The 60,948-nt window shown below is 38.3% G+C and overlaps 4 protein-coding genes across 5 annotated transcripts in view; 1 reads left to right on the top strand and 3 right to left on the bottom strand.

Moving 5' to 3' along the window:
- Window positions 1-22,391: 22,391 nt before the first annotated feature.
- On the bottom strand, window positions 22,392-23,201 carry LOC128856487 (uncharacterized). The gene is made up of 4 exons (XM_054091790.1): window positions 23,077-23,201; window positions 22,953-23,014; window positions 22,773-22,887; window positions 22,392-22,691 (listed from the first exon to the last, which is right to left on the bottom strand). The coding sequence occupies exons 1-4, from the start codon at window positions 23,109-23,111 to the stop codon at window positions 22,628-22,630; spliced, it is 276 nt and encodes a 91-aa protein (XP_053947765.1). The 5' UTR covers window positions 23,112-23,201; the 3' UTR covers window positions 22,392-22,627.
- Window positions 23,202-28,356: 5,155 nt separating this feature from the next.
- On the bottom strand, window positions 28,357-31,154 carry LOC128856486 (coatomer subunit delta). Its single transcript, XM_054091789.1, has 9 exons — window positions 30,923-31,154; window positions 30,806-30,845; window positions 30,515-30,738; window positions 30,050-30,450; window positions 29,821-29,994; window positions 29,436-29,749; window positions 29,267-29,378; window positions 29,001-29,166; window positions 28,357-28,937 (listed from the first exon to the last, which is right to left on the bottom strand). Exons 1-9 carry the CDS (start codon window positions 30,923-30,925, stop codon window positions 28,809-28,811), a joined length of 1,563 nt encoding a protein of 520 aa, XP_053947764.1. The 5' UTR covers window positions 30,926-31,154; the 3' UTR covers window positions 28,357-28,808.
- Window positions 31,155-32,923: 1,769 nt separating this feature from the next.
- Window positions 32,924-38,109, top strand: LOC128858061 (DNA topoisomerase 2-binding protein 1-A). Its single transcript, XM_054093995.1, has 6 exons — window positions 32,924-33,725; window positions 33,782-34,487; window positions 34,584-35,296; window positions 35,354-35,869; window positions 35,937-37,304; window positions 37,363-38,109. The coding sequence occupies exons 1-6, from the start codon at window positions 33,051-33,053 to the stop codon at window positions 37,960-37,962; spliced, it is 4,578 nt and encodes a 1,525-aa protein (XP_053949970.1). The 5' UTR covers window positions 32,924-33,050; the 3' UTR covers window positions 37,963-38,109.
- Window positions 38,110-43,493: 5,384 nt separating this feature from the next.
- LOC128858060 (receptor-mediated endocytosis protein 6 homolog) overlaps window positions 43,494-60,948 on the bottom strand; it is a 23,458-nt gene continuing 6,003 nt past the window's right edge. For both annotated transcript variants that reach the window (XM_054093992.1, XM_054093993.1), the window contains exons 2-11: window positions 56,803-57,043; window positions 56,584-56,730; window positions 56,054-56,490; window positions 54,984-55,882; window positions 51,687-54,612; window positions 51,500-51,614; window positions 50,865-51,439; window positions 50,636-50,806; window positions 44,652-44,748; window positions 43,494-44,584 (exon numbers count right to left, since the gene is read on the bottom strand). In XM_054093992.1, coding sequence (XP_053949967.1) covers window positions 44,444-44,584; window positions 44,652-44,748; window positions 50,636-50,806; window positions 50,865-51,439; window positions 51,500-51,614; window positions 51,687-54,612; window positions 54,984-55,882; window positions 56,054-56,490; window positions 56,584-56,730; window positions 56,803-56,949 — 5,655 coding nt within the window. In that variant the 5' untranslated portion in view covers window positions 56,950-57,043 and the 3' untranslated portion in view covers window positions 43,494-44,443. The remainder of the gene's footprint in view (window positions 44,585-44,651; window positions 44,749-50,635; window positions 50,807-50,864; window positions 51,440-51,499; window positions 51,615-51,686; window positions 54,613-54,983; window positions 55,883-56,053; window positions 56,491-56,583; window positions 56,731-56,802; window positions 57,044-60,948) is intronic.

Genomic DNA, 60,948 nt, shown 5'->3' with positions numbered 1-60,948 from the left:
GCCTAAGTGATTAAGTTGTGCGGCTCGCATCATCTTTTCATCATGAGGTTACAGGTTTTCTGTCTGAAACCTCGTTTGGTATCAAACGGCTCGGAGAGGTCTTTCGAAATTCTGACGCCGCTGCTGGTACTAAGCAACGTCATTTTGCATAGCCATTTAGATTTGCAGGGATACGAAATTCAGGCAATGCGACATATACTCGTAAGTAACTCCCTTCGCGCTCTCGAATGCAGCTTTAAAATCGACAAACAGATGGAGTATGTCGATTCTCCTTCCATGGGTCTTTTCCAAGGTTTGACATTTTGTGAATATCTAGTCTCTTGTGCATTTTCCAGGTCTAAAGCCACACTGATAAGAGCCAATCAGTTAGGAGACTAGTCACGCGGTAATTGGCACAGATTGCAGAATCACCCTTTTTATGGATTGGGTAGAGCGCACTTAAATTCCAATCGGCAAGCTTACGTTAGGAGTGGCAAATATGTGCAACATTTTTTTAAAGGAATCGATAGCAAGTCTTCCCGTCTTTCATTTTCATAACTAGGAGATGGAGGAAGGCCAAACACTGTTTTTATCCATCAAAAAAGTGTCAAAGTCTGCATTTATAAAATCTCATTTTTGTTGGCTTATATTTTCTACAATATTTGGTCTATTACACTAATTTTGTCTCTATTTTGTCTTTATTTTCTAAATTCTAAACAAATTTCTCGTTAGTTAATAAAATTTTTCTTTGTAACTAGTCGCAATGTAAAATAATAAAAAAAAAGAAAAAAAAAAATGTTGGCCAGTAAGTACTATCCTATATTTCCATGCTAACTACAACAAAACAAAAACCAAGGAAAGCACATTGCTCGAGTGGACAAAACTCTCAATTAGTTTTGGTTGAATAAAATTCTTCTAACTTCTGTAGTGACAAGTATTGCAATCAATTGCAACAATTTCAATATAAAAATTGAATATTCAAAAGCTATATTTTTCCCGCCGAAATACCACTGTGCAGCGGGACGCTGACTATTAAAAATATCAAGTGGTGTATGGAAAAACAAAACTTTTTCGTGCTGAAAATTCTGAACTCATTCTGGTTGACTATTCACTGAAAAGGCAATGAAATCATGAAAAATTGAAAATCAAAAAATTATGTTGCCAGGGGCTGAATATTTTCCACTGAACAATTTTGAACTATACAAAAACATCTGGTATTGTAAGATGTATGGGCGTCAAAAGAATTTACAGGGAAATATTTAACATATTGGATTTCCACATGTTGAGCCTCAATGAAACAATGCCACTTTCAAAGTATTTGATTACTGGGTGACAATAAACTGAAGCTTGTATTGTAATGTCGGAATTGACAACAAAGAAGAGTTATGTTGGATGTGGAGGGGAATAGTACTCGTGACGTGTGTGTTACGTCAAAAAAAAAAATATCACTAAACTTACAAAAACTACATTTATTGTAAAAAACTATCGAGATATTTTTTTGCTTATTTTTGTTTTTGGTTTATTTATTTATTTGTCCTTGACTGGAACATTCTTGCAGAATTTGTTAAGCTAATGTACAATAGTTTAATAATTACTAAGAAAGAAACGATTTAAAATGGTTGACTAAGATGCCATTAGATTAGATTAGATTAGACTTGTGGGGGGTTGGCCAAGTCCAAGCACTCAATCAGGAGACCATTGTACTACACCCGGATAGATATCAGTAGAAAGAATAGAGATATGAAAGATAAAATGTGGGTGGTAAGACGGAAAAATTAGTTTGAGGTCACTCTTCCTCAAATCTCTTGGATTCATTGATGAATCTTAAGAAAACCGGAAAAGGAAGAGTATGAACTTTATCCATACTCAGTATATCGCAACCCAATATCCTAAGTCTGATTCTGGAGAACGCTGGACAGCTACAGAAAAAAGGCTCTGCAGTGTCGTCATTCTCAAGACAGGACAGGCATATCGGGCTGTCGACCAGCCCGATGGCAGCCATGTGCTGACCACAGGCGCTGTGCCCTGTAACTACACCCACCAGTACTCTCAGGTCCTTTCTGCTGAGTTTTAGGAGAAAGGTCGCTATTTTCCTGTTTTGTTCTTTCACAAAGCACTTGGCTACTCTGCACGAGTTGAAGCCAAAACCAACTTCCTCAATGGGTAGACCTCATGAAGTCGTCAATTCATAGTTGAATCGATGCAGAATCGACACTTAGGAAGGGTTCAGGCCAAAGGTTGCAGAGCCTTCATAAGCCAGTTTATCACCTTGCTCGTTCCTTGTAATAGCACAATGTCCAGGCACCCAAATAAAACTAACTTTGGTGGTTTTGCAACACTGTTCAGTTTTGTCTTACATTCACCGACTAACTTCGAAGCGCTGCGTGGGTTAGCAAGAACTTTCAGTGCTGCTTGACTGTCACTAAAAAATCCAATCCTGCTACCCTTCCTACTAAGATGCCATACGGTCATTCAAAATCAGCACCAGAAGAATTAAAAAACAAATTTAACTCCGCATATGCCCTAGAAATCGGAGCATTCACCCCATAATTGGTTCTCGAGAAGCCAATTTTCAAGGTGTCATGCTGTCGAAGTTTCTTATTAGGAACATTAAATTGAATTTTACTCAGAAAGAAAGAACTATCAATAGTTCCAGAAAGGATACGAATAATAAATGAGGACGATAGAATAGATCTTCTGCTATCGAGTGTCTTTAAATCAATCAATAATTATCGAAAGCGGTACGATGGTCAAGAGAGGCCTACTTGGTACGATCTCCAAATAACAGCCGCATACTCTAATCTCGATCTAACAAAATACAATGTTTTGAGAGTGTGTGGGTTAGTAAATGCAGAACAATTTCGGCGTATGAATGCATCGATTATGGCTGTCGTCAAACGAGGTTAACGAGGCTAGTGAAATTCAGTTTAGAGTGAACAATAACACCTAAATTTCCAGATCATCAGTATAAAACAAATGTTCAGCAAATTAAAATCAATATCATTAAAAAAGAGAATAAATAAGAGAGGACCTAGAATACTCGCCAGTGGGACACGAGAGTATGCAATAAATGCATATAATGTCGCTTTTTCAGAACCATTTCGTAAGATCTAGGTATAACAGTATAAAAGTAGAACAGCAAACTTTTTATCTCAATGTCAGAGATTTCATTAATTTGCGGTACGAAGGGCTTGGCGAAAGAGCGAAGTCTTGCTCTACCTAGACCTGGACATTCGCATAAATAGCAAAAGAGACTTTCGTTCACCCCTTCCGCTTCACAGCTTTTGCAGATGATTGACCCAGATCAGAGTAATTTGAAGCCAACGACCAAGCAGGTCTAGTTCCAATTTCTTTGTAGTGTTTCAGTGATTTGCAAGCTTTCATAATTGATAATAGTTTTGTCTGGAACACGCTGGCATAGTCAGGAAGTCGGATTGATTAGGGTAAGTTGAGCGGATCCGAACAGAGGCCAGCCCCAACACCACACTTCGTCTTAGAACCATCAGTGCAGATTTCAATGTCGAATATACCAATCACTTTTCCTTTCCCCATTCGGCTCTCTGTGGAAAACGTACCGTAAAGTCTTTCTTGAAGTTAAGGTTGGGCATTATGAAGTCTGATTTATTTTTGAGGTCCCTTTAGAGGGATCTTGCTGGGACCGTACAATATTTTTGTCCAGCTTCCTATATCTCTGAGTCTCACCGCGCTGCATGTGCCGATTGTTTTTATGTATAAGTCTAGTGATAACAGATGTGTTAGCATGTTAAACGCTTCAGGAGGACTGGTGCTAAGCGTTCCTGTGGTTAAGATACATGGTGATCTTTATCTTATTTAGCTTGGGTTGGTTGTATTTCTTTTCCATAGCGAGCCACCAGACTAGTGCCGCATATGTTAGTATTGGCCTTACAATGGCTGTGTAGGACTAATTATATAATTTTGGTTGAAGACCCCATTTTTTACCCAACATTCTCTTACACGCGTAAAGTGCTATATTCGCTTTATTAACCCTGTACTCTACGTTGGACTTCCAGCTGAGTTTGGGATCTAAGATGACATTCAAGTATTTTGCTTGTTGGGTTAGCATAAGACTAAAACGGTTTAATTTTGGGAGATTCAAGTTTGGTATCTTGGTTCTCTTAGTGAATAGCATCAGTGCAATTTTGCTCGGGTTTACATTTAAGGCACAATCTGTGAACCAATTGTTGAGTAATCCCAGAGCTACTTCCATAATCTGACTGATTATGGTTAGTTACATTCCTGAAACCATAATATGACTCCATCTACAAAAAAAAGTTGACGCCAGGTTTGAAAGGACCGAATTGCTACTTTTGATACAATACTTTAGAGAAGTCCGTGTAAATTGTACGAACTAGAGATCTGTTCTGGTAAGCAGAAATGCATTAAAAAAAAATAAATAAAAATAAAAAAAAAATAAAAATACAGTTTCAAGCCGACTCCGAACGGCAGATATTTTTATGATGAGCTTTTTCATGGCAGAAATACACTCGGAGGTTTGCCATTGCCTGCCGAGGGGTGGCCGCTATTAGAAAAAAACGTTTTCTTAATTTTGGTGTATCACCGAGATTCGAACCAACGACCTCTCTGTGAATTCCGATTGGTAATCACGCACGAACCCATTCGGCTACGGCGGCCGCCGCAGAAATGCATTCTTCTTCTTCTTAATTGGCGCTATAACCGCTTACGCGATTTTGGCCGAGTTTAACAAAGCGCGCCAGTCGTTTCTTTCTCGTGCTAACCGGCGCCAGTTGGACACACCAAGTGAAGCCAAGTCCTTCTCCACCTGATCTTTCCAACGCAGAGGAGGCCGCCCTCTTCCTCTGCTACCACCAGCTGGTACCGCATCGAATACTTTCAAAGCCGGAGCGTTTGTATCCATTCGGACGACATGACCCAGCCAACGTAGCCGCTGGATCTTTATTCGCTGCGCTATGTCTATGTCGTCGTAAAGCTCATACAGCTCATCGTTCCATCGTCTGCGATATTCGCTGTTGCCAACGTGCAAAGGTCCAAAAATCTTACGCAGAATCTTTCTCTCGAACACTCCAAGCGTCGCTTCATCGGATGTTGTCATCGTCCAAGCTTCTGCGCCATACGTTAGGACGGGCATGATGAGAGTCTTGTAGAGTGTTAGTTTTGTTCGTCGAGAGAGGACTTTACTACTCAATTGCCTACTTAGTCCAAAGTAGCACTTGTTGGCAAGAGAGATTCTACGTTGGATTTCAAGGCTGACATTGTTATCGGTGTTAATGCTGGTTCCTAAATAGACGAAGTCTTTTACAACCTCAAAATTATAACTGTCAACAGTGACGTGGGTGCCGATACGCGAGTGCGCCGACTGTTTGTTTGAAGACAGGAGGTACTTCGTTTTGTCCTCGTTCACCACCAGACCCATTCGCTTTGCCTCTTTATCCAGTTTGGAGAAGGCAGAACTAACAGCGCGGTTGTTAAGGCCGATGATGTCAATATCATCGGCATACGCCAGCAATTGTACGCTCTTATAAAAAATTGTGCCTGAGCGATTAAGTTCTGCGGCTCGCACGATGCTCTCCAACATCAGGTTAAAGAAGTCACACGACAGGGAGTCACCCTGTCTGAAACCTCGTTTGGTATCAAACGGCTCGGAGAGGTCCTTTCCAATTCTGACGGCGCTGTTGGTGTTGAGCAACGTCATCTTACATAGCCGTATTAGTTTTGCGGGGATACCAAATTCAGACATCGCGGCATACAGGTAACTCCTTTCCGTACTGTCGAATGCAGCTTTGAAGTCGACGAAAAGATGGTGTGTGTCGATTCTCCTTTCATGGGTCTTTTCCAAGATTTGGCGTATTGAGAATATTTGGTCGATGGTAGACTTTCCAGGTCTGAAGCCACACTGATAAGGTCCAATCAGTTGGTTGACGGTGGGCTTCAGCCTTTCACACAATACGCTCGCTAGAACCTTATAGGCGATATTTAGAAGACTAATCCCGCGGTAATTGGCACAAATTGCAGGATCGCCCTTCTTATGGATTGGGCAGAGCACACTTAAATTCCAATCGGCAGGCATGCTTTCATCCGACCATATTTTGCATAGGAGCTGATGCATGCACCTTACCAGCTCCTCGCCGCCATGTTTGAATAGCTCAGCCGGCAGTCCGTCGGCGCCCGCGGCTTTGTTGTTCTTTAGCCGCGTTATCGCTATTCTCACCTCGTCATGATCGGGTAGCGGAACGACAATTCCGTCGTCAACGATTGGGGTATCGGGATCTTCACTTTCTCGGTGACATGCGCAGCTGTCACTGTTTAATAGGTTCGAGAAGTGTTCCCTCCATAATTTAAGATTGCTCTGTACGTCGGTCACCAGTTCGCCGTCTTTGTTCTTTCAGGAAAACGCCCCGGTCTTAAAACCTTCTGTAAGCCGCCGAACTTTCTGGTAGAATTTTCGGGCGTTGTTCCTGTTGGCCAGCATCTCAAGCTCTTCGCACTCACGTATTTCGGCCTCTCGTTTCTTCTGTCGGATAATACGTCTCTCTTCCTTTTTCAGCTCTCTGTAGCGATCCCACATGGCTCGCGTTGCGCCCGATCGCAGCGTGGCTCTATAGGCGGCATCCTTTCTTTCTGCGGCAGCATGACATTCCTCGTCGTACCAATTGTTTTTTCGGGCTCGCCGGAATCCGATTTCTTCTTCGGCGGCGGTACGTAGAGAACGAGAAATGTTGCTCCATTGCTCGCGCATGCCGGTTTGTTGGGCAGTACTCTCTGAGAGCAGGAGTGAGAGTCGAGTGGCGAATCTTCTGGCTGTCTGTTGTGATTGCAGCTTTTCGAGGTCGAACATTCTTTGCGTAGGTAGATGCACGTTTTTTGCTGCACAGAGGCGCGTGCGCAGTTTGGCTGCAACAAGGTAGTGATCCGAGTCAATGTTGGGTCCTCGGATCGTACGTACATCTAATACACTAGAAGCGTGTCTTCCATCTATCACAACATGATCGATCTGGTTTCGCGTTTTTCGATCAGGGGACAGCCAGGTAGCTTGGTGTATCTTTTTATGCTGGAATCTGGTGCTGCAGACTACCATGTTTCGGGCCCCGGCGAAGTCGATCAGCCTCTGTCCGTTACCGGATGTTTCGTTGTGTAGGCTGAATTTTCCGACTGTGGGACCAAAAATTCCCTCCTTGCCCACCCTGGCGTTGAAGTCGCCAAGCACGATTTTTATGTCGTGGCGGGGGCAGCGCTCATAGGAACGTTCCAGGCGCTCATAGAAAGAATCTTTGGTCGCATCGTCCTTCTCTTCCGTCGGGGCGTGGGCGCAAATTAGCGATATGTTAAAAAAACGGGCTTTGATGCGGATTGTTGCGAGACGCTCGTCCACCGGAGTGAACGACAGTACTTGGCGACGAAGTCTCTCTCCCACAACAAATCCGACACCGAATTTGCGCTCCTTTACATGGCAGCTGTAGTAGACGTCGCAAGGTCCTATGGTTTTCTTTCCTTGCCCCGTCCATCGCATCTCTTGGATGGCAGTGATGTCAGCCTTTGCTCTCACGAGGACATCAACCAGCCGGGCAGAGGCACCCTCCCCATTAAGGGACCGGACATTCCAGGTGCATGCCCTCAAATCATAGTCCTTAGTTCGTTTGCAGGGGTCGTCATCAGTATAGGGAGGTCTCATCCGAGGCTTTTTTAAAGTTTTCATTGGGGGCGATTTTTAAGTGGCGGGTCCCAAACCCAACGCACAACCAGCTATCCTGGAATGTTTCGCCTTCTCACTTTAGCTCACTCCCGAACGGGTGTTCGGAAGCTACCCAGAGGATACGTGGGCTAATCCCGGCCGTTGTGAGCTGCTTGAACCATATGTAGAAGAATCGTCCTGGCCACTCCCAAGTGAATGGCGATCAGTAACTTTCCCCACTTGCGTGGACTTCTACACATGGAACCATCCTCTGGTTGGTGGAAATTGGGCCTTTGAAAGCAAAATATAATTTTCATTCACAGTTATCTCAAAAAGTTTTGAGACAGACGAGAGCTTCGAAATTGGCCTGTAGTTGTGAACATTGTTGTTATTTCCACTCATCGACATCCCGGTCTGGCCAGATTAGCTTTTTCAACTTTGGACGTGAATTTCAGATATTTTCATTATACCTAGCCACTTGAGCTTTTAGGCAGCTTGCTAAAATTTAATTTTCTATCGATTTATAGTTATAATCTTTTCAAAAGGGATCTTCGAATAAGACGAAAAGACGAAAAAAGGCCAGATCAGGGTGCCCAACCGAAGGTTATAAAAAAGCTGTTCAACGGATGGTTAAATATAGGAATAACGGATATGGATTTCCAGTCATCAACAAAGATAGTAGAGCACAATGATTTATTAAATATAATTGTAAGAGAGGATCAGCAAGACACTAACAGTTCTTCAGTAAGATAGCCGAGAGGTCATCCTAGTCAGTTTTAGATGTGAGCTTAAGCTTCCTAATACCATTGAGGACATCAGTAACGTATAGGCACAATGACCCAAAATTAAGCTAGGAATAAGTACTTGTCCTCTACTAAAATCCAAGTCAAAGTCGAGTTCCAAATTAGAGCAAAAATGTGAGTAAATAAATTGGCAGAAAGTGGCAGAAACTGGCCGTCGAACAAGATTTTTTTGCCAAAAGGCAATCGAGCTCGAAATAATATTGCTTTCTATTTGCAAGATGTAACTTCTGTATCAATTCCTTTAACTGACACTGAAATTTAGAATAATGCACTGTCCGTCAGTACTCCGCTCACTCCGCATTAAATAAAGTCATTTATTATTTATTTTTATAATAGAGCGAAGTTCTTCTATAAAATCTATAAAAATCACAGGTCCAAACTTTATGGAAATTAACAAGAATTTAACAGAAATTAGCAGAATTTTGAATACATATTGGCCCTTTAATTTTGGTATAACAAAGTGTAAGTTTGAAATGGCTCAAATTTCGCGTTGATTTTTGATATTTTTTTTTAGCTGTCAAAACATATATTCCTTTTCTCGCAGAAAATAAGCTTTATGCGCACTGCGGACTTGCAGTTGAGCAACGAAAAAGTATTTATATAACAACGAAATACTTATTTATACTCAAAAATGTATGTACATATAGAAAATACTCAAATACTCAAAATACTAGGTTGTTCAACAAGTCTTGCGGTTCGATAAGAAAAACACATTTTATGGTTTGATAAACACTTAATTTGTTCAATATAGTCTTCCTGAACATCAATACACTTGTTCCAACGAGATTCCAATTTATGATTTCCATTCTGAACTGACAATCTGGAAGGGCTAAAAAACACACTTTCACAACTGTTATGACCTCTTCATTTGATGAAAAACGCATGCATTTTTTAGGGCTGGAAACAGATGGAAATCGCTAGAGGCCAAATATGGTGATTGTGGTGTATGCCTCGACAATTCGAACTTTAATTCATGGATTTTAGCCATTGCCAAAAATGTTCTTGTGCCTCGGTGCATTCTCCTGCTGAAAAATATATATTTTTTTTTTCGTTTGCAAATTGGCTCTCTTTTCACAAATCCTTCATCCTGGTCTAAAAAGTTACAATAATGTCCAGAGTTTATTATTTTACCAGTTTGCAAGTGATCCACATATATCCAAAAATATAAATTCAATCACTACAGGAAATTTGTTTTTGCCATTGTAGAAAATACTGTGACATGTCGATACTAAATGGCTAGAAAACAAAGAATTTATTGACAGATTGAAATGAAACTTCACATATGTTCACATGATGAGTGTACCAAGACAACAACAAAAAAATTAAGGCTGGTAGCAACACCTTCTCTTATCGAGCTTTAAAACTTATTGAAAATTGATTTTGGGCAATAAATTAAATGAAATGAAACACTTATTGAACAACCTAGTATACTAAAATATACAATTATTGCAAAACATGCTCTGAGAAACATGGCAGAATTTTTTTTTTTTGTAAACATGTAAACATTTTATCAGCTTATTGGTAGCAGGCGTGACAAAAAATATTATGAAACATATTTTGGGTTACCCTGCTGATCATACATCTGACGAATGTGGTTCTTTAAGCCTAAACTTAAGTCCAATGCTTCACCAAATGTCTTATATTATGGACGATGACATGCTTTCGGTACCTCTCTTGTATCTACGAGTGGCTCCTTTTTAAAATAGAAGCCACTGCATTGGGCCTCTTCTCAGTCTCATGTTCACGACTGCTATTAATGGCATTTGTACTAAGGACTAATTGATGATTCAATTTGAAGCCAAGCTCATATATTAGAAGTATAGAATTTAAACCCAGAATATAAACTTATTCTCCCCTTTATTAATCCTTCGACTAACAGCAGTCATCATCAAGACTCGCGCTTACGTCAGACGTTGACACGAGAACAGAAGAACCCACGATATTACCTGAAATTCTAATAAAAAGTGTCGATGCACTGCTATTTCACCTTCCTTCCACTGCTGTCTGCTATCAGTGAAAATTTGCGCACACGTGCACGCATAATGGAAAATGTCACATTGCCACCTGCAAAATGAAAAAGTACAACGTAACTTGCGAACTATGCGTACCTGCGCGTGCACTTGTTGTCATGAACGCTGAAAAATTGCAATAAACTCGTTAACGATGTGGCACATATTGGTACGTATACGCATACGCATCTATTGTATTTTTACCACGCGAGACAAACCGACAAACAACGCATTTATACACAGAACGCATTTTGTTATGTGCCTCTATGTATGTATGTGTGTGTACCTCCATATATACGGGTATGTGCATGTTTATGTGGTAAATACAACAAACCTTTCGCCTAGCCACAGATGAATGTATTTGTATTTGTACATACACATACGAGCATACGACCCTCATAGTTTATAAACAAAGGTAAAGGCGCGAACTCAAATCAAACCAGGCGTTAAGGCGTGACCCAATTTGTCAAACGCACTACACAAACAAGCATACATAAATGCATATGCAAATGCTTACGTGCTCTTGTTCTTAAGCTGGTGCACCTATTTTGCATCTGCACGTCAGTTCAGCCAGGTATTTCTCATTTTTAACTGAGTTCAAATAGGAGGTTATCAGCACGGCATGCAATTTTTGTTAATATTTGGTTCATCTACGACATTTAGAATAAGCCTTTGCGTGAAGGGATTTTCGTTTTTTATGATTATTTTAGAAAATTGTAAATAATGGATACCCACGACGGGAGGGTAAGCAGAGTGATGAGGTTGAAATTAAAGTTGATTTCTTTTGCAATGCCGATCTGCAGAAGAACATTTGAACTCGCTTGTACAAAAAGGGCTCGAAATGAGTCATGAATTTAATTTTTGAATTACTTTTTACTAAACAAAAAAAGATTTTGAGTTATGGAAAAATGTATTTTGATCTTTACGCATTCATTGCTTGCTAATTCACAAACGTCAAATATGAGTAGCGTGCGACGAAATTTGCAAAGATTATAAATCTTCCGATAGGGTGTTTGATTATGCGCCACTCTGTACTTTACATATGCAGTGCGTTAAATAACTATATAACAGAAACGTATCACAAATTTTGGCAGTTTAATAATTTTTTCCCATATTTGTTGTCAAATAGAAATCATTTCCCTTTTAATGTGCACAGGGTTTTGCAGCTTCAGTGATTGATTTTAATTTATTAATTTTTTTTATGAAAATATATGTATTTCATTGTGCTACAAAGATAATATAATTCTAAGTTTGAAGTTTTGTGGAAATTGAGAAAAAATTTCAAAATTTCAGAATTTTTGTAAAATTTTTGGGTACACAGTTGGTTGGTATTCTGCACACAAAAAAAAAGTCAGCAAACAAACGGGAAACATCAACGCAAGTCACTTTAAATTTGCACTTTATTATACCAGAATTCAGTGGACAATAAAACTATATACTTGACATTTTTTTACAAATACAACTCATGTACACAAGAATGCGGCTCAGATATCCAAAACTAGGTGACTTCTCTTCATCATCATTATCCCGAATTTTTTTTTTTTGCGTTTTTATTGGGTATGGGAATAAATATTAATTAAATATTAATTAAATATTTATTTATAAAGGGCCGATGTTGAATGTGAACCACACCGAAACGTCAAGTTTTTTTTCTGCATTTCATTTGACATTTTTCAATTTCAGACTAACTCAATTTGAACCATGGAAAGATACACAAATGAGCAACGCGTTAAAGTTATTCAGGCTTATTATGAAAACGGGCGTTCAAATCAAAATGCATATCGCACACTTCGTGAAGAAAATCATCTTCAGTGATGAGGCACATTTTCACCAAGAGTGATTGCCGAAAAACCAATGCACCCACAAAGAGGGACGGTTTGGTGCGGTTTATGGGCCGGCGGCATCATTGAGCCGAATTTTTTTCCAAAAACAGGTCGGTGCCATTTGTTACACAGCTAACGAAACAATGGCTCTTTTGCGCGAAAAATTTGATGGTCGAATAATCTCACATCGCAGCGATGTCAATTGGCCGCCAAGATCATGTGACTTGGCACCGTTAGACTTCTTTCTTTGGAGTTATTTGAAAGAAAAGTTGTACGTCGATAATCCAGCAACAATTCAAGAGCTAAAGGATGAGATAATTTGGCACATTATGGGCATATAACCTCAATTATGCCTCAGCGTCATCGAAAATTTGGACCATCGGATGGAGGTGTGGCGCCGAGGGCGCGGCGGCCATTTGGCCTATATTTTATTTCATACGTAATTGAGCTATACCAATATTATCATAATAAAGAGAAGCGATAATAATTTCCTAAAAAAATTGTATTTTATTCAAAATCAACACCGGCCCTTAAAACTTAACCACCCTTTATTAAGTGAAGTATGTGCCATTAGAAGCTACAACTTTACTCCATCTTTCAGGCAGCATACGGATTCCTCTGACGAAATATTCGAATTCTTTTGACTTGATATATTCATTGAGCCAGTTTCCGATGCTCTCGTAAGAAGCGAACCGCTCTCCAATAAGGGCTGACTGCATTGATCGGAACAGATGGTAATCCGAAGTTGCAATGTCTGGAGGATACGGCGGGTGGGCAAGATAACCCTATAAATATTTTTGGACCGGTTTAGCAACGTGTGGCCTGGCGTTGTCATGCAGCAAAATCCGTTTGTCATGTCTACCATCCCATTCCGGCAGCTTTTCTTTGAGAGCTCGATTCAAACGCATAACTGCAGTCGGTAACGATCGCCTGTGATGGTTTCAGATGGCTTAAGGAGTTCATAATAGATGGCACCCTTCTGATCCCACCATATGCATAACATAACCTTTGAAGCATGAATATTTTTTTTCGCTGTTGATGAACCTGGTTCATATGGCAGGCTCCAACATTTTCGACGATCTTTTGAGATATGATATCTTACACAAAATACAACGGGATCAAATAGCTTCCACGAAACTACCAATAGGCTTGTTGTTATGCGGATCATTATTTTACTAAGTGTTGTGATCCTGTTCACCTGACAATAGGCCAGGCAAAGTGTTAGATAGAATTATAGATGCGTTGGCTGGAGTGCGCGTGTGAAAAGGTGATTGGTAATGGCATATAGAGCTGCTTCGAGTTGAAATCGTCGAGACGGCTAATAATATCGGATTTGGGTAATGTATTAGTTTATTGGCATATACCAATCAAGAGGATCTCAAGATTATGCGGGGGCAAGACTTAAAATTTAAACCCCAGAAAGCGTGGGTACCAACTCCTTAACACCCACTCTTCACCAGAAATGGATTACGTCCCTCTTTCTAGAATCATTGGTTTCTTAGTCATCACGTACGAGTTCTCGGAAGAGATACCAAGATGCGACAATTGTTGTTGTACAAAGTTAAGTCCAAAATAAGCAAGACTAAGCTAAAATAGAAACGACAAAAGCTTTGTTTTGATAGCTTCGAGTTTATTTATTCAAAATAGTCCCCTCTGGCCTCGATACACTGTTTTGCGCGATCTAAAAGCTTGTTCTTTTCTTGTTTATTTGCGGCCATAGTAGCCTAACTGTTAGACACGTATCTTCATTTCTCCATGACCTATTGGCCTCTTGGTTAAAGTGGTTTTTTATTATTAGTTTACTCGTGGCCATGGGTATTCCAATGGTACTTTTATCACTCAGCAGTTGGAGAGCGGTACCCTTTCTGGCTAGCTCATCTGCTTTACAGTTTCCCTCAATATCTCTGTGTCCCGGAACCCAAATAAGGCTGACCTTGAATACGTCACTAATATCATTTAGAGCTGCCCGGCATTCCTGTGCAACCTTCGATCTTAGTAAAGCCGAGCGCCGAGGCGGCGGCCACGTGTTTTCCTACCAGATTTGGGGCACTTCCAGCGCTTTGTTTGGAGTAGTTCTTAAAGCGCCAGAGATCCATAAAAAAGCTGTTCTTTGGACCTTACCCATGATTTTAGCGTAAATCGCCTTTTGAGCAGATGGCCACCATACAAGTATTCCGTACATTAAGATTGGCCTAACTACCGAAGTATAGAGCCAGTGCGTGATATGGGGTGTTAGTCCCCATTTGATACCGACCGCTTTTTTGCAAGTGTATAATGCAACATTGGCCTTCTTTACTCTTTCCTCAATATTAGATTTCCACGTGAGTTTCCTGTCTAATATGAGTCCTAGGTACTTGACATTCTCTTTCAAAGGAATCTCCACACCCTTAAAATTTAGCGGGGAGATTATAGGGAGCCTATGTTTCTTTGTAAAGAGAATTATTTGAGTTTTTGAGGGGTTTATATCGAGTCCCCTGCTCTCAGTCCAGCTTCTAAGCGTGGCCATGTTAGAGCGCAGAATATCCATAAGGGTATTAGGATATTTGTCTTTAACGGCGATTGCCACGTCATCTGCGTAAGCTGTGACGTGGCAACCCCCTCTTTCCAGGGTCAGTAACAGGGAGTTTACTGCCAAAATCCAAAGAAGAGGGGAGAGGACTCCACCTTGCGGTGTGCCTCTGCAGACCTGTCTGCTTAGAGTAGTGCTTCCTAATTTAGCCGTTACCTTTCTTTTGATGAGTATATCTTCTATCAGGGCTACGACATGTGGTTCAACTCCAAAATCTTCTAATGAATCTACTATAGCGTTTGCATTTATATTGTTGAAGGCGCCTTCTATGTCTACGAAAGCAACCAATGCAAACTCTTTGTCTGATAAGCTTTTTTCTACCAACCCGACGAGTGAGTGTAAGGCGGTTTCTGTGGACTTCCCTTTAGTATAGGCATGTTGCGCCGAAGAGAGCCTATTTAAAGGCTCGACACCCGGTATGTACTGAGGACCTACCTGCCTTGGGTATGAAGGAGATTTTTTCCTCCCTCCATCCTAGCGGAATGTAGCCCATGTTAAGACATCTTCTAATGACAATTTTAATAAACGGTAGTACAATGCCCCGTGATTGCTGCAGTTCAGCGGGGTAGATACCGTCCATTCCTGGCGATTTATAAGGACCAAAAGTATTAATAGCCCATTCGATTTTTGAGTGTGTAACTAAGAGATTTCCTAGGTCGGATTGCCTTTCATTATTGGCGGAATGGTTTTGTTCCACCGGCGTGTTTCCTGGAAAGTGTGTGTCTAGGAGAAGACCTAACGATTCCTCACTTGACGTGGTCCATGTATTCCCTTGACCTTGTAGGTAGCCTAAGTTGCATGGCGTCTTTGAGAGAATTTTTCTTAATCTGGCCGCTTCTGAAGTCTCTTCAATTTCTGTGCAATAATTTTGCCATGATTCACACTGCGCAGTTCTAACTGCTTTTTTGTAGTTTTTCAATTCAGCCTTATAGGCTTGCCAGTCCTCTGACCTTCTCGTGGCCTTGGCCAGATTAAATAGTTTTCTATGGGATTCAGGCGAATACGGTGAGTGATTGATGGTTAAAATGCGATTTCTAGTCGAAAACGCAGTCACAAGAGTGGATCGATGAAATGGTGCATTATCATGCAATAAGCGTCCGCTTCCTCCTTCGCTGTATTCAGGGCGAATTCGATGAATGCGTTGCAACAAACGCTTCAAAACGCCAAGATAGAAAATTGCATTGACGGTTTGGCCCGTTGGCATGAACTGCTGTTACAATGTTGCACAGAAAGTTCTCGTCTTTTCTCGCCTCTTTAATGAGGGCTTTCGAATGTTGAATTCTGAGCAATTTTTGGTCCTCAGTTAACTTATGCGGAATGAAACGTGCTCAGATCTTTCGTAAGCCCAAATGATCAGTTAAAAGTGCGATAAATCGATGTTTTGAAGATATTCAACTCCGATTCAATGAATTTCAAGGATGATTTCGGTTCATTTTTGATAAATTTACGAACAATTTCGATGGAGTTTTAAACGTAAACGTTTTACCGATTTTAAAACAAATTTGATATTAGCTCTTTGTTCGAAACTCATTATTGTACTGACACTTTAGACACAAACTTTCACTGGAAGTCAGCTAAGGATGTAACTTCCAACGCACTAACTCATTAAAAAGATGGCGCCATCCAAAAGATTTTTATGGCGCCACTCTTGTTTATTTTGGACTTTACCTTGTATTAACATAGACGCTGACATGAAATAAAGTTTGTTTGGCCCGATTCGAGCAGCTGCTCTAAAAAGGTTTGTAGTTTACATTAAATTGTTGAGCTAATTCGATTTTATTTGTAATAATTCGAGATATTTATGTATTAATTTAATTTTATTTGAAATACTTCGAGATTTTTATGAAAGATTGAGACCTAACCAGTGGCTGGTGTAAATTTCTTGAGATCTTGGATTATATTAAACACTATCAGTAATAGCCAGATTCTCGTTGACACCCTCCGTAAGTGGCAAGAACTATGAAAACAACGTGAATTTCATATATTTGTTATATGCTGAAAATTTGCAATACCTTTAGGGAAAAAATTATAAAAAGTCGACGGAATTTCCAAGCAACTTCAAACTTTCAGTTTACTGAGGTATAAAATTACGTGCCCATTTCTTTTTATTATTTTTGATAATTTCTGCATAAAGTTTGAAATTTAGAGTTATTTACATATATATGTAGTTTTTGTTAGCCTAAGAGCTTTATTTTTACAAAAAACTTATGAATATTAAAAATAATAATAATCAACAAAACTGGTCAAAATGTTGAGGTGCTACTCGTATTATATTATATATTTTTTAGCAGGCTGGATCTTAAAAAAATCCTTACATTCGCATCACGCTGCATAATTACTTTTTTGCTTTTTATCCCCAATTTCTTTTTTTATTAAGTTTTAAGCCTGTTGGACTTTTTCCCCCGTCTTTAAAAAGGGTTTTGTATCATCTACATTTTCTTACAGAATTTCAATATTTCTCATTTTCTCTTATCATCTTTGACGTACTGCTTTGACTACACCTACCTACATATTTACGGGTATGTATGTACATATGTGAAAAGACCACATAACCGCTATAACTGTTTGTTGCTTTTTCGCATTCATATCGCATGCGAGACACGTTAGGCCTGCGACTTTGAAACTTCTTCATTTAACACGAGTGAGAAAAAATTGGTTCACCTCGAAATTTAAAAATTCTTGCTTTGACTGTTTTCCTTCTCCGCTACTTGTCATTTACGCACCGCTCCCCTGACCCCTTTGAATATACATATGTACATAATTGTGGATATGTACATATATATGTCAAATACATATGTATGTTATGTAGAATGGCTTGACATTGGGATTTGCAATTGCATTCGAACTCTTAATGAACATGCGTGATGAACTGCAAATCGATATTTTTATCGAAAATTTTGGTATTTTTTAGTATAAACTTCAGTTACGAGCGTTTTTTTGTCAGTGAATTAAAAACTTCATCTCACCTAAAAGTTGGAATTGATTCCTGAAAATTTTCGTGCGATGATTTATTACGATTTTCGACCGGGACTATCTAGGCAGGAGTGCATTGATCAACTTAGAGTACGTCGACTTTTGGCTTTGAAACACAGTACTTAACCATTGTGAAACGCTGGTACAACAAATTTTAACGTGGCCGTCGATCTTTGCAAGATGAATTTCCTGAAAATGTTGCATAAATATTTGGTTGTCAAGAAGACTTGTTCTCTTTGGATACCGCATCATCTCACGATTAATGTAACGAAATGTTGAAGAAATTTAGCTGCGTTGGTTCGAAACACGTCTATGACATCGAATAGCTGACGAATCTTTGATCTATGCAAATGAGCCGGAAACAAGACAGCAATCGGCAGTATGAGTGTTCCTAGCCGAGCTTAACACAAGTAAATATAACACAAGTTGTGTGCGGAAGAAGCAGCTCAAAGCAAATGGTCGTCGGTTCTTTTTTCAGAAAATCTGGTCATGTCATAACTGTAACACTAGAGAAATTTAAAGAAGCAATTCTGTGTAGCATATAGCTATTTGTTTGCAAGAAGTTTTCAGAGAATTAAGAAAGCCAACCGGCGCATACGCATCAGCCTCCCTTCACCAAGGCAATGCGAGCTCTCACAAGAGAGTTTTTGAGCGCTCAAAAGATCGAAATAATGGGTCATCCGCCTCATAGCCCTGATTTGGCATCTAATAATTAATTTTGCTCCCGAACATCAAAAATAAATGCGAGTTCCATGTTTAAAGGAGCTGTTGAAGCCTTTAAACAGCTCGTTTTGGAGATATCCACTTCTGAGTGGCAAAAGTGCTTTAAAAATTGGTTCAAGCGTATGCAGAAATGTATTAAAAACAATAAAGCCATTTTCATTCTTATTTTACGGGTTTTTTTATTTTCTTTATTTCACTGTTGATGCTTTTTTTTATTATTGGACGCAAAATGTAAAAGGCAGCCCTCGTATCCCATGAACAAATTGAAATTTGGAATTATTATCACATTTATCTTGAATAGCAAATATTTCATTTAAAATGTAAAATAGTCAATACTCGCTGATGATTTCTTACCTACTTACTCCATAATTTGAATTGTTTCAATTAAATTTTCTTTATTTATTTATTTTACAGTCAAAACGATTTTGTCTTCCTCAAAGTTCTCCTCTTGATGCAATATGCATTTGATAAGGAATTTTCCACCCTCAGAAACATTTATTAGACGAGAAAGTCAGGAAGTCTTTGAACGGTGCCGGCATATTTATAGTTTCACTGGAGTCAAACGAATACATCTCCAATTTCCTCCTTCAAAAAGAAAAAATCCTAATGTGCCCGATCTGGTAATATATTATTTATGGCACTTAAATACTAATGCGTTTTAGGGAATTCGGGTATCATAACTTTATTCACACAACGATATACATACATATACATCAAAATATTCAGAATTATTAGGGGAATCGATTTAGTCATATAGCCCATGATAAAAATGTATACATGCCTATATGTAATAAGGTAGATCAGCTAAGAGGCACTTTTAGCATTTTTGAGGTTTTTATTTTCATTGTTTGTTTAAATTTTTTTTTTTTTCATTCAAATAAATTACAAATCAAAAATATTAAAAAAAAAAATGTTGTTCTTCTAACCCGTAAAACTCGGATAAAATCAGGATATTTCCACGTCAAGGAAGGCCGAAACAGCAACAATACCAAAAATCGTACAAAAAATATCGTATTCTTTCGTCAAAACAGAACCACAACGGATTGTAATTATATTTATTTTACAACAAATTACGGAAAAGTCAATCGAATTCGATAATCCTGCTTTTATGTGTTTTGTTGATCTTAAAAAAGCGTTTGATCGCGTCAAACTTGAGGATGTACTGCAAATATTAGAAGAAAAAAGGCGCCTCGACAAATCCTACAAGTCACCAGAAATAAGGCAAGGTGATGCCTTAAGACCACAACTTTTCAATCTTATGTATAATGGATAAAATTATCTCAGAGGTAAGGCAATTGGCCAACAATGAAAACATATCAATAATATGTGACGCCGCCGACACTGTTTTGGTATCTGATTGCGAAGATAATCTTCAAAAGCTTTTGCATCGCTTTGTTATAACTTGCAAAAAAAAGCAATACGGAAGTTTCAAATGAAAAAACTAAATCTTTAGTAATATCAAAAGAACCTAAAAGATGCAAGTTGGAGATGGACTGCCATATGATAGAACAAGTAATGCAATTTAAATACATACAATACATAAATATCAGGGTGCCTGCGAGAAATCGTGTGGAAAAACACGTAGTTATATGAACATAGAAAATAAAACACGAATCTACAAAACAATTGTACGGCCGATATTGACTCATAGAGCAGAAGCTCGTGTAGTATGAAAACGAAATATGTAATTGCTGCTGACTACTGAAATGAATTCCCTTAGGACCATAGCGGGAAAAATTAGACTAGACCATATAAGAAACGAGGAGATGAGAACACGGGTGACCGACATTGTAAAATTCATAAGAGCCAGAAGACGAGCTTGGAACGAACATGTGACACGAGCCCCTAGAAATCTTTTGATAAAAATAGCTAGAGATGGGATGCCAGAAGGAAGAAGACGCCCAGGAAGACCACCAAAACGATGAGCAGAAAGTTAGATATCTACCTCAGCAGAAAATCAATCACAACAATGATATTACATTTATGCATTATATTGTACAGGAATGTACAACAATTTATGAGTAATATCACTAAATATTAAAATGAAATTGTGTATCAATGTACATGGTATATGTATCCTAATTGTTGTATAAAGAAAAACAGGCAAAGCCTATAATAAAAGATAAAGAAGAAGAAGAAGAAAATCGTCGAGTGACTAAAAGCGATTTAGTAGAATGTCTAGGCATCTCATTAGACAGTGTAAGCAATATTATGACTGAATTATTGAGTTTCAGAAAGCAGTGTGCACAATGGATCGCTAGTAATGGAATACAAAAGCACATTCGAATGCGACTTTCTCGGCAACATTTATGGCGTTTTCGAAAGGATAAAGTGGACTTTGTCACGATTCATCACTATGGATGAGACTTGGGTCTATCACCATGATCCTAAACCATAACAAGAGGCAAAAGGGTGGTGTGAAACTGGTTCTTCGGCTCCGGCACGAGTTCGTACCCAGATATCGATTAAGAAGGTGTTTGCATCAATTTTTTGGGATGCGAAAATAATAATTGTCTGTCTGTCCTGGTTCTCGTCGACGTAATTGAGGCGGTACCTCCTGACGTGCCTGGGAGGCGGCTCAAGCTCAAGCAGGTGTCTGCATGGGTGGGACCTGCGATAACGCCCTACCAGAAACTGTTTGCTGAACAGTTTGTTGTGCTCCTTCACAGGGAGCATATCGGCCTCGTCGTGTAGGTGTTGAAGTGGCGGCATCAGTAGACATACCGTCGCAGTCCTAAGTCTGTAGCTTTGTGCATTGCGAATCACTGGTTCCAGGCGACCAGACAGGCGCAGCCTATTACCTTAATTGTCTATAGCAAAATTTTTTTTTCTTTGAGACAGAGAAGGAGTGCAAACTGTCGAAGATAACCAAGGAGCAACCTATTATTTATGTACAGTGAGCCACGACTTGTTTGATACAATCCGCGATGTGAAATTAAAATTGCAATATTTGCTAAAATAAAAGAAATATGGCAAATTTAAATATATAAATATAAACTACGAGTATTTGACAAACATCATAAGTTTTAACGAAAATATTAAAACTAAAAATTTTGCTTATTTCAACTCATTGATGCAGTTTAAATTATTCTTAAATATTCAGTATTAGGATTAATTATTTTGAAATTTTTGTGATAGACTTTTTCTATAAGAAGAGCCTGGATCCTGGTGGGCATTGAATAGACCAACTTTTGTCTGGTTGTTGGAGCGATTTCCCGCCTTTCATCCAGTAACTCCCTTTTCAACTCCTCTTTAGCCGAAATTTAGTAGTTTCGAATTTCCTTGTTTAATAGAGCCCACAAATTTTTAATCTCTTTCAAATCAGAAGAACGAAGGTATCATCAAAAGAAGACAGTTCCATATGAGTCAGGGTTATACCATTGCTGCTTCAAATTTAGGCTCATTATCTTGATAAAATCAAAACTGTTCGATTATGCCAAGTTTCTCGGAACTTTGGACCAAATCGTTTTTAAGAATATCGAGATGCATGGTTTTGTCCATTGTCCCTTCAGTAAGCACTAAGTTTCCTGCACCGGTTGCGGACATACATCCCAAACCATTATATTTTTAATTATTTTGAAAAGAGCATACATAGATTTCAAATCAATCTCACGTAAAAACTTTAAATTAATTTTATATATACTTTGTTTCTATATTACATTGTGATATTCTCTGGTGAAAGACCTTATAATGCAAGCTAACTTAAAAAAAAGCATGGTTATACAGAACCTCTATGGTTATATTAACGCAATTGGGAGACAAATGCTTAGTTTGGCAAAAAAAGCTGTAGCCACAACACTAGCCTGAACCCTGCACATTTAATAACAATAAAAATAAATAAAGTTATTTGAAAAACGTTATTATATGTAATTCACAGATAGCTGACGTTTTATAAGCAAGTTTATTGTATATAGATATTTATAAATAATGCGACATTTGTATGTTTCAACTTATGAATGAATCATTCAAATATGATTGTAATCCCGTGCACACACACGCCTTATTCCTATGTATGTTATTTATTTATGTATATTTGTATATATAAAAAGAGCAAATCACCAAAGCTATGGAAATTGTACTCAATTAGGTTTCTGTTTATAAATAACACCGGTCAGTTCCCCATCTTTTTTTATGACACAACGCCTATAAAGGAAAGATCATAGGAATAATTATTTTATATATACCTATGTTGTGGCATTTTTTTTTTTTAATTTCTTAGCATACTTGTTCCCACTATACAAGTAAATTGTTGGCGGATTCAGATTTGGTTCCAGCTTGCACGCTTGCTCCGAGATAGCCATACCAATTCCAGACATGTTGGGATTTATTCTTCCTTTTGCTGATAACGAGAAAGAAGAATACATGGCACCATAAAAACTTTGTCTATTAAAATTGAATGCCTACCTCCTAAACAGAGTCCTTGACGATTCGCCAGCAACACACCCACTGTTTCCGGCTGCGAAGCGCTGTGAAAAACATGTATACACAAATCAAATAATTATTTTAATCATAAATCGTCCGTACTCACAATTCGTTAAGCACTTTTTCCAATTGCTGTTCCATTATCTATTAATTTAGTGAAATTCTATCGCCTGAGGTAATCGTAAACAAGTTGCAAGTCGCCAGTCAGCTGGTTTTATTTTGTTTTTAGCGAATGAAGTCAGGTAGCAAAATAAGTAATCGATAAACATGAAAATTATCGCAACTAGTCCAACTGAAATGTAGTAAAACATATACATAGAAATAAATTCATGGTTCCATCAACGAAACTCAATGATGTGGAGGAGCATGGATTTACGATTGCAATAATTACCATTTCTTTACCTGATAACTTAAAATCTCCCATCTTCACTTCATGTTTTTTGTTTATGGCTGTGGTTTTGTTTCTGCTTAACTGTTAATTTTGAAAATGGAATAGATATAGTTACCATAACTGCATATATATACATATGGAGGCAGAAACTATTAGATTTATATGCAGTTAAGGGCTGGTGCTCCAGTAGTATTCCTGAACACTATAAAATTGTTTTATGGTACGACAACAACAAAAAGTAGGAAAACACGGATTTACTTGTAATAAAATGGTAGTTAAATGAATAATATCATTGTGTGCAGAAACTAAAGGTGTTCCGAAAACCGTCACTTTATTTTCGCGATCATGAACAATAATAATACAAAACAAATAAATGAAAGAACCAAAAGAAAGATAAATTATTCAGTGAATGGTTTGTTAATATTGGGATTTGAAGATTTAAACTAAACAAACTAAAGCAAAAGAAGTGTCACGTGTTAAATTCTGAAAGCACAAATGAATAGAAAACCTCTAAATGCAATTCTTGTGCATTTTTAAACGGGTGACGCTATAGCAAAATTGTGTGTGTGGGTGTGTGTATAATTTCTTGTGTTTGAGAGTTTTTAATGCTTTCACCTACTCTTCCGCTTCACAAACAAGTAATTTCCCTTCTTTTTGTTGGTTTATTCCTGGAGCCTGACAACACAGCGAATTAGAAAGGCGCTACCTTGTATTCTATCATCTTTGATTATGGGGACATGACGGCGAAGCAACTCGGAAGACGCAAGCTTGTATTCAAGGCGCATTAATTAAAGGTGTTGACGCTAGACCAACAACAACGTTTTGTACATATCACGACAGAAGAAAGTAGAAAAGAAAAAGAAAAGCACGAACTATGTTACACAGCCGACATCAAGGCGAATCTGTTACAGGTGACAGCAACCACATTTAAGTAAAACCCTACATGTATTTGTTGTTGCGTGTGGTCCAAGCATCACGTCAAAATCAGCAGCAAATATAAACATACGAATGTAAACATACCAATACATACAAACAAAGCATATCATTTTGACGTAAGCCATACCTACGGTGAAAAATTCAGCTGAGTGAATGCTGTCACCTATAATAAATCCACCTTGGCCGACATGAAGTTGGCGCTGGAAGCATACGACGATAGTGCGAATGGAACGGGTTTTTCGCCATTTCATGTTATGCTCACATTCGGCAAATGAAAACAAGCAAATCAGCTGTTTAACCGATACCACCTTTAAGGGGTTTTATACAGTTAGAATTTTCAAAAAATCGATGTATATTTTATTTTCTTCATGTGCATATATTTAAGAATACACAGAGAAAATGTAGTAGCGTTCCGGGGAATATTGGCGAAGTCATACGCAAATTTGAAAAAAAAAGATTTGTCATATCGTCCCCTTAGTATTAAAATAGCCTATAAATTTTTTAATGTTTTGAGAAAATGAATTTCAAACTTTTTGTCGCAAGTAGCTCTCACTCAAATCTCGTTATGTCTGTAAATATTTATTATTTTTTGACTGACGTTTTGACCCACTTTATGGAACTAGAATTTGACAAAATTTTGACCACATATAAAATCGACGATGGAGAATCCAAAAATTCAAAAAAAAAGTACTTTTCAACTTTAAACACGCTTTTCCTAAAATGGTGTTTTCAAAGTCGATGACCAACATTACTCGAAAACTGCTAAACCAATTAGTCTCAAATTTTAACATGGGCTTCTTAAACATATTTTTTAGTAATTAATCGAAGTTTTTTTCTCACCGATAAATATTTTTTTATAAACAATTTAAGGCCGAAATTTTGGTAAAAAACAACTTTTTTTTTGAGAAACCGCCATTTTGTCAAAAAAATAATTTTGCTTGTTCCTTCTTTTAATTAATTGAGTTAACATTACTTTCATGAAATCTGTTTGGTTTTTTAGTTTCAGAAGATCCAGTTCAGAGATATAGTGGTCACCGCAAAACGTCTTTTTTGAGAGGAGCTCCCGGAGATCAGCTGTAGCTCTTTGCCAAATAAATATTTTTACTAGTACTAAGTCTTAAAATACAGTTAAAAGATAACGTAATATGTGTACAAATTTTACCTTTTACCTGGAAAATTTACCTTTTTTTCGGCCTTACAACTGTATATAACCCCTTAATAAATTCACCTTGCTCGTATTTCACCATTCTTGGAATAACACAAAGTTTTTCGTCATTTCATTTTATGCTGGCATCCTAATCTACACGGCGAAAGAAAAAAAAATCGAAAATTTCAACGACATGGGAACTAAATCAACGAGGTCAACTATCAGGGCGAATCTATTAAGGGGCTACATGGGTTTCGTGGGTTCAAAAAATCGATTTTTTGAGCTTATTAATTTCTAAAACATCTCAAGAATATTATCCTAAATTTTCAAGTCGATCCGAATAATAGTTTCTGAGATACAGCCTTTGGAAGGTGTGCGCTTCAAGCCTCTTTTATTGTTACTCAAAACTTTAAACGCATTTTTCTCGGAACCGTGCTTTTAAAGTCGGTTGTCAAATGTTCTCGAAAACTGCTCAACCGATATTGATGAAATTTTACACAAGTGTTCGAGATACAATTTACACGTGCTTGAACGAAGGATTTTTGTTTTACAACTATTTAAAAAAACAAAACAAAATGTCAAGCAAATTTGACCGAAATTTTCATTTTTTTGGAAAAATGTGTGCCAAAATTCCAATTTTTACTTTTTTTTCTTTCCTTCGTTCAAGCACAAGTTTATGGTCTTAACTAAAGCACTTATTTTTGTTTTTTCATTTTGGATGATCCTGTCAGGAGTTATGCTGACAACGCGGACGCACCTTTTTTTCGAGCGGTCACCGGAAATGACGTCACAATGGAGGAGTTTTACTTTTTTTTTTTTGAAAATTTCAGAAATTATTCTTTTTTTTACCCGACGAAACCCATGTAAGGGGGCGTCCATAAATTACGTGAGATTTTTAAGGGGGGGAGGGGGTCGAGTCAAATCTCATCTAATCTTACGTTGGAGAGAGGGGGGGGTCTCGGCAAATATCACGCAATTTTTTTTCTGATTGAAACAAAAAAATTGTACATGCTTAAGATTGAATCTCAAGCGTAATCGTAGTATGATTAAGATCATTCACTAATTCGTTCGAAAGAAAATAATTTCATTCATACTTCGACGTTATACATTACTACTGTCAAACCACCATATTTGTTTTATACCAAATAGCTCAATTTAATCTGAATTTGCGGTACAGTGTAGCCCGTCGGTTGTTTTCGCGCCACTATGAACCGAACGCCCTATCACTCAGGTTGACGTTTGACAATTCCGGACTTTAAAGAACATGACGGAAAATCATTTGCTCCATTTCTAATACGCGTACCGATTCAACCGCTGAATGCCTTTATCAGCACGCCTATTGATCTCTATTGCCCAAGTATACGTGATGATTTAGAGAAAATATGCTGCAGTACATGCGGTATTTACTTCGCATCTATCACAAGAGCTGCAGAGCACAGGAGAGCAGCTCACATTGCACCAGCTAAGCAAGCGCGTATGTTCCGCAAAGTGCGACCCTCACGGATTGTCACAAGACGAGCTAATGAGTTACTGTGCGCAAGCGTCAACGGCTTAGAGTGGCTAGATTAGAACGAAGTTGAAGGAGCACATGATTTTACTGAAAATCATATGGACATGTTGGTCCCAATAGTCTCTCTTGAAACCGCGCATGATTCTCCATGGACTGAATTAGAGTAGATATTCTTTTTTTAATCGCAGTAGTTACGATTTAAGTCTTCTATTGTTAAATCTTTATTACACTTATAACTCTCAGCAATATTGATTACTAGTCTTAACTAGTCGTAAATAAAAGCACGAAGCAAATTTTTTTCTGTTTACAATAACAATCCAACGCGTTTACATAAGAAACCCACATTTTGAAAAATCTCACGTGAGATTGGGGGATGGGGGAGGGGGTTGAATAAAATCTCACGACATCTCACCAGGGGGGGAGGGAGGGTTAGAAAATTGAAAAAAACACCTCACGTAATTTATGGACGCCCCCTAACCCCTTAAAGGTGGTATCGGCAAATCAACTGATTTGTTTTTTTTTTCTTTCGCCGTGTCTATGTGGCTGTCAGCACAGATTGAAACATTCATTTTTTCTTTTCTATTTTTTCAATACTTTGCCATAACAATCAAACCAAGGTGGATTTATTATAGGTGACAGCATTCACCCAGCTGAATTTTTCGCCGTATATATGGCTTACGTCAAAATGGTATGCTTTGTTTGTATGTATTGGTATGTTGCTCTCACCCAAGGTGGATTTAATAAGGTGACAGCATTCACCCAGCTGAATTTTTCGCCGTAGGTATGGCTTACGTCAAAATGATATGCTTTGTTTGTATGTATTGGTAGGTTTACATTCGTATGTTTACATTTGCTTGCTGATTTTGACATGATGCTTGCACCAAACGCAACAACAAATACATGTAGGGTTTTACTTATATGTGTTTGCTGTCACCTGTAATAAATTCGCCTTGCTCTCACCTATAATAAATTCGCCTTGAATCAAACGTACGAAACATTGTTGTTTCTCTAGTGCCACCACCTTCAATGAATACCAAGGTGGATTTAATAAGGTGACAGCATTCACCCAGCTGAATTTTTCGCCGTAGGTATGGCTTACGTCAAAATGATATGCTTTGTTTGTATGTTTTGGTATGTTTACATTCGTATGTTTACATTTGCTTGCTGATTTTGACATGATGCTTGCACCAAACGCAACAACAAATACATGTAGGGTTTTACTTATATGTGTTTGCTGTCACCTGTAACAAATTCGCCTTGATGAATACCATAGATAATGATGAATACGCCTTGCCAACTATTTAATTCATTATTTGTCGAACATTAATTTTTTATGCTCTCGATTTATATGAATATTTGCTAAAAAAAAAGCATTTTTCTAATCAAGATTACATATATTTATTTATTTACGGTTTTATACGCAATATAAATCATTACAAACAATGCATATATTATATAGTACATTGCATTTGGGCAACAAAAATTTCTTATATTTTTTATTAAATTTTACAATTCTGATTTATGGTATATAAAACTATTTCGTAAATAATTGTGGAATTTCTATGCTGCTGATCTACAAACTATTAACAAGAAAAAATACCAAGCCCGTATACATGTTCAGTTTCACTTTTCCATCTTTTCCGTGAGCCAAAACAGCGCAATTGTTTCTGAATCTTTATATATGAACCAGTAAGCATAAACAGTATACATAATTAAAATGGTAAGTATTTATGTGGTATGATAATTATTCATGTAAGTAATTTGCAAAAGTACGTTTCACGCGGCTTACATATTTTTCGTGTTAAATGTTGGTGATTTCTAGTACAACAAATACGTTTAGCAATGCTACAATTTTTAAACAATTTCATATTTTTCAACAAATAGCATAGCTTCAGTTGAATATTTTACTGAACTATCATCATCGATAAGAAATACATCCGTGGCATTTAGAGCAGCGTAAGGAGTTTTTGATACGAAGTACACCTAAAAGCAAATTATGCGGTGTTACAAATACTTATATCCTCTTGAAAATATATAAGTACAAACCTGTAGTGGAAAGAAATCACCAGGAATTGATGAATTGCAGCTAAACTCCATTGAACCAGATTTGTTATTAGCATCAATAATGGGTATATTCCACTGAAGCACGTGCTTTCGCGCATCATAGTTGTACGTCCCGTCATATTCCGCAACAGACGGTTGAACATTCATACTGTTGATAGATATTTAGAATTTAATTTATTTGAGTCAATAAATAAACTTCATATAGCAGAATACAAAAAAATTATAAATAAAATGTGTAATATACTTACGGCAGTGGTATGGTGATGGACACATCCTGCAATTCTAAATGTTGTGCCTCTAATTCGTACTCGATGTTTACATCACATCCACCTTCGCCGTTTTCAGATGGCCAGCAATTAACTGCGTGATTAAAAGTAATATTATTGGAGGAAACCTATGAATAGATATGTTACTTACTTGTCAAAGGAATGGCCGCTTCATCCTGAGTTATGAAACGCCACTTTAGAACACCCACATCGGTGTTTAATGGGAATGGCTTAGCAGGATTTTTCAATCCGATTATTGAGCGCGTCTTAAATAACTCCTTGTCAACATTGGGATGTGTTTGCAATTGTATGCCATGGGTGTCATTGTTGCGCAGTTGTACCTTAATACGTCCGAAATTTTCATCAGAAATGCGTAACGTTAACAAGCCGGAGAGTTCAAATTGTTGCAAGCCGCCATCACGACCAAGACGCACAGTGAGCTTATCTTCCATCTTGAGGTGTATACTGTCAAAACAGAAATAGAATAGATTCACATGTTCATTGATTTGTTCGAAATTTTCCTCATTCGTAATTACCTTTCAGTTGGTATGTCTGAAGAGATTTTAGTCTTGGCCACGGCCACACTGTTTTGGTTGTTAATTGGTGCCAAACTGGAAATCTTCTCACCCTCACTCTTCAGTTGATCAACAAAACTGTCCACGTCTTTAGTTTTTCCACCTAATTTCAAAGCATTTCGTGCCACGGGTTTCCTAGAGTAGAAATATTTTATTGCAAATTGATTGCATTGAAAACTTTTGAACTTACTGAGTTTTTTGAACTGATGGTTTCAAATCAGATTCAATAGACGGTGCGCTGTTTATTGAACTAGAACTGATTCCAAAAGCATCCATGTTACCGCTGCCACTGCCATGCCCTCCACGAGCTATTAGTGAGGCGCTACCACCGCGTTTAGCTGCCTCCAGGCGTTGTCGCTGCAACTCCTTGGCTTTTTCGCGCATTTTTTGATGCGCTTCACGCTCTTGGGTCTGCCGCACTGCTTGATAAACTTTCTCCTCATGCGAATCCATTTCAATGAATGTTTTGATTTGTTTTAAATTAACACTCTCGCGATAGCCAAGAGCAACGATTTCATCGAAAGCGAAAATCAAGTTGAAAGCATTTTCAAGAATTTCTTTCTCATCTAAACTATGGCAGTACTCGGGGATCTTAATAAGAAGTGAAATGTTTAAAAAAAAACTTTATAATTTAATAGGCGTTGTAGACTCTTACCACTTTGGAAAATAAGCGTAGTGTTTCCAAATCTTCCAATATATTACTTGCTTTTGTTGTAATTAGCAACATATAAAGTTTTTCCATTGGCTGATAAACGTACCGCACAGATTCCGTTTCCACATAAGTATGTTGCTTTCCGGATGTCATCAGCTTGGGAAAAGCGGCAAGCAATCCCTCAATACGCGCTTTAGTCATCTCCACAAATTGCCGTGATATAATCACTGTTAATTAGAAATTGGAAATAGTAGTCATTATATTTATATGTAAGCTTTTATTCCTTCCGCATACCTTTGCCATTCTTCGTACACACAGCCGCAGCAATCAAGACCTGCACAAAAGTCAATCGGGATATTTTGTAAGATATAATGTAAATCGTATTTAATTTCACCTCTTTTTTGCACTTACCATCTTAGTGAATATTTATATTCGATTTAAGAGCGATGTAATGGAAGAACAAATAATATTAACACAATTTTTAGCATCTATTCGTCGAAATTTAGTTTTGCTGTAGCTGACGTGTTAGATTAATGTACAAAGAAAATGTCAAATTTCTGTGATGGATACGATAAGAACTGGAAAACTATCAATATGCAATCGATATATCGCTACTTTTGGGATAACTTCAACCAAATTCGTTTCTTCTGTTATTATTATTTTTTGTATAACAATATTACCATTTTTACGCTATTTCAAATCCCTAATTTACTATATCTTATTTTGATTAACCAACGAGAAGAATCTTTTACAACATTTTTGAAACTATCGATGTTATTGCAAATAGCTGTGTAAGGCTATGTTCACATATTCGTATTCACCTTGTCAGCTTCCTTCTGTTTTATCGGATGTTTTTTTAGCACCATAAGAACTATCGATATCGATAACTTTAGTTTGAAAACTGAGAATGGCAAACTGTGTTGAAATTTCGGTTTAGTAAGGTTTGCGAAGTCATCATGAGTCGTTGAACGATAGAAAAAGACTACCAAATTATGGAAATTAACTTTGAAGAGCACTTACTGGTATACCTGTTACAATATTCAATATAAAAGCCACCATACGTCTAGATTTGTTGGAAAAAGTAGTCGAAATTGATATCATTATCAAGCAATAAATGCCATGAAATTATCTTCCAGATTGTAATAAAAAAAGGTAATGTATCCGATGCGTATTAATTTAACAGTTAATTTCGATAAATTTCCGATAGAAATTAGAGAAGACCCGATTTGTTCATATATTGCAGTGCGCTTAATTTTTATTATCTGTTTAAAGTGAATATAACAAAAAAAAAGTATGTTTTAAATTTAAAAAAATTATTATTTATTTTTAACTTTGAATTTAAAACGTTTACCAATATTACTTTACTTTTACCAATATTAAATTTCTAGCAGCATAAGAAGGAATACTGTTCTTATTAATAGAAGGTTTAAGACTCCTTCTTCCTTCTCTTCTCCTTTCTCCTCCCCCCTGTATGACATCACAACGGACGAATTTTTTAATATTTGTCCAAGTGTGTCCTATGCTAGGGCTGCTATTTAACCTAACCTTTACCTAACAGAAGGCTTAAAGGACGCAAAAAGTCACCATTTTTTCTTAGGTACTACATCTAGCCCCATTTAGATCAATAGGGCTCTTTAAGGGGGGGATAAGGTTTTTAGGGTAAAAAAATCGATTTTGGTTTATTTGAGAAAATGAATGTACATAATCTCAAGAATGTTGTGTCCAAATTTTAAGTCAATCGGTGCAAAACTCACAAAGTTAGAGCATTATAACCGTTGGCCGCTCCGACTCGGCTACCTGCTATGGTCGAACTTTAAATCGATTTTCTGGAAAACGACGGTGGCACTTTTTCTCTGAATCTACTCGACCGATCTTCCTGAAATTTTGTACACATTTTCTCTACATAATTACCGAGGTAACCCTGGGAGGTTTTTTTTTTAATTTTTATTTATTTTACAATAAACAATATTATGCGATTTATCGTCTAAAAATCGCACTTCTACTTCAAATGTTAATAATAAAAACTCGACAGGGTCACCTCGGACAATTGATTACCTAATGCAAACTCTTTGATTTTTTGACTTCAGATGATCCAATGCTGAGAAAAACTGTCCACGGCAAATTGCCTTTTTTTCGAGACGTCTGCGTAGATCTGCTGTCAACGGCTGTCAACGAAAATATTTTTGAAATATGAGTTTACAGATCCGAATTGGATAAATAAATTTACATGAATCATCTTTCCAAAAAAAATTCATAAATAATCGCATATTTTTAGTGGAGTGGTGGGCCTAGGGTTACCCCCTTAAAGACTCTTAAGCTTGACAATTCTATTAATCGCGAAGTACTGGAACAGTGCTTAAATTGCTATGATGGGCCAGTAGCGAAACGTACTCCTTGAATTTCCTTCTTCAATGCAACACTGTTCAATTCTTCTGACAGTTGGATTTTAATTTGGCGCAAGAATTGGTAAAAAAACCATTTCAAGTAGAAATATTTTTTCTTCGGCGATTTTTGGTTATATGCGAATTCTTTAGCACCCATGAGTTTTGATGACACTATCAATGCATATTTCGTCACCACAAATACTGTGGAAGACCGCAGCTCAACAAAATGCAAGGATTTGGAAACAGCATTTAAATGCCTGCAAAACCATATAGCTGAAGAAAATATACGGCAGATAAATGCCAGCGAGGGTTACCCGCTCATAGCCTCGAGACAACTAACAAAGAAAGATGTATTCGTGTTCGATCAGTTTGAAGGTGATTTTTTTAAACAACTCCAGCTAACAAAGTCGCTCATAATAGGCCCACGATGCCTTATAACCTGTTTGCAAAACTCTCTACCTGTGCCTCTTGGCACAAGTCCAATCTATACAACAGCAATGCGCGACTTGCAAATATGTGCAACTGGTATTGCGTTAGACCAAAAAGAACGGCTACGAACGTATATACAATGGATGGGTGGTTATTACTTCCAGAATCTTAGTCGGCCGGTTACACATCTAATATCTAACACAATAAAGTCGACAAAATACGAGCATGCGACGATGAACGGCATACCGGTGATGCACGTCGATTGGGTACAACGGGTTTGGGAGCGCAGCTGTATTGAAGATGTGTCGGCAACAGATGAAGAATTCGATAAGTATAAGCTACCTATCTTCTTTGGAACGAACATAACATGTACAGGATTGGAAACGGAAAAGAAAAATGAGGTGGCTAAATTTTTATTAAAATTCCTAGCACTAAATAAATAATATTACATTTCCAGATAATGCGTTTAGTGAATGAGAACGGTGGCACATACCACTGTGCATTTCGTTCAGCGCTGGTCGATATAGTGATTACTGAGAGGGGGAATACAAATTCCGACAAATATAAGGCAGCTGTGCGTTACAAGAAAGATATTCTTTGTCCCGAATGGATATTTGATAGCGCAGAAAAAGGCTTCGCGCTGCCTACAAAGGGCTATCAAGTTAAATCTTTGAAGGTATCTACTCCAATTAAAGGAGATCGCAGTATTGCAGATTTTACGCAGTTGTCGGATACATCACGTATAAGCGTTATGGCTGGTCCCGCGCGTGTCGGATCCATGACTGTTAATGACACAATTTGTAGTGGTTTAAATGAAACAGCCAAACAAAATGATGGGACATTTGTAGCGCCAATTATCCGTTTAACTGGATCTAAAGATTTGCAAAGAGAAGTACACCGCAAGCAGGGCGCAGCAGTTCACTACCGTTTGGTGTATGAAGAGATATGTCCCAAGCAAGCGAAAAAAGCTGGTAATTTTCTTGATGGATGCTGCATTTATTTGAGTGGCTTCCGTTTAGAAGAGAGGGAAAAGTTAAATAGAATACTTAATGTTGGGGGTGCAACGCGTTATGATGTCGTGAATGAGAAAATTACACATATTATTGTTGGCCAACTAGATGATGGGGAATTACGCGCTTGGCAACGTGATGGCATATTGACAAGTAAGAATTGATCGTATTGTACTATATATTTTACTAATCCCAATATTTTTAAGTGTTTTCTGAATTGCCTCAACTAACTTATTTTAATTTTTCAAGCTGTAAATATTGTTCGACTTGATTGGCTACTTCAAAGCATTAAGTTGAAGCAACCGGCCAGCGAAGTCGTTTATCGGATGTCACTTCCAACGACCCGTGAGCCAGACGCGCCTTCACCCTCCAGCAAAAAAACTTTACGCTCTATGAATAAAAGCTTCAAACAACCAGATAAGCCGAAAAAGAAGCTCTTTGAACCGGAAGAGAAATCTGCCGAAACAGCGGGGACACCCTCAGCTTCAGCCGATTTACCCTTAGAAGAAGAAGAGCAACATCTCATTGCACAGTATTCACAAGAAAATGAGCCAGCAGTTGCAGTACCAAATCCCATGGTGGCCATTAAACCAAACAATGCTACAATGGATTCAACATTAACTGCACCCATGGCTTCGTCAACTTTAAAGGCGGTAGTGAATATCGTTCCCCCGCCTGCATCTACTACATTAACTGAGAATGAGAATTCGGCAAAGATCAACAGTGAAATTGATTTTGATAATTTGGACTTCTTCGATGGCAAGTCTCTATACATCGATCGCGCTCATTTCCCTGAAGAATTCTACTCCCAAATGCTAAGCGAATGCGAAGCAGCGCATGGCGACATAGTACCGCCCACTTTCGTAGATATGGTTGACTATGCAATTGTGTCGTTTGAGCGCACGTTAAATGCACGCGAGTTGCCGGTCAAGGCACGCCACATCGTAACGGATCTGTATGTGGTATGTGAAAACTATTGGTTTTAATAAATCTTTACTAATTTACATTTGGTTTCCAAGGAAAACTGCATGAAACAAAATAAATTGGTGCCCATAGAATATTTCCATCGTCACGTGCCGCACACGGCTAACGCGCAACCCCTAGAAGGCATGACTATTGTTATTTCCATATATACTGCTTTGGAATATGATTTTATTGATTCTGTGGCGCAATTGCTGGGTGCCACTGTCAATCGCGTACTGGCCAAAAAAGAACGCCCACTTCTAATTTGCCCACGCGCAGAAGGTTCTAAATATGAGGGGGCCATTAAGTGGGGTTATCCCGTAGTGACATCTGCATGGCTGGTGCAATGTGCTATAGAAGGAAAAAAACTACCATTTCAGCACTACCTAGTGGGCAACAGTCCATCCGATTTTCCTGTGTCACCAACTTTGCGTGAAAAAAATTTGCCCAATCCAACAGTCTGCACACCTGCAACTTCTGCCATTGAACCTATGGATACCAATCCACCAGTGTGCACACCTGCATCTTTTGCCATTGAACCTATGCATACCCAAGAAAATGCGGAAAATGATGTAAGAAAATTAATTTCAACGTATTTATGCACACATTTACTTTCCTTTTTTGTTACAACTTTTGTAGCTCACTAAAGGAGTGACTGCAGTAAAAGATTTCACTCCTCTTCGCAATAAACGTGTCACCGAATTGGCAGGGTCCCTTTCTCGACCATCTGTGCCCAATATAACAAGTAACACTCCAAGTACGCCTGACTCTCCTCATACCCCTACAAACACGTATGGTCGTTCTTCCTGTAATTTTGAATATTTAGAGGGTGTTGTGGCTGAACTGGATAACGAAGATGCGCGTGCTTGTCTTCGTGAACTAATCGAAGAGATGCGCAACAATCAGACGCCCGAGTTGGAACGTATCCGCCGACAGGCATGCACTCCAATCAATCGCAAGTTGCCCACACCGAAAGGAATTCCAGATTTTTGCACTACACCCGAATTTCAAAAACGAATAGCTGAAGCATTTGAACGACGCTGGCGCTTGCCAACAAAAAAACTAAAGGTTGACACACCTATAGACGAGTTGCGACACCGTGTCCTGGTATCCACATGTGAGGCTCTAGGCGTCCCATTTAGTGATACCGAAGATACGCCTATGACCAGTGCCCAAGCAGCTAAGAAAGCTTTGGCTGCAACAGCAGAAATGTCGGCATTGGCGGCACTAACGTCAAATACGTATATAAGTCCCAAACGTAAATCTCCTAACACCTCAAACTATGAGTCGCGCTATCAACAAACGGGCGTAGTGCCACGCGCAATCTTTGCCACAAGTTTAAATAACAGTCTGAACACAAGCGCACAACGTTCAGCGCGTGTTTCAGAAGGCGATGCTTTTGTGCCGAGTACTCAAACGCCTACCAGAAGCGGTAGCTTGGGTGCTGCCGAGTCTCGAATGGTGCAGCACGCAAGCTTTGGCAAATCGACGTTAGATTTTGACAAAATTAGTTTCGAAAACACTGAAACGGACACTGTGGCATCCCACAGCAAAAACACGCATAATCAAAGTGGTATCCGCTCAGCATCGGCCCTGGCCACATCATCACCAGAACTGCAGAAAATCACTGAGTATCTCAAAAATTGTGAATCTCGCAGGCAGAGCCTAAAAGAATCGAGGTGCACAGCTGGCGTGGGAAATGCAACTGGTAGCGGTATCACTGAGAGTGCAGACAATATGGTCGATAATATAGAAACAGGTGGACCGGCGTATGGTGCAGGAGAGACGGAAACCCAACATTACGTGCAACCCTTTGAATCGGAACAATTTGGCGTTGGCACTGAAAACATGGTTGGCTGGCGCGACCCTGTGGAGTTCGGCAGGGAAAGGCGCTCGAAGGCATCACCAAGCATGCAGTACAAGGGCACACCACGCTTCAGCATTTCATGTGTAGACGAGGACATACGGAACGATGTAATCAACAAAATTCATAAACTCGGCGGAACTGTGAGTTTCATTAGATACAAAATTTAGCATTTTATTGTATTTCTACCCATCGCTACAGGTATCTGAGAATCTTGTCAACTTTGACCCTGATTGTACACATTTTATTTGCGAACGGCCAAATCGCGGCGAGAAGATGCTCGGTTGCGTCTCATCAGGTAAATGGGTGCTCAGCCTCAAATATATAGAAGAGTGTTACGCAAAGGATGTTTTTGTTGATGAGGAACTATATGAATGGGGCAACAGCAAAGCGTTAAATTTGCCACAGTTGACACCAGATGAGCAGCTTTTGTCCTTGGCGGTGCATCGTTGGCGCAAGAAGCTCAATGGTGCCACATCTGCTGATGGGAAGAAGTTGGGAGCCTTTAGCGGATTTCGTATTATACTTCATATTGCTGAACGTAATTCAGAGGCGGTAAAGAACGTTTTGCGTGCCGGTCATGCCGAGGTGTTGGCGGTGCAGTCGCCATTCAGTGCGTGCAGTGCGGCGAGAAATGTAACGCATTGTTTCGTGGATGTGAAAAAAGCACCACTGACACGCGCCGATTATGAATATTTGCGTACGCTTGGTGTACAAATCTACTCGCAAATGTACATTAACGCTTTTCTAATGTATGGCGAGGATGTAGATGCCGCCAAGTATGAAATCCAAATTCAATAGATTGAGTTGAAAAACCGAAGGAAGTGAGACACAATTCAATATTGGGTAAATACGTAAAATGTGTCTGTCGTATCTTATTCGATTAAGGTGTACAATTTTTATTTTTGATGAAAATCAATATATAATGAATTACTTAACTACACAAAAGACGTTTTTTAATAGAATAATAAAAGAAAAAATATATATTTTTTGTTTTGTTTGGAGAGAAGTCACACCACATCTGCAAATTAATTTCTCGTCGATTGCCGATTGATTGATTAATTTAATTAAGTTATTGAAATTAACCCTAATCGCATGTCGATGGTCGTTCGTGTCCGGTCCGTTTTTTTATGAAACTACTACGCGGTGCATGTTTCATGCCATTTGTTTATGATAAGATATTATTAAAATTAAAAAATTGAAAAAGTCTCTACGGATATGTTTAGTTAAAGCTTAGAAGAAACCTTAAGAATTTTTTCTAATTTTCTGTTGGCGTTATATAGTAGAAATAAGCGCTGACCCGTCGACATGGGATTAAGGTGCCGATATTTGTTTGATTAATTATATTAAAGCATCTGTATGGTCCACAGTCATTTGTAGATTTTCGAGACCAAACTGAAAAGTATTATACAAGGGCGGGAGAGGGAGTTGCACTGATCTGATATACAGATTGTCGGCTAGTAGCACCAGGTAATGACTTTTATGGCATGTGCACGAAATAAAATGGCTACCTCTGGAAACAACTAAAGAACAATATATAAATATTTATATGTATATAGGTATAAGATCCTCTAGTGGGAGCATCGGGCGTCAAAGCACAAGAACTTTAAAATTTGTTTGCGGAAATTTTTGAACTCCTTTCATTTTCCTTTTTTCCCACTGTACCAGTATAAAGTATTAGGTAGATGGATGAAGTGTTTGGAGTGCCAGAGTGACTCCCAAATCACCACTAAAGCGCCGTTTTGATACCATTATGAGACCTCCAACAGGCAGATATCTGCAGTCAGCCAGAGCTGTAGATGTAATGGAGAAGATTTATAGGATTTAGGTTGGAGCACTGCCCAAGACTGCCGAAGAAAGGAGAATATGAAAACATGCGCTTTCCTGAGAAATAAGTTGTGCAATGGCCCTTTAACAACTGTCAGGGGCAGGGCCGTAGAGAACAAATCCGGGCCCCGGGGGAAAATCGCAATGCGCGCCCTTTCCTATTAGGTTTAATTCATATAATTCGAATTACTCTCGAGTCCGGGCCCCTCTGAGAACTCCGGACCCGGGGTAAAAAGTCCCCGATGACCGGTAGGAGGCATCTGAAACCAATTCAGTATCCTTCTTGGCAAGCTCATCAGCAATTTCATTTCCCTCTATGTTCTTATGTCCTGGATCCCAGATCAGAGAAATGTTACCTGCGTACCCAAGAGATGGGAACTCTCCTTTACAGGAAATTACGAGTTTGGATCTGAACCATTGGTCGCGGCTTGATTATCGGGAAAAAATATTAATATCTACTTCGTTCCCACGTTTTCTAAGCATTTTGCATGCCTGCAGGATCGCAAAAACACAGAGTCAGTTGTAATAAAAAAAACTGAACATTTTTCTACTGGCTAATTTTGGGTCAGTGATGTAAAAAAAATGCAATCAAAAATTCTATAATTTTATGTTTAACTATCCTTACTACATAATTCTTTTTATTTTATGCTTAATTTTGCCGTTGTCCAGTTGACTTGCCCTAACCACTATTAATTCATGCCCCTACGATATCTTCTCCGTTGCGAAATTATAAACACATCACTACTTTTTATTATAAAAGTATAGTTCACACTATAACAAAAAAAAAAAAAATATATATATATAACGCAAAATTTGCAACTTTGTGCAATTTTTTTGAATTTCATCAAAGTTTTCAACTTTTTAGTCGGTAAGAGCCTTTGAATGATGATGAGAACATTATTTTAGTGGTCAGGAAGATTACCCTATTGCGTTATATATAAATGAAATTGACAATATTAAGGAAATGTTCCAATAACCATGCTACAGATTTTTTATACGCCATTTCAAAGCGTACAAGAGAAAATCGTTATGGTCGCGACTCTGCAGCTCAGTTGTGGTAAGTCTGCATATCTAGTTTTCCATCAGCATTTCATGATATTATTAGGACCTCAAAGTTTCATTTTGAGGATGCGAAAAATTCGACATTTAAAATGGAAAATCAAGTGTTAAGACGCGGAAACAGTACCCACTTCCTACGCAAGTACAAGGCAACTCTGTTGTTTTGAATAAATTTATTAATGTGCATACTCCTAATTTTTTAGAATTCGCCAATGGAGAACATTGAAAAAAGAATTATAGTGAACTAATGTCCAACATCTCCACTAAAAGTTAAAAATGGTAAATTGTATTTAAAATGTATGAGAAAGCATAAAATATTTTGAAAAAGGATGAGTTTACTTACTATTTGGACAGAGCAACAAAACGGAATAATCGAGGCGTTGTTTACTTATTTGTTGTGTATCGATTGTGGAATGATTTCAACCAAGGCGAATGCATAGAAGGTGACTTCGCCCGAGCAACAAAAACATTTACATGTAATTTGTTTTTGCAAACTAGTATTTTGATTGTCAAACCTTCAACGAAAATGTAAACAAGCATATACTACGAAAGAAGTGTGATACTTCGACATTCAAACCAAGAGAAAAAAAAAACAAATCAGTCGATGTAGCAAAGTCACCTTGTTTCAATTTGAAATAAGCGCTTTATTCGAGGCACAAAGAAAAGTGGCAGTATTGCAACCCTGTTACAAAAGCTGAAACTTTGCTGTTGTTAGGCACTTATTTTGCACGGACAGGTGAAGGTGAATATTTAAATAAAAATACCGGAGTTTGCCATAAATATTTTCCTTGATAATTTCAATATTGACGGTAATTTACTATTGTAAGTTACAAAAACAAAACAAAAACAAGAATGAAGCAATCAACGCGGACCTTCCTAAACTCCCGCCATAAGAGACAACTCCCCACACATCGCAGACGAAGAGCGTCAGCTGCCTCGTAAGTCGGCGTGACTTTGGCACAATTACGTTCAGAATATTGTATGCCTTCATATATCCGGTATGTGAAGGTATCAAGGTATCTCCTCTCCCTTTGGCATCACCCCGTCGTTTCCTGTGCCTACCGTTAGCTGCGAGGATTTTCACTATAATGGAAACAGTGGAAATCGTATCCAAAAGAGGGTTCGAAAAAGTTAAAATTAAAATGGTTTCGGACAGTCAATGAGTGCTCAAACATTTCAATGCAATAAGACTATCTAGCACTAGTTTATGCAGGTTCTGCTGTAATGAAGAGGAGCCCATGGAACACCTAATCTTCAATTGCGAAGCATTAGGTCGCAGGAGACACAGAATCCTGGGCTCGTACCTACTAGATGAAGATTTACAAATACTCCCTCCTAAGGAGATGATTCGATTGTTAGCACTACTAAATAATTAAAATTAAACGCTTAGGGGCGCACAATAGATCAAATTCGGGTGAAGATAGGCTAGGTTAGCCTGGTTGGCAACTAGCCACGCATAGACCTTTTGGTCCCTAGCGATACCAGATGGATACCGACCTCTATGAATATCGAAAGTAGACATCATGTATGATGTCAGCGCTTTTGGCGAATCTAAGCAGCGCTGGGAGATCCGCTTTTGAGACGCCCTCCAGACGATAATAATCATTTTATTTGGTTCAAGTAGATTTGTTGACATCACTTTTGGAATATGATATCTCGCAAATGGCCGCCTTGAGCCTGTACGGCGTATTGTGCCCGTTTTGCAGCATTTGCAATAGTTTTAGCTAACATTTCGGCTGGAATAGCGGCTATTTCCTCACGGATGCTGTTCTTGAGCTCTTCTATGGTCTTTGGCTTATTAATATAAACCTTTGATTTTAAATATCCCCACAAGAAGAAGTCAGGTGGCGTTAAATCGAGCGAACGCGGTGGCCAGTCAAAATCGCCATTTTTCGATATCAAACGACGAGGAAACAATTTCTTAAAAAAATCGATTGTGGTGCGAGCTGTGTGTGGTGGAGCGCCGTCTTGTTGAAACCAGGGGTATATTCAGAAACGCATTATAATGCGCAACGTACTTTTGCAGTGTTGGCAATGCGTTCAGAAATGCAAATATGGCAGTACTGCAAATGCATCGCGTTCCAAAACGCCATTTTTGTATCAAACGTCACGCATTATTTGCAGGAAAAATTTCAATACTACCGCTGATTACGCTAATATGATGTCTGATGAAAAGTGAGTATAAAACTATTTTTTTTAGCTTTTAATGCAAAGATATATTAAATATACGTTATTAAAACAATATTTTATTACATTTTTCTTGATTTTAGCGATTATCTAAGTACATCGGAAGTAAAGTTGCTTCTCAGAGTCCGACTGAGCATGGAAAGTGAATTTGCTTCAGGGAGGAGGAAAAAGAGTGTTTTGTGGAATAAGGTGGCGGAAGAAATAAAAAAAGTGAATAAAGATTTGAAAATAGACGGGCAAATCGCGCGGCGAAAATTTTCTAATTGTTTCAAAAACGATTTTTTGTTTTTGAAAATTGGAAAAGTAATGAATTACAATCACAATAAATTAAAAAGCATTAGCGACTAGCAAAAAAGATTTATTTTTGGGAATTTTTCGTTTTAATGAACATCTTACCATATGTGATCTTCTTTTCAGCTTTACACGCCTTTTTTTTTCTTAAATTTAGCAAAAAACTATCACTTTTTACTTCAAATATATCGTCAACAACTAAACTCAATAATACTTCCATTTTAGTGTAAAACGCGTTCATAAATGCAACAAATCTTTTTGCAAATCGTCAACAAATCTATCAATTGCATCACTTGTCACATTGGCAGTGTTGCCAGCGCTGCAATTACTGCGTATTTATAATGCGTTTCTGAATATACCCCAGAACTGCCTCATAAGCTTTCGACGAATAATTGGCATCACAAAAGTGGTTATCATATCGCGATAACGCTCCTGATTGACGGTAACAGCTTGGCCATTCTCGAAGAAAAACGGCCTAATAATCGTTTTCGCACTAACGCCGCACCAAACAGTGACTTTTTCATCGTAAAGAGGTACTTCTTGAATTTCATGAGGATTTTCAGTGGCGTAAATACGGCAATTTTGCTTGCTTACCGTCCCATTCAATAAGAAATGGGCCTCATCGGACATGATGATTTTGTTCTTCTTCTTTTGACTTCTTTTGTTGAATGTAAATTTCAATAATTTGGGAGCGCTCGCGTGGCGTATACTGTTCCATAGTAAAAATCTGCTTGGACTGACGCTTCCAACGCGGTACATCATTAAGCGATCTGACGTCTCTGTCAAAAGATACAGGGTCGCCAGATGGGTCCGTCGAAGATGGGCATCCCTGTACATAATATCAAAAAATCTTTTTCAAAATCCTAATTGGTACAGCTGTACCAAGGATGTCACAGAAGGCTTTCATAAAAGTAATTTAACCACTTAGGGAATGAATGTAAAATTACCATTTTCAAACATACAGTCGTTTCTAAAGGCTATTACTGACGCCCTTTATTAATAGTTCAGATGTACCTTTATTTAGAGTTCAGAACTTTTAAGCTACTTTCGTATAGTATAAAGTTTAATAAGTGGCTATGTTAAGAATATCTTTAAAATGTTCATTTGTATGTACTTCTCATTTACTCTCACCCTGTTTCTTTTTACTTTCGTTTAAATTTTTTTATTACCTTATAAGTAATGCGCTAGTGATTATTATTGATTTATAGTATAGTATATATGTATGCACTATTTATATTTTATTAATAAATATCGAAAAATATTAATTTATTTCATTTATATATTTATATGTTTGTGTATATGATTTTATGTATATAATAAGCTTTATTTATATTTTTAGTTTGCGTAACAAAAATATTAATATTAACAAAATTTATTATTTTCCAATTATTTACTTGTGTATCGCAAAATATGTACTCACTCGTCGGTATGTATGCATATTTGTAAGAACTATATCTAGTTGCTGTAATATGCATACACACTCGCACTGACTGCACAAAATAAAACGGGAAAACGAATTAAATCAAAGGTTTACCTTAATATACGTAAATATACATTTCGACATAATCGGTACTTAAATCAAATTAGACATTTATAAATTGCGTTTGCATTTGCATTTACACAGTGCGGATATGTTTAACAGAGTAAACTTAACATTTCAACAATTATATAAACTCGTAAACATTACATTCGGATAGGTTTCTCTACATTAAAATAATATTGCTAAATAATGTTCTTGCCTTCGATCAAACGCCTAATTGATACAATAAAATTATAACTGAAACGATGATATAAGATGCGTTGGAATAAGAAAATGCTGCAAATCGAGTTTATAGGTACAAAAACTACACATCAACAAATGTTTAAACGAAACCATGTTGAAAGCTAGGTATGTTGTTCTTTGTGTGGGAGAGTTCAATTAATCCAAGTAGTCCATTGATTTGATAAATTTCACCACAGAACCGAAGAGTGTCCAATGGAATTTTTCTTCACCTTCTAATTTCTCGCCAATAAAGCAAGTTATATACTCAATTGTGGATAACAAAAATGGTGGATTTGTCTGTGGAGAAAATGAAATGGAAAGCGTTTAAATGCCTTATTGCTGTTCAGTGGAATTCCATTCTTACCATAATCACAACATAAATTAGTACGGGCAAAATATCATCAGTAGCTGGCACACGACCGCTCGACATATGTAACAAACTCATAATGCTCGAAATGCACCTAAAAGTTAAAAAAAGAGAAATCAGTATAAGATATACCTAAGTAAGCAAGGAGGAAGTTAATTATGAATCTAACGCAAGAATGATATAATAGAAAGAAGATTGCGCCTATCAGAGAGTGCGTGACGTCACGTTTTTCCGAGTTGTGCAGTATTGCCAACCATTTGCTCTTCGCAATAAATTGAGTGCTTTTTTATACCGAAAATACTACCGAAACTGTAAGTTAAAAAAAAATAAAAAATAGTTAAAAAAAAAACTAAAAAACACGCTTTTATTGCTAATCGAACTAAAAAGTACAAAATAAATTTTAATGACAAAGAAACCTATAATGAAGTGTAATAGCAAATCGAACGATGAGTCATAGTCAACTACCTCAGAACAGAATTATAACAAAAATTAAGATACAAATAGAGTAATTCAAATTAGAGTTAAAAGCGTGGGATGCATTTTGCTTTACTTTCCTAATCCTTTGTACATAGGTAGTTGCCAATAGAATGATTGTAATATTTACTATAACAAGAATTACACGCTTTTAACTCTAATTTGAATTATTCTATTCTATTATTCTATTATCTTAATTTTTGTTATAATTCTGTTCTCAGGTAGTTGACTATGACTCATCGTTCGATTTGCTATTTCTTCCGGCCATCAATCCTTAGTGGGACATAGGGCATCAAGAGGTGTATTCATAGTAAAAATAAGCAAAAAAATACCAGAATATACTGAAAAAACCATAACAACAATTTAAAAAAACGAGTACCTTATTTGGTTACATAACCTGAAATATAGCAAATAAGTCGTTCCCTTAACAAAAGAGTTTCTTTGAACAAAAAACCGCATAAATTAAATTGTACATATCCATAACACATTTATTTAAAAAAAAAAAACGCACATTCTAAAGACAATTTGTCACGCATACAAAGTTCTTTAAGTGGTTCAATTTAGTGTTTTATTTTCTTTAAATGGGCATTTTAGTGCATTTTTATATCCAAAGCTAGGCAACACTGCAGTAGCGAGAGAGAGATTTGACTGCCGAAAGCAAAAGAACACCAACAACACCTGCAATCGCTAATTTAACTAATTATTAAAAAATGTATATTTTACAAAATTATAAACATTACATTTTAATTAGAACAGGCAAGAAAAATGTCATGAAGAAAGAACGAAAACTCCGAGACTAAATAACAAAAAAAAAAAATGCTAAATCAAGTTACGAAAATGGTAATCTGGCCATACTGGAGTTAAAATCACGTAACTCGATGTCAAATTCGCTGAGAGCAAAGTAACGGGACCACAATAGGCGCCATCTCATTATTCTTTCCATCATGAATCTAACGTAGGTTAAAATATACATTCATAGAAAATACGAGAACTTTTTGACTTGAGAACTTAAAATTATTATTATTATTATTACAATACTGCCCACTGCGACCAAAAGAGATCAAATGTGCAAAGACTGCTGAGGTACCCTATTTTTAAGGCTTTTAAAAATTTTTTAACACCTTTTGGGATTTATCGTTCTATCCCATTATTGTTAATACCACCAAGGTGGTGTAACCGTTTTCCGCCTAGTGTAGGACATTTACACATGATGTGTTCTGAATTTTCAGTGCCCATTTCACAGAAACGGCAGATGATGGTTTCATAGATACCAATTTCGCTAAGTGATATCTCAGTCTACAGTATCCTATAAAGTACTCAGTTAGAAGTCTTAAGTCTACTTTGCTGAGTGTAAGTAGCTTATCAGAAATTCCTCTGTCAGACGATAGGAATTGTTTCGCTTGTCGCTGACCAGTGTTCAACGAGCTTTACTCCTCCCACCTCCTGATAGATTCGTTAATGTGGCCCTTTGTAACTCCTCAAGTCTACAGAAATGATCAGGACCAATTAGGGGCATATGTTTGTCACTTTTTTAGCTAGATGGTCATGCCCGTCCTAACGTATGGCGCAGACGCTTGAACGATAACAACATCCGATGAAGCGACGCTTGGAGTGTTTGAGAGAAAGATGCTGCGTAAGATTTTTGGACCTTTGCACGTTGGCAACGGCGAATATCGCAGGCGATGGAATGATGAGCTGTATGAGCTTTACGACGACATAGACATAGCCCAGCGAATAAAGATCCAGCGGCTTCGTTGGCTGGGTCATGTCGTCCGAATGGATACAAACGCTCCGGCTTTGAAAGTATTCGAGGCGGTACCAGCTGGTGGTAGCAGAGGAAGAGGAAGGCCTCCTCCGCGTTGGAAAGATCAGGTGGAGAAGGACTTGGCTTCACTTGGGGTGTCATACTGGCCGCGGTTAGAAACAGAAAGAAACGACTTTGTTAAACTCGGCCAAAATCGCGTAAGCGGTTATTGCGCCAATTAAGAAGAAGAAGAATGTAAGAGAAAACGTCAATGTACAAACTAAATAAAATGAACGCCGGTAAAGAAAAGAGGTTTGTAGACATAATTCTAATAGAATTTTTGTTAGATATTATTAATTAGGCATTCATATGCATATCATATCAGAAAAAAGCTTAATTCCATAGACGCTTTGTCCTGTTATTGCTTATTATAAAAGCACATTCCCACAATTTGGGAGCGTAGTTTTAGCGCTAAAAATTTGTAGAACTAAAAATTTGCAACACGAAAATATGTGAACCGCTATCTACTTATATACGCAATTTGCTCGTTTGTCTGAAGTAACATGACATAAAAAATTGTTTATACAAAGTGGCATAAAATTAATCACCTCATCGGACGATATATACCTTTTGCAAATGGCGTCGTACGTCAACCATATTAGACACTTGTGAAGTAGACAGCTACAGTACTAAGTGCATACAAGCGGAGAAGCAATTGAGTGCGTAAAGGTTAAATTAAAAATTTCCATCACACGAAATCGTTTTGTTTTTATTTAGTGAAGAGATTCTTAAAAAAAAAATTTGATTATTACTTCGCGCCACCTTGTATATGCGAATGCATAAATGACGGCAATTTCTTTTATATGCTGTGCGAAAATTTTTTAACAGTATTTAACATAATCTCAATATAATGCTCGTAAAATTTTAACAATTTTATCAAGATCAAGAAGTAAGGGAAACTTCAGCTTCGACGTCAAGGGCGATTCGGCAGCCGATTATGCACGATCATTTCACACATATACACACACTCGTCCAATCAGTCGTTTCTCAGACGGCAACGAAGTCCTATTGGTTGATTTTTTTCGTATATCACTAACACAATCTTAGTTTTTTTGTAAACACACTTCAAGTGAAGTTAGCCCATCAACTGATTCTGCAAATTCGATACGAGTCGAATAAGGGTATGTTAAAGAGCTCGTCTATGAAATCTTTTCTATTCGTTGTTTACTATCGTAGTAGTCATGCTGGCGACGAAAAATTATCACCGTATGCGTCAACACTGATTCTAACGGTACTCATTTTCGGTAATACGTAGTAAGGCGAGACTCAAAAGTGAACACTCGTCATTTGCAGATTCGCGTTTTGTGTTGTTAGAACGATTTTTTGTGAAGTAAAATTATTATTTTTGTTTAATAAGCTAAACTAATCGGTTTTCAATAGAATACAATGCGGAGCCTTACAGTGGAAGCAAAAAGAAAAGACATTTACATTGACGAGAGGAAAATTACATATAACAGAGTTGTAGAAAGAAGGCTAAAATTATTGAAAAATAGAAGGAGCAACAGGTAGTGGATGGACATCATTTCGGACAGTAATTTAAAACAATGAAAATACAGGAATTATAGCTTCAAGGGCTAAGAGCAAAGTGTCCTTGTAAATAACAGAAAGGGAAAAGCGCAGTATTGTAGGGCCTGTGAAGAAAGGTACAAAGATAACTGTTAACCTAACAGTGAGAGATGAAATAAGGACTAAGTCAAGGTGGATTTAATAAGGTGACAGCATTCACCCAGCTGAATTTTTCACCGAAGGTATGGCTTACGTCAAAATGTTATGCTTTGCTTGTATGTATTGGCATGTCTACATTCGTATGTTTACATTTGCTTGCTGATTTTGACATGATGCTTGCACCAAACGCAACAACAAATACATGTAGGGTTTTACTTATATGTGTTTGCTGTCACCTGTAATAAATTCGCCTTGGACTAAGTTGCAAAAATATATTAGTATTTCAACTGCCAGAAGAGTTTCAAGAACAGGCGGCTAAAATGGAAGAGTTGCTAGGAAAAAGACACTCATTTCCTTAACAAATAGACAAAAACGCATTGCTTCCGGAAATGAGTACTTACATAAGCTTTCAGAATTTGGGAAAAAGGTTATTTTTTCGGATGAAAACAAATATTGAATTTTTTGTATCAACGAAAAAAAATTGTGTGGAGGAGCTCTGGTTCAGCGGGGAATAAAGAAAATTTATTACCAACAGTGAAACATGTGGGCGGTAGGGCGATGGTGTGGGGGTGTTGGCAGTCATGGTGGCGTGGAAAAATTGCAGTTTATTGATTCAACAATGGGCAAGTTCGCTTATTTGGATATTTAAACAAAAATTGAAAGCAAGGCACTGAGATGCTGGGGTTATCAAATGAATTCTTCTGTCAGCAAGACAACGACCCCAAGCATATTTCTTATAGTGGAAAGTTTTCGTTTATCTCTCAAAGTCGCCAAGCTAGTGCCAACATCTCTGCAATCGCTAGATTTAAACATATGGTTTCGGGGAAAAATATTAGGAAAAACCAAAATACAAGCAAAGAGGTAAATGTTATGTGAAAACAGTGGGTGAAAATTACTGCCGAAGAAACTATTAAATTGGTAAACACTTTGTTCAGTAAACTTAGGGAAGAGTTGAAACTTCGTAGATACCCAAAAAGCTATTAAAAACTTGCATATGAGAGTTTTTTGGAATATTTTGTGGACTTATGCTTCACTCTAAAGTAAAGTAATAAATATATAGCAATTTTAAATATTGTATATTTTTTATTATTATATTTTAATTTTTTTATGTATGAGCATAGACTTTTGGAGTTTGTCATTTCAGCGTTTCACATAAAATCTATTATTATTTTGCTAAACGGTGTGAACTAAAATGAATTATGCATTTTATTTAATAGGTTTTATATCAGCTCTAAAAAAAAAACTTAAAACCTTTTTTCCTTGCTACTCTTTCAATTACCCACCCTCGCCCACATATTCTGAGAAGCATAAAAAATAAATAAATAATTGGCGCGTACACTTCTGCTACGTGTTTGAGTTTTGTGGTGGCATTTGTTGTACAAATGGGGGGACCTACAGACCGGACCCCAGGTCTGACCAGATAGGCTATTTCGACTTTGGATGTGAATTTATCATATTTTTATATTTTTAATTTATAAAATTTAATTTTTTATCGATTTATGGATATAACCTTTTAAAAAGGATACTCGAACAGGACGAACAAAGGCCAGACCTTGGAGTCCAACGGAGGGTTAAGTCGACTTCGAATGGCAAATGGTTTTGAGGAGCTTTTTCAAGGCAGACAAACACTCCGAGATTTTAGCCTGCCGAGCGGTGACCGCTATTAGAAAAAACGTTTTCTCCATTTTGGTCTCTCACCGAGATTCGAACCTACGTTTCCTCTGATTTCCGAATGGTAGTCACGCACCAATCCATTCAACTACGGCGGCGGACGTTCCCAGTCGGTTCTTCGCAACCGGAACGACCCGGATTTATAGCTGACCAAGGACTGTCACATCAGCAGCATTCCTCGTATATGCATGGGTTTATGCTGCTACAATAATAGAATAACTACGGCGGCCGAGAAGCATATATTTATAAAAATGTAATATCTAAATATTTAAAATAACTTTCTTGATGTAGTATAGTTGCAAATTTTTTTAATTTCCTTTAAATAAAATAAAATAAAATAAAAAAAAATAAAAAAAATGTTCCTTACCTAATTACGCACTGCAGTTTTTCACGTGGTGTCTTATACGCGGAAATATACGAGAGCTGTTGCTGCGCAAAAGACCAAGGTGCTTCGGAGAGGTATACTTGGGGAATGCAAAGTGCCGGATGTGAAGGACTAATCACGCGCTGCAACTTAATTATGTGTTCTGAGAGTACACTGCAAAAGGGGCACAAATATTACTACCAATTACACAAATTTAATCACATTCACTTACGTGTCACGCGACAAATCAGCATCATCATTAGGAAACATCACCTGCTGATACAGACGAGTCAGCAGTATGCGTTCAATTGACAAACGCGCCTCCTGCGCTTGCCATTCCGGCATACCATGCAATATGCCGCCTGTTGTTAGTAACTCCTCCATCAGTCCATCTATAAATTCTTCAATCAACTCAATTTTGTCATCCGATACAGTGAGACGGGCAAACTCTTCTTGAAATTCGGCCACTTTAGCCTGACGTTTCTCAAAGAATAGGCGTACACAAACGGTCATTAAATAACGATTACAGGTGGCACTCTCGCTGCGTAAACGAGTCTCGAACTGCTCGATATTCTCTGTCATCAAAAGTAGATTTTGACGATATCGCATCAAATACTGTAAATAATTCTGTCGCTTTTGTATGTCCTGCTGTAATTCTTCGAGTAGTTGGGTATGCTGACTACGTTCAAGCGTAGAAATGCAACGTATCGCCTCTGAGACATAAGAGATTTGTTGGAAATTTTGTAGATTCAGCGCTTGTGCGAGCTGTATTTGCAGATATGTGAGCAGAGGTGAGGCATTGGTGTACTGAAATGAGTAAAAATATAGTAAATACAGCAAGTTAACACATAGTTAGTAAATATTTACCGTAGTATGGCGAAAATCGCCGGTATGTAAATCAGTCTTTGACAACACGGTGCGTATCTTCTTCTTAATCACATTGAAAGCGAGAGTTTTGTCATGCAGTACAGCGGTTGGAGATCTAAATGTAAATGCAACAAAACAGATACACAAATTGATATGGAGTGACAGCAAAGGTCATATTTTTACTCACTTCACTTCCGCATCGGAATGTTTGCGTGCGTTAGCCGATGACGCAGCAGTGGCGCCCGCTATTGAGTCCGAGTTCGTTGCCTCGCTTGAACTGCTCACCTTGCGGCGATATTTGGCCAATATATCTTCATTAATATCGCAATAATTTGTTGCAGCACCATCAGCCGCACTACGTTCAACGCCACCAACTTGATTGTTTCGCGCACCAACCGAGCCTACGCCGATCATATCCAGCGATATTTCTGAAGTGTTAGTGCTGAATGAAACACTGCGACTGCTGGTTGTGTGAGGCGTGTAATCTCCACCGCCACCGCCAGGAACTAAATTTTCGATACCATTGTGGAGATGTGACGAATTACGTGAATGCGACTTGTTGCCACGTCTGTGCTTGAAAATGCCCTGCTTCAACTTATTGAATATACCAGAATTGCTATTGGCACTAGTAGAGGCGTGTGCACCCAAATTCGGATGCAACACGCGTGCATTGCGATGGGAGGGCAAATGACGTGAATTTCCAACGGTACCAGTCCCTGCTCCAACTACACCATCATTATGACTACTGCTATTCTTGTCGGCCGAAGCGTCGAAACTGATGCTTTTCGGTATGGCTCCAGTGGATTTGGTCGGTTTCTGACAGCTGCTCACGCCTCCCACTGCAATACTCAAGCTAGATGCCGATGCACTACCGGTGGCTATGCCAGATGTGTTATTCGATATGGTGGAACGTGAGGTGAAGGGATTATTAGCAGCAACCCCTTCATTGGTTCCATTGTCGGTGTCGTTTAGTTGCAATTTCTCCGTCTTCGCACATAATAGCATAATCTGTTGTTGTTGTTGGCTTTTGTCATCGTCCGTTTGTGACAAGTTTGGCATTATTGTCACCCGCTTGGAAGCATTCACCACATTACTGATCATAATCTCATGATTTTCATAATTAAGACTTTGATGGCGACGCAATACTGGCACAGAGGCGTGGCTGCCTGTCGATTCGTTTTGCTCTCCTGCCTTCATCGCCATTATGCCATTGCGTCGACCATCGAAGCTGGCATTCCGTGTCTCACTCGATGCGTGACGATGTTCGACGTTTTCTTCGCCGCCGAACAAGTCCGTGAGTTGCGGCAAGGCATGAGCTGCTGCAAGCCCACGAAATCGTTCCATAGAAGACGGTTTTTCCTCTTCACCGAAGTCACTGAAATCGATCAAGTCTTGGTGATTGCTGTTATGCAAAGTCGATATGTTGTTGCTGTGCTGTTTCTTTTTTTTTACACCACTCTTATGATGAGGCTTAGGTGGTTTGTATGCATTTACACCACCCGCTGATCCTGCTGATACATCTTCGAATGTTACACTCTGATTTGAGATGCTGCTCTCTGCTGATGTTTGACGGCGCATGCGTGGTGCGCCCAAAAATGTTTCTTTGCTATCAGAATTAGCGCTACTACTTTTGTATTCTTGTTGGAAATTATTTTCCCCGCTATACTGATTAGTGGTGCGTACCGAACTACGCGCCAAAGATGACAAGCCCGCGTAAAGTACGTTCTCGGTAGCATCTTTGGCTTTAACTGAAACTGCAGCTTCATCATACAAATTCGCTGCATCATAAAAGGCAGAATCATCTTGAGAATGATCGCTACTACCGCTCCCATGAGCGACGTCACCAGCGCCAGCACCATTTCCACTGTCTTCATCACCTTCTTTACGATCCGTAACACTGATCCTATTTCCACTTTCATTAATCGACATTGAGTCACTGTTGCCATTTGCGGCATTGTAATTAGCAGCGGTTGTGGCACGAAATGTTCGGCCATTGCGTGCTGTGTGATGTGGCGAGTTTGGAATACGCCGCATAGGTTGCGCGGATATCGCGGCTGCCAACTGATCGCGCTCTTGTTCTGTACGTGCACCTGAATCTGTTATGTCCGACTTGGCGGTAATGCTTAAATTGTCATCGGTATCTACTTCGGCAAATTTTTCAGAGTCACTGGCCAATACATCTGTACTCCAGTTGGACTCTGAGCGTTGGTCGGATACGTCTAGAAAAGCGGGACGCATTGCACCCACACCGGCGAGCACGTCGAAATTGTTGTCGCCCGGTAAGACCACTGCCGATGGAATTAGCGGTGTAGAGAAATTGCGATCACGCTCACGCTCACTGGCGTCCACAGTTTCAGAGTCACTGGCCAGCACATCAGTGGACCAAGTGTCTGATATAATGGACACTGTTTCATCGCCTTCAAATTTTTTTATTTCGAATTTACAAAATTTATCTTCAATATCGGAACGAGCTTTCGATATTAGCTTTTGCATCTGTGGCGTGGGCAGCGCATTATGCACAGACTCACCATCAGTTACTTGAGACGAAGGGGTGTCGCGGCCACTTATATTTGGTGTGCCACGTCCACTCACATTCGCCGACACCATATCGGATAAATTGTCATTTTGATCATTCTCTTCTTCCAATTCCAGCGAACTAGTGACAGAGTGATTTGACGGCGCCTCACTAACAGCTTCCAGATTATCCGAATTGCCAATGGAGGCATCATCATGCGACAGTGAGAAGCGGGTGGTTTTCGAGTGTAATGGCCGCAATACGTCGCTCATATTATCCATGCCATCGAACCCATTAGCCACTGAGGATGACTTGTCAATTGTGTTATCCAAATTAACGCTGCCCGTATCGACCAGTAATGCCTCGCCGTTGGTGATATCCTGACCAATGCAATTCATCTTCAGCACTTCCTCTTCGGTAAGTGGTTGCAATTTGTGTTCATCGCCGTTGTAAATGCTGAATACAAGTATAGGCTCATTGTCGAGGAGATCGTTCAATGTTATAGTGCGCATTGGAGATGAACTATTTGAACTCACGGACGTGTTCGAGGATGGTACGGCGCTGCCGTTGTTGGGATGATGATTATCGTTTACGTAAGCTGTTGGGTAAAAGTATATGAAGAAATACTGCAATATTTCACTATTTTTTGAGGGAGTGCACTACTTAATTCTACTGGTGTACGATGCTAGTTAATGTCAAGTGATAATTTAGCATTACTAATATGCGAGAATCAACCCTAAAAAAAGTTTGCCTACTGCTGAGATTGATTTTATAAAAAAATGTTTGGCTACCGCTGAGACTGATTTTATAAACGCTTCTAGTCTAAGGTGAGATACAAAAATAAATAAAAAATTGTTCATTACGTCAGCAGAAAGTTATCCTCTTCTTTAGTACTGCAAATATTGTCGTTAACAAGAAAGTATAATCAATAAAACTGCGAATGCAGCATACCGTGCAGATGCAACATACCTTGGCCCAATCCTGCATGACTCCCACCGTTCGTTAGCCCATTGACATTGGCGGATATGCCCGCTCCATCGATTACCGCATGCGCTCCACTATTGTTCGTATTAAAGCTCATACTCTTGGCGATTTTGCTCTTTGTAGCCTTGCTTAGGCCCATGAAACCTTGTTTGGAGCGCTCTTTAAGGTGGCCCGTATCTCCATTGATTGCTAATGCACCGGCAGCATCACATCCACTTGACTGTAAGTGTTGAGTTGCGTCTGTAGTTTCGGGCAAATGCGAAAGTATTTTCTGCAACTTCTGACGGTCTTCTGGCGGCGGATCAAATTCATCATTAGCCATAAGAATCCGATAAAATTCCACAAAATATGTAAGCTCGCTTTGCGTGCTGAGCAAATGCGAACGATTGAAATCGCTTTGTTGCGATAGTATAGCAACAACATCTTCGCCCGATTGGCCCATCAGCAATAAATCGATTAAATTTGAAACCATATTTGCCTCGAATTTCGCATGAACTTGTGCGAACTTCACATCCACCACATCGTGTTTGGCCAACGCAAGCATTTGTATTATTTGTCCGATTTGCATGAGATTGAAGCGCACCAGCTCGGGTATAGGTGCATCTATGATACCCATTATATCTGGACTAATTATGGCTGGGCAAATGAAATGCGTGAAAACCATATCGGTTATTATTTCGTTGATGACCCTATCGGAGAAATGCGATTGCTTGAGTTGGTGTGCCATGGTCTGTACCAGCCAGCGGAGTGTTGATGGAAACAGAGACCAATTAAAAGTTAGACTATCGATAAACGATTTTGCAAAAACATGGAGCTTCGTTATGGTGTCATGGTGAAATTTATTGATGTTATCTTGGTAGCTGTTTGAGTCTTCAGCGCCAAATCTAAAAAGTGAAAGTAAAAAGATGTTTCTTATCAGTTTGAACAATTAAAAAAAGCGAATAAAGTGAAGCAATACAAGCGAATTACGGTATGATTAAATAAATAACTTTTTATAAATTAACTTATTCGGCATAAAATTGAACTCTTATACATTTTTAAGCTACGTCTTTTACCTTTTTAAGCGTTCTTTGCTGCTGAAATTGTCCACCACCTTACTTGGATCAACATCTAATATACTATCGATATCACTCAGCACACCCATTATTGGCTCAAACAATGCAGCCGTAAGAAAGATTTTTGCCGAAAACATCGACTCATTCAAACGGTGATAAAGGCGCGCAAACGCAGATGAATTTGCGCGCAATAAATTACGTGGATTTTCGCTAACAACAATTTGAATTTCAATCAGCTCCCGCAGAAGTTTCAAAATAATTTCCACATCTTTTGTGTTAATGGCATTGCCATAAAGACCCGCCGAAATGGTGTGTATGACAAAGCTGAGGTGCTGTGGTGTTATCTCGGCAATGCGATCACCAGTGACCAGTGAAAGTGCAAGCAGATATGGTGAGCGATAAAGGTGATTAAAGAGTTCTTCATAGGAAATGGCATGCTGCAGTGAAATAGAGCATAAAAAGCGTTTCAATAATATATTACGAAAATAAATAAGCACTTAAAAATTAAATCGATAATTAGCAGTATTTACCTCATAGTCCAACACTTTCTTCGCATCGATATATTTAGCATTCTCAAAGTTATTTGCACGCCGGCAGCAAATAATGGGGCTCACCTCCGGACGCGACGTGATTAAATCGTTAAGATTTTGCCTTTGTTGCGCACAAATGTAAGCCAACTGTAAATAGGAATTGTAAACGAAGGAAAGTTAATAACAAAGAAGCTAAAACTTATTGAACTCGAAGTTTACCTTTGTTATGGCAGTCGAGTTCTCCGACAGCGATTCAGTAAACTGTGTAAACGCAGCCTGTTCTTGCTGTATGAATAGTTGTTCTTGGCGCAATGTGCGCGCCAAATCCATAATCTCCAAAAGATTATCATCGGAGTTTGGCTCCATTTTGATTTGGTTTTCCAATGGATATTTGTATGTATAAATTTCCAATTGATTTTTATATATTTTTGCTCACTTCACATTTCCATTACTTGGATAACTAAAGGTGTAACAAAAAAAATAATCAATCTATTGAAAATGTTATCAAAATACTGTGCAATTGGGTGCGAATAACGCAACATGATACTGCCGAATGATGAGGAAAATGTGTAACGCCTACTTTAGTATTTAAAATGAATGCGCGTAAATCAAATGATAAGACAACTTCGCTTATCTCAGAGGTCGAATAAACGAAAAAAAAAACGTAGCATCGAATATTATAATGGGGAAAAGGGCGTACATTTCTATTCTATAAGTTAGCAATAAAATGGGCTGCATATATGGGATGATATTTCCTTCTAATTGACGCAAAAGTCAGGACGCGTTTTTTTTTTCAAATTACCAAAAAAAAAAAGTTTTTTTAACTAACCCCAAATAGAAATGCTAAATTATAAAATCTTCCCGACTCACATAATCTTGCCAGTCAAACCGCTGAATCTTGAAGCGCTACACTGAGTCTGAGTCGCTGTGATACGCGAACACTCTTAATGCTAATTCTAATCAACGGAGGCGCAGCCAACTCTTAACCCTCTCCAAGGATAAACTGAGAATGCTCACGAGCATTCCGACAGGCCATTGCAGATTGCATTGTCATCTGCACAGGATTGGGATATGGTCCAACTTCAGCACATCTTCTTCTCGAATGTGACGACTTCTCGGTCAGAAGCAGCCAGAAGCACATCCGCTCTGCATCTTAACTCTATTAAGGGAACTGGATTTGGATGAGGTACTGTGATGAGCAGAGGGCACAAAAAAGCATGGGGTCGAAGTGCAAACCTCTATTTCAGCCATTAATTCGTATGCTAAGGTTTTACTTTATGGTGACGACCTTGAAATCTATTCTATTGTAAGAAACTCATTCGATTCACAAATGCTTCAAAAAGAGCTGGATACAGTTCTTTCTTGGTGTATTGTAATCAACTGTTTTTAAATATATCGAAATGCTACTAAATGACTTTCCCGCGCATCAGGAGGCGTCTCGTGGTTGTGCTGATTGCAATATTTTGACATGTCTGAAGCTTTATTCACAGCGCATCACAAGTGCCAGCCGCACAGAGAGGCGCAAGCATAATTCAGAACCGGGCAGCCAATTGCTTTAAATGGCGCCAGTAATATTTCTTTGTTTTTGCCCCAAGCACTGCTGGCAAGCGATTAGAGGACCTTCTTGCGGTTTTGGGTCTTAGTATCAATTGCGGTTGTGTGCGCGAAAAAGGTGAGCAAACTATCCAAGGTGACGCCCAACATTTTGGGGTTGTTTACTGTCGGTATTAGTGTGTGTGGGGGAAAAGTTGGAGATTCTTCTCAGTGAAAAAGCGAGAAAGACTAGTGAGGTAATCGTTCACTTTGGAACATAAGCTATCGATGTCATTGCCCGACGCCATTAACGAACAATCGTCAGCATAGGAGACGACGGAGACTCCCTCTAGTGGCTGGGGGAGCTTCGATATGTAAAAGTTGAGAGATGACCGATGAGTGCCGACCACTCAAATGGTTCCTGGACCACCTCTTCAGCCCCGACCGGAGGGTCGACTGTATATTGTCATCTAGCAACGTGGTTTGGCTGACTGTATCAAAAGTCTTCGTCAGGTCCAGAGCTACTAGGACATGCCTCTCGAAGGGGAGGTTTTGGCTAAGCCCACGGTTAGTGTTGTTGAGTGCTGTAGTGGTGCTGTACACTCTGCGTAATCCATGCTTATATGTGGCTGGGGTCAGGTGTTTCGTTTAGAGTGGGAGTAGGAGGGTTTCACTACTAAGGAAAGGAGAGTTATCGGGCGATAAGACTCTCCTTGGTTGGAGGGTTTCCCAGGTTTCAGTAGTGGGACCACTCTTCCTGCTTTCAATTTGTCAGGAATTATGAGAGTGTCCGTAGACAAGTTGAATTCCGCTTGCGAAAAATTCTACTCCCAATGGGAGGCGGTTCTACGTTACTGAAATGACTCGGTTTTTTCCCGACCAAGGACTGCCACCCCGGGCAGTAAACTAGCCCTGTCTAGTGCATCGTACCCGCATACTATTCTAGACGCCCGCTTATTAATTTGAAATCTCTGCAGTCTCGGCGATCTATTTTGTCTTTCTCTTTCGTCTTCGATATTATTCAAGGTGTTGTGGATTGCTTCTCCCTTCTGGAGCGAAGCTATATTAATGCAACATTTAGAGCGCTTCGTAATTTAGGTTTTTTCCATGTTGGTTTAGAACTCTGTATGCAAGGAATGCACCCATCATGAGAGCTCTGCTAGAATTCAATACTAACTACAAATCTTTTGAGATTGGCTTTGCCCCCTCTAAACACTCTTTTATTAGACTTCCTAATTATGCTTATAAATATTCAATTTATAGTGTTTTGCTATATATTCTTCTTAATCATTAAGATTATTTTCATATTTTTTGTTAAAACATCTGTGCTACTCTGTGAGACAATTTGTTTTTATTGACTCATTTTTACTTCAATAAAAAAATAAATATTATTCGACCCACTACATGCATATACATATGTACATACATATAAGTATATTAATATTCTGTGCAATGGCATTTAGTACTATTTTTATTTTTAATATAAAAAAATATATATTTTTCTTATGCAACCTAGTAATTGAGTTGTACACAAATGTGATAAGTAAACAAAAAAAATTATTCATATGAATTTAAATTTCCACTGTAATTTGTTCAGGCAATTTCTTGTTGGTAGTGGTAAGAATTTTGGAATGCCATAATTATTATTTCTCGTTTTTGCAACTCATTGAATAGGCAAGGTCGTTGAATAGAGACGTTTATTTTTATATTATCAAACAAATAAGTTTGTGCACTGAGTCGGCAAAGCTCGTTAAATTTTGCGATTCTCCATCATTTTAAGGCGCCCAGTTAACAAATTTTGGTAATTATTGTACATTTGTGGTGCATAGGGAACCTTATTCTAACCAAGTGAACAAGATACCAATCGATGCGTATCCAGTATTAATAATCTGAAGGAGCAAAGTTAATTTTTCGTTTGGCACCCGAACTTTGCATTTATTTTATTGTTATTATTTATTGTTTTACTTATAACAATATATTTAAGTTATTATCAACGATCTCCGAGTTGTTTTGAAAAACAGACTACCTTGAGTAAAGAGAAAGGGAAGTTTAACGCCTAAAGAATTGACACGAAAAAAAATAGTCGATTGTGTTTACTCATGACTAGCGTAAAACTAACTGTAAATAAAAAATAAGTATACATAATCATAGTGTTTGTTGTCATTATTAATTTGGCGTATTCACTTTGTGCAACTTCTACGAATTCTTCAAAATGTATTCGGTTAAGTGTGCGCTTGTGGATAAAATTGGGCTGGAAAAGCAAGAAAATGATCATTTGTCGCACAATGCCAAAGCTAAAACTTTAAATATTCCGAAGAGTACGCTAGCTTATGTGTTAAAAAAAGCTTAATAAAGCCTTGTCGGTGGAATGAAGGACTCAATCGGAATTATAAATAAGAGTGACAAAACACTTGCGCGAAAATTATACAGTCAAGATATTCATAAATATGACTGGGTGATTATGGACGATGAAACATATGTCAAAGCAGACTTTAAATAGATTCAGGACGCTGAGTCTTACACTGCAACGAAGAGATGAGGAGTACCAGGTGCCTTTAAACTAAAAATATTGGACTAGTGCCGTAAAAAATTCTTGGTTTGCCATCTAAAAGTGTGATATGAAAAGTGAAATATTCATTACTACGAATATTATAAATCAAGAAATTTATTGGGTATGGGAATAAGTTTTCGCCCTCGTAAAAGAGGTTTCGCTGCTGATACTATGTTCGTGTTCGCTCTAGTAATATACTGGTGATTTAAGGGGTTATACGCAGTTATGACTTTCAAAAAAATCGATTTTTTTTGATTGCATTTTTGTAATGTACATATATT

The sequence above is a fragment of the Anastrepha ludens genome, chromosome 3 (assembly GCF_028408465.1).
Source record: "Anastrepha ludens isolate Willacy chromosome 3, idAnaLude1.1, whole genome shotgun sequence".
Taxonomy (NCBI): domain Eukaryota; kingdom Metazoa; phylum Arthropoda; class Insecta; order Diptera; family Tephritidae; genus Anastrepha; species Anastrepha ludens.
Note: the sequence above shows the minus strand (reverse complement) of the source record. Positions and strands in the feature narration are given on the sequence as shown.

Bases quoted from the DNA above. Each gene is read 5' to 3' on its own strand.
- LOC128856486 (XM_054091789.1), bottom strand. The intron at 30,739-30,805 runs GTATGCGGAAGG...TCTAATTAACAG, and splicing joins GTGTACGAAGAATGGCAAAG to TGATTATATCACGGCAATTT. The intron at 30,451-30,514 runs GTAAGAGTCTAC...CTTCTTATTAAG, and splicing joins TACGCTTATTTTCCAAAGTG to ATCCCCGAGTACTGCCATAG.
- LOC128858061 (XM_054093995.1), top strand. From the start codon at position 33,051: ATGAGTTTTGATGACACTATCAATGCATATTTCGTCACCACAAATACT. The intron at 33,726-33,781 runs GTGGCTAAATTT...TTACATTTCCAG, and splicing joins AAACGGAAAAGAAAAATGAG to ATAATGCGTTTAGTGAATGA. The intron at 37,305-37,362 runs GTGAGTTTCATT...CCATCGCTACAG, and splicing joins TTCATAAACTCGGCGGAACT to GTATCTGAGAATCTTGTCAA.
- LOC128856487 (XM_054091790.1), bottom strand. From the start codon at position 23,111: ATGGAACAGCAATTGGAAAAAGTGCTTAACGAATT. The intron at 22,888-22,952 runs GTAGGCATTCAA...TCTCGTTATCAG, and splicing joins TCAAGGACTCTGTTTAGGAG to CAAAAGGAAGAATAAATCCC. The intron at 22,692-22,772 runs GTATGCTAAGAA...TTTCCTTTATAG, and splicing joins TACTTGTATAGTGGGAACAA to GCGTTGTGTCATAAAAAAAG.